The 71668-nt window shown below is 40.8% G+C and overlaps 2 protein-coding genes across 12 annotated transcripts in view; one reads left to right on the top strand and one right to left on the bottom strand.

Moving 5' to 3' along the window:
* Positions 1-18463: 18463 nt before the first annotated feature.
* On the top strand, positions 18464-49553 carry LOC121878946 (PDZ domain-containing protein 11-like). Of its 6 annotated transcripts, none has more exons than XM_042385389.1 (4): positions 18471-18694; positions 36954-37052; positions 48342-48428; positions 48565-49553. In XM_042385389.1, exons 2-4 carry the CDS (start codon positions 36984-36986, stop codon positions 48844-48846), a joined length of 438 nt encoding a protein of 145 aa, XP_042241323.1. In that variant the 5' UTR covers positions 18471-18694; positions 36954-36983; the 3' UTR covers positions 48847-49553. The 6 variants fall into 6 exon arrangements, with proteins under 6 accessions (XP_042241327.1, XP_042241323.1, XP_042241324.1 ...); XM_042385390.1 differs by having other exon boundaries at positions 18471-18702; XM_042385392.1 differs by lacking the exon at positions 18471-18694 and adding an exon at positions 18745-18831.
* A 1102-nt stretch (positions 49554-50655) lies between these two features.
* Positions 50656-71668, bottom strand: part of LOC121878944 (probable ATP-dependent RNA helicase DDX17) — a 21592-nt gene continuing 579 nt past the window's right edge. Inside the window, exons 2-13 of one of the 6 annotated variants that reach the window (XM_042385388.1) lie at positions 57614-57856; positions 57320-57506; positions 57007-57185; positions 56868-56928; positions 55649-55801; positions 55352-55524; positions 54973-55083; positions 54227-54288; positions 54065-54124; positions 52035-52271; positions 51809-51931; positions 50656-51114 (exon numbers count right to left, since the gene is read on the bottom strand). In XM_042385388.1, coding sequence (XP_042241322.1) covers positions 51107-51114; positions 51809-51931; positions 52035-52271; positions 54065-54124; positions 54227-54288; positions 54973-55083; positions 55352-55524; positions 55649-55801; positions 56868-56928; positions 57007-57185; positions 57320-57506; positions 57614-57856 — 1597 coding nt within the window. In that variant the 3' untranslated portion in view covers positions 50656-51106. The other 5 variants (XM_042385387.1, XM_042385385.1, XM_042385386.1 and 2 more) reach the window with 5 other exon arrangements.

Here is a 71668-nt window from a genome sequence, read left to right as displayed (position 1 = left end):
AGACATCAACGTCATTCCGTTTAAAAATGATTGCCTATCGTGTTTGTCTTGATACCCCAAAAATGTTCTACACTACTGAGGGTATACACAAACACTTGTTATCTTGAAAATAGGTTCTTATTCTCGTACGGGAGATATACAGGAACTATTAGACAGTCGGCTTCCACACTCATAAGGACTAGCGATCTCAACTCTCTGTATTCACTGTGCACTGGCATGTACAGATGCCAGCATTCACAAGCTGAATACATAATATGTAATATGGATAATTACATACATAACATGGTATAATAAATGGAAATATTATCATAGATTAATACAGTTCTGTAATACTTTACTATACATAATTAATTATAATATAAGAATACACAGCTTAAGGTACTACTTCGTGTCTATATTATACAGCCTACAAATGGGACAATCTGAAGCTGTGGAGTAATCTCCCACGCCGAAATTGTTACGTGACCAGAGCTGAGTTGTAATGTGTCTGATAAGAGCTAACCTGAAAACCTTAAGGATTCATATTACGCTCAAACGTCCACAAAACCTTCCGAGTCCCCAGTGGAAACGTCCCCGTGTTCTTGTGTTTCCGCCTTTGTCTATGGGAGCAGACGCTGTATGCTGGGACCCTACATCCATTCTTTGTAATCAATTTAATTCTGCTTTATAGCTGAGTCAGAGCATTGTTAGTGAAGATAATAGTAGAGAATGAAATGAGTTCATAGCCTCAATTTAATGTCAGAGGGTACCGTAATTAATTCATTGAATAGAGTAGCTGGACTCTGGTCTGGTTTGAGGAGGCACGTGGGCATTTTAACCGTTAGTAAGTGCCCGTCCTTTCATCCATACAGGTATGCCATTCCACGCTGTGTTGTAATTTGCCCTTTCAAGTGATTTGACCCAATTGATAGTTGATTGTGCGGTACAGTAACGAAGTTGATATGTTCTGAGTAATGCTCATATTTTACGTCCTTAACGTCCCCGAAACGTGTTGTTGTGTCACCGTTAGTAAGTGCCCGTCCCTTCATCCATACAGGTCCCCAACGCAGCCTAGGCGTGTCTGTAGGTGGATGTTGTATCCACTATGTCTGGGGACATGTCTGAGGTCCAGTAGGATCAGTTACCTACGTGAGACCTGGCCGTCAGACACTTCAGACCACCTATAGCCCCCATAGCTGGCCTGTCTGGCTCTAACGCTGGTCCACGAGGTGACCCTGGATCACCAAGCCACACCACTACCAGCCCCCATCATTGGTGGATGAGTGTCCTGCCTCAGTAGGGCTATATTTGTGTGGTGGAATTAACCCACTGATCTCCAGAGTTCGTCAGATGTACTCCATGGTTGGTGGACCCCATGGCTGTTGCTTGAGTATCACTTGACGACTGAGTGTTGTAGGCAGCTGCCGTTTTATGGTGCTAAGTGACTATCATAGTTGTGTTATTGAGTGTCACCCCGTAGGGTTGGAAGGGTTGAATATGTCCACCCAGTAATGGTGAGTATGTTGAGCCTGAGGGCCTAGTAATAGATTTCGTCTGTTATACAAACCAATTCTTTCTTCTAATTTCATATTATGTTTAAATAAACTTGTATTTGTATAATTGTGTATATTATTTACCTACAGTATTTACCGTTATTTCTTCCTATTGCTTGATACTATCATTACATCTACCCACGAGCCTCCTATCGTCACGCTACCAATGGTGATATATATAGAGTAAAAGGAATTGTTACTGGCACACAGGCCCTCATGAAGGGTGGCAGTAGCAGCCCTCATAGAGTGAGCTCCCTCAAGGGCAACCCAAGTTGTGAAGAAGCTGTCCAACACTGCGCCCTCATCGGACACCATACAACTTTACCCAAGGAGGCTCAACTGGCGTGGGTAACTGTGCCAGTCAAGCCCTACTGCAGACCGAAACGCTGTTACAAATGCCAGCACTACGGACACACTGTCAACATGTGTGGGGCGCAGGAGGACACTTGCCCTGTGTGGCAGCCCCGGACACTGCTACACTCTGCCCCATCACAGTAAAAAATGCGCTGCCTGTGGCGGCCCACATTCTCGGCCGATCGACCTGCCCGGAAATGGAAGGAGGAATGCAGGATAGCCAAGGCTCGACTCGACAAGAAACTGAGCTACAAAGAGGCCTCTGCTGTACGCTCCCAAGACAAGAAAAACCAGCAGAAAAGAAACCCAAGAAAAGAAAAAACTCAAGAAAAGACACCCACCACAAAGAATCAAGAACACGAAGCCCGTGGAGCTGAAGCCCACGTGGTCAACCTCACTGTTCCGACTTCTTCCACACCTATGAGGACATAAGACACGAGGAAGACGAACAACAAGACCCAAACACGAATGAATGGACACTTCAAGAGAGCAAGAAAAGGAGGAGAGTTAGAAGAAAATCAACTTCATGCTAAGAAGAATACCAAGACAGAAGACCAAGACATTTCCACCAAACAAGAAAACAACACACACAATGCCGACCAAGCACTGAGAAACCATGGCCCAACCCAACACGCACCTGACTTGTTTTTCTGCTGCATGGTTGAGCGGTTGCAACTTGTTGTGATTGGACACTCATCTTAGTGATTGCCTTACCTAACATGCTGACTGTGCAATTACCATCTCAGATTGTACGAGAAACATTCAAACTTGAAACATGTTTTGGGGCTCCCAAATTTTGACTACTCGTGGGTCTGTGTCCTGATTGGTGAATCAGCGGTGGCCCACGGTGGCGTGATATATGCACGCTTATTGCGGTGCTCTGATTGCAACCGAACGGCGGTGTAGGGAGTGTCTCTACCTCTAAGTCCCTTCCTATTTTATCCCCTTGCACCCGTTCCTGAACGGAGTAGGGACTTGGATGGCCGATGGAAGTGAACCTGTGCAGGGCACCCCTTGTCCGGGGGTCATCGTAGGTAACTTATATAGACTTAACTTATAGTCACAGGTAACTGGAAGTGCAGAACCCATAAGCCTGACGCCCGTCCAGGTCATGTTTCCCAGGCAGGGAGCCCAAGGTTTTGTAGGGGAGAAATCCACTACAGGGTAACCAAAATCATCGTTGTTCTTCTGAGGAAGGCCAACTCACTTGTATTTTAACGGAATGCAGTGTGTTTTATAAAGAATAAATTAGTTAAGACGTGTTATTGTTTCACCCTTCTTTCCCCTTATCGATCTGGTCAATGAAAAACCCAACCCAATGCCTAAACCACTCTGCCCGCTACCTAACGAGCTACATACTGCCCAGAGAGGGTCTGGTGGCAGCAACCCTTAGAAATTAAGAATAGAGTTAAGTTATCCCCTTAGACTTAGTGACCTCAGAATCTGGCAGTATAATGGGTTTTGTCAGCAAGTTACATAAAGTGACAGAATGCTGAGAATGATGAGTGTGTGGGGGGAAAATTCCCGATACAATTTATCTGTTTATGGCAAAGCATGGCAGGTCCCTAATAATGTCAAGTGCCAGGCCATAGGTATTGACAATTTGAGGGACATACCTTTTAGTGTGATTGTGATGGCGTGTACTTCGGTAGTGTCGATTTCAAGGAGGACGTCGAGAGGTTGGTAGGGGACATTCTTCTTGGTGTAGATACAAAGACCACTAGCATGTCCGCATGATGGTCAATTGATGTAGAGAACTGAAGTGGATGGGCCCCAGGTGCCGGTGGGGGACGGGGAGCCGGGGGTGGTGTCCTCGGGTCCATGAGCGGGCACAGCTTGTGGTGGGTGGACGGGGGCATACCGGGGCAGGCTCAGTAGGTGCCACGTCAGCAGTGATGCCAGGCGGAGGTGGAGTAGGCCGTGGGCAAGAGGGGCACACAGGGGGGCTACCAGGTTGTGTTAAACCAGAAGATGGGGGTGGCTGGGTAGCAGCTGGAGGCAGGGGTAGTCTGTATAGGCTGGAGATGGCGGTACAGATTGTATCAAAGAGTCTCAATACGGTTGGTAAATTCGTGTAAGAGGGCTATGATCTGTGTCGTGTCACCGGAGGGGGGTTGTGGTGGGGCACCAGTGGGAGCACAAGGCCTGACAGGGTCAGAGTAGAGACGGGGAGGAGGCCCAGTAGTAGTTGAGTTAGGAGACGGCCGGGACTGCTGTGTTGCAGCCAGGTGAGGCCAGGCAGGGGCAGGTGTTAGTGAAGAAGGCGTTGCCAGAGGAGGGGACACAGAGGAATGCGGCCCGGTAAGCTCGGGGGGAGGTTGAGGTGGACGCAGCCTTCGGGGATGCTTTTTTCCTGGGGCAAGCGGACGTTTGGGGCATTTCCGTGAGTCAGAATTGTGCTGACTCACGGAAATGTATACTATACAAACAGTAGGAGCGTTAGAAATAAAATAGACTTGCTGAGAGCGGTTGTATATACCGAGAATGTAGACATCATAGCAATCACCGAAACTTGGATGAATCTGGTGAGCAAAAATTTTTTATCAGAGTACCACATAGAAGGGTACAACCTTTTTCACAAGGACAGGGAAGGTAGGAAGGGGGGAGGGGTCGCACTCTTCGTCAAGGGTACATTAAAATGTTGTATCAATAATTCAATAAAGGGTGAAATAGGAACCGAGTCTGTATGGGTAGAAATCACGGAAGGAAGAGAAAAACTAATTATGGTAGTGATTTACAGGCCCCCAAGTCTTGGGAAAGAAGCAGCTCAGCCTATATGGCAGGAAATGAGTAGGGCAGCAAAATATAAGAACCTATGCATTATGGGGGATTTCAACTTCAGAAATATTGACTGGGACAACATTGTAGGTGACTATGAATCTGAAGACTTCCTAGACACAGTACAGGACAATTTTTTGAAGCAACTAATTACAGAACCTACTAGGGGTGACAATATATTAGACCTAGTATTAACAAATAAAGAAAATATTATCAGAGATATCACAGTAGGGGAAGAACTAGGTAACAGTGATCACAGAGAAATCAGGTTCACCCTAAATTGGGAAACAAAAAACAATGACAATATAGTCAGAGTCCCAAACTTTCGGTAGGCGGATTATCAGGGGTTAAGAAGGTGCCTAAGTGAGGTCACCTGGGAAAAGTCACGTCAGTCCCCAGTAGGAAGGGGTGAGGTCATAGATGACACAACAATTGATCATGACTATAATATATTCACTAGTATACTACATAAAGCACAAGAACAAAATATACCATACAGAAAAATTAGGTCAATTAAGAATGAGCCAAGGTGGATGACCAGAAAACTTAAACATGACATAGGAATAAAGAAAGGAATATATAAGAAATTAAAGGGAGGGGAGGAGCAGCTCAGAAATAGGTATTATGAACTATCTAGGAATGTTAAGAAAAATGTAAGGAAAGCAAAGAGAGACTATGAAATCAAAATAGCAAGAGAATCCAAGGCGAAACCCAAGGGATTTTTCCAGGTACATAGGTATCAGTTTTCACAGAAGAAATTTGCGATGAAATTCCAGAGGTGGAACTAATATTTAAGGGAAAGGAAGAAGAGAAATTAAATAATATCACTATCAGAAAAGAGGATGTTCTTAAGAAGATAAATAAACTAAAGAAAGCAAAATCCCCAGGGCCGGATGAAATTTTCCCTCGAGTCTTGAAAGAGTGTAGGGAACAGATTAGCGGACCCCTCGTAAACTTATTTACAAAATCATTAGACACCGGAGTTGTGCCAGACTTGTGGAAACAGGCAAATGTAGTACCCATATTCAAAAAGGGAGACAGAGCATCAGTGTCAAATTACCGGCCGATCAGTTTGACGTCAGTAGTGGGGAAATTCTTGAATCAATTATAGCAGATAGCATCCGATCGCATCTAGAGAAAAGCAAATTAATCTATGACTCTCAACATGGGTTTACAAAGGGAAAATCTTGTCTAACAAATCTGCTGACGTGTTTTAGGAAAGTCTTCGAGGTAGTAGATAATGACGAAAATTACAATGTTATTTACTTAGACTTTAGCAAAGCATTTGACAGAGCACCGCATCAGAGGCTTCTGAGAAAAATTAAGGCTCATGGTATCGAGGGGTAAGTTTTAAATTGGATAAAATCAAGGCTCACCAATAGAACGCAGAGGATCAGCATAGATGGGATTAAATCTGAGTGGGGCCGTGTAACCAGTGGGGTTCCCCAGGGTTCAGTACTAGGCCCACTCTTGTTCATAATCTACATAAGCGATCTAGATACTGGGATCAGCAGTGACATAAGCAAGTTTGCGGATGACACCAAAATAGGGCGGCAGATTAATTCAGGGCAGGATGCAAATGCATTACAGGAGGATCTAAATAAACTGCAGGGGTGGTCTGAAAAATTGCAAATGAAATTCAACACCAGCAAGTGCAGCATACTTAATATTGGAAGAACAAATTCTGATAATGTATACAGCCTTAACAACATCAACCTAGAGAAGTCGACTTGTGAAAGAGACCTAGGGGTACTTGTAAGCCCGGACCTACGGCCTAGAAAACAGTGCGTTAATGTTCGAAATAAGGCAAACAGAGTATTGGGATTTATATCTAGAAGTGTAAGTAACAAGAGTGCAGAGGTCTTATTGCAACTATATCTTGCGCTAGTCAGGCCGCACCTCGATTATGCGGTTCAGTTCTGGTGCCCCTATTATAGAATGGATATCAATTCACTAGAGTCGGTGCAGCGAAGAATGACATAAATGATTCCGTGACTTAGAAACCTTCCAGAAAGACGAAGAGTGCGGGGAGACATGATAGAAGTATTTAAGTGGGTGAAAGGAATCAATAAAGGGGATTTAGATAAAGTTCTTATAATATCCGAGCAGGATAGGACTCGGAGCAACGGATTCAAGTTGGATAAATTTAGGTTTAGGAGGGAGATAGGAGGAAACTGGTTCACAAATAGGGTGGTGGACGAGTGGAACAAGCTTAGCAACTTTGTAGTAAGTGCGGGAACTCTGGAAAGTTTCAAAAGGAGGCTAGATAGATTCATGGATGATAGAGAGTGGTAGTAACTCTCGACAGGAGCTGCCATGCACAGGCCAACCGGCCTATTGCAGACTCCTTATTTTCTTATGTTCTTATGCCAGCCACCAAAATTACAACACCTGGAGTCAACAACATAGCCTACACCACCCCCATTGAGGTAGTATTTGCTTTTTTGGGCACAGACGGAGGAGTGATGGTTATACAGAAGCGACATCTGGTACGATCACATCGGCAAGAGGCGGTGAAGGTGTGACCTCAATGGGAGCAGATGACACAAAAAGCAGGCCCAGGGTGATATGGTTCTGCATACAGTGGAGGGAGGACTGGGTGGGCCTCAACAGTGGTTGGGCACTCCCTCCCCTTCCATTTAACTATGACAGCTGCTTGTGGGGTTTTCCCCCGGTAGTGTCGACGTATACCGAGTATATGTGGATTAAAGTTAAGAGCATCTTCGACTTCAGCGTATAAGGGGAACTGTTTAACTAGGATGTGGCAACATTCTGCTGCGTCAGCAGGTGGAAGCACGAGGACAACCCCATCAAACCCAACAGTACTAAGTGTTTCATAGACCTCAGGAGTTTGACACTTGATAAAGTTACGGTTCTTACCTTTTCGGAATTGAATGGTGAGACCGTGTTGTCTCCAATACTTTGTTGTCCAATTAAACCGTTCCTCGACAGTTTACAGTGAGTCCTTGGGGAAGTGCAGATTCAGCTTTCTTGGTTGGTAGGCAGAGGGGCGGGTGGTGAGAGGAAGCTCGCTGCCCTTGGCATTGGTGTTGCCACTCCGGCAAGTGTTTCCCATAGAGACATTACTGTTACTGAGATCTGACTCTTGCAGGGTGTGGGATGCAGTATGACTATCCGTATCAGAAATGTCTGTATCCATGAGAGAGGGGACGCTTCTTCTGGTGCGTTTACGTCGACCCCCATCCCCCCCGATCGCTGGCAACACTTGCCATGTTGGGCGATCGGTCACGTCTCTGTTACGCACTGTTGGCAAGTACTGGACATGCACCGGCTCCTGAATATACCTGAACCTGCTCCAGTGTTGGTCAAATCTGGTCTTGACAGAGCTCACACTCGGTGCCGTCACAACACTTTCTGGCAGATTGTTCCAAGAGTTCACAACTCTCACCACGAAAAAGTTTGCCCTCACAGTTTTCTGGACCAGCGGCTTCTTCAGGTACAGGTACTTGGTACATTCAGGAGCCGGTGCGTGCCCAGTACTTGCCAACAAGCTAACGACCCGATCAGTGGTGAAGAGGATAAAAGAGAGCAAAAAGTAAAGGTGAGTTACCTGTCGAATACCAAATTGCAGGTTACAAATTATTCCATACAGATAGGCAGATTAGGAAAGAAGGTGGAGTAGTATTCTATGGCAGGGATAATCTGCAGTGTAAAATAAATAAGGAAATAAAAGCTGAACTGAATACAGAATCAAATTGAATAGAATTAACCAATGGTAGAGAATAATTAATCACAGGAGTAATATATATACCTCCTAATCCTGATAGATTTAATGAGCGACTTACATCGATTTACACTTTCACATCACTAGGATGAGGGACGTACCGCCTAGATATCTGAACGACCTTCTTATAAGACCCAATAATTTATTTGCCAGATTTACCTTTTCTCGCAATGGCCCGAGAACTTCAGCTCATTGTCAACATACACACCTAGGTCCTTCTCACACACAGTCTCAACTAGTGCATTTTCTTCATCCCGTTGGGACATATGATACGGCTCCTTACCGTTGGTACGCCCCAGGTGCATCCTCTTACACTTCGTGACAATGGATCTCAGCAGCCATTTCTTCGACCATTCTTGGAGCCCACAGAGGTCCTTCTGCATCTCTTCACAGTCCGTTTGGTTCTTGATTTCCCGAAATAACTTGGCGTCATCGGCAAACATTTGTATGGAGGAGTGTACAACGTCAGGCATGTCATTTATGAAACAAACAAACAACAGCGGGCCCAATACACTTCCCTGTGGTATCCCGCTTGTGACAGGTACGGATGATGATTTCGTGCCATTAATCACTACACACTGCTTACGGTCATGTAGAAAATCTTCTATCTACGTTAGGACATTTCCCCGAATTCCGTACCTTGAGTGCTTTAATATATATATATATATATATATATATATATATATATATATATATATATATATATATATATATATATATATATATATATATATATATATATATATATATATATATATATATATATATATATCATGATAAAATCACACGGATAAAGGGAAACAACGAGCACCTTAGCTTTCGTCTTTATTCAAGACATTGTAGTGGATTTCTCCCCTACAAACGCTGTTTGTCGCTTAGTAGCCGACCCCGCGAATTCCCCAGTGTATGCCTCGTGGTCTAGGTCAACCAGCGCCACCCACGGAGCGGGGGTCAACTACTAAGCCACGCCTACCCCCGCTATTTAAGACCTGACCTCGTAATGACCTCTCTCTTCTTCTAACTACAGCCGCAGTAAGCTACACCACCTCCTCCGCCGCTGCCTGGCGGTCCTCGCTCCCGCCGGCGAGCATGGCGACCCACAAGCTGGTCCTCCTCTGAGCACCCTCACCAACCAGCTCTCTCTACATCACGCTTCTAACCACGCTGCCACTTCCCAGCACCAAGCTGCATTGTACATCCAATACAACATGTATACAGAGAGCACATTGTGAGTTTCCTTTCTCCATCCCATCCTGAGTGTGAACCCTGTAGCGTACTATAAGTGGCCAGTTGTCAATTCTCTTTAGTTGTCTATTATCTCTTTGTATGGGCACACAAATGTACGTACACGTAGATATCTTCACTCAGGAATGAGGTTGGATAGAAACTCACGATGCGCTTTCTGTATATATATTGTTTGTACAGCGCAGTGCTTAGGAGTGACTAGGTGAGGAGCTGAGAGAGATGTTGCTGGTCCAGTAGCTGAGTGTAGAATGTCCTCCCTGGGTTGTTGTTGTTGTTGAGATTGTCGGACCGTAGTCCGACACGGGCCTTTGCCTGTAGGCGGCCCGTTTGGTGGTTCCGGCTGGAGCTCCAGGAGCAGCCAGACCGGATTCGGATTGGAGGTGGTCCCACCTGCAGATTGGAGGGATACTGCAGGTTGCAAGTGTGAGCGGACCCCCGATCAGTGGACGCTTACCACCAGCCCCCACTCTTGGACGTGGTCAGCTTCGGAGTGGCGCGCCCCCCGAACTGGGGTCCGCACTTGCTGGGAGAGGATGCTTTCTAAGCTATCTGGGTGGTGGGTATCGTGTGATGACCCGGAGTAGGTGGTGAATGTGGTCTGTATGGGCCTTTCGGGTTAGAGTGGCCGCTGGTGTTGTGTGTGTTTCTTGGGAGATTTGAGTTCTGTTTCGGAGGCTTTGTGTGACCTCGCAATCGAGGAGATAGTGTTCAAGTGGGTTGGCTGCTGGCTCCTGACAGTAGGTGCATTCCATGACGTCATTTCCGATCATCTGCCAGGAGCACTTGTACCCTAGTCGTAGTCGATGAAGGCTGACTTGGGTTTGTCTTGGAGTTTTCTTGTCAGCGAAAGGTGGTTCCCCTTTTGTGGCCGCCAGGTACCATTTGGCTGATTGGGAACCGGCGTTGAGTGCATGAAGGAAGCTCTTTTTGATGTGGAGCTTGCTAGTCTTTCTGAGGAGATTCTTGATCTGTTGCACACTTGCTGGAACTTGGATGTGTACGCTACTGGAACGTGTAGCTGCCTTGGCTGCTTCGTCTGCCACGTCGTTTCCTCCGATCCCTACATGACTGGGAATCCAGTGTAAGACGACTGGTCGGTTTTGGCTTTGGAATTCCTGTAGCTGTGCGAGGATCGAGGTGATGATGTGGACGTTGTCTCTTGGTTGACTGTGTTGCAGCGCCTGCATGGCCGATTTCGAGTCCGTGTGAATTATGATGGACTTGTTGTGTTGTGTTGCAGTGTGTTGTAGGGCCTTTGAGATTGCTACCAGCTCTGTTTGTAGGGTGGAGCAGTCATTGGAAAGTCTCCATTGGAGGGTCTGACCTTGGGTGTAGAAGGCCGCTCCGGATCTATGATGTTTTGGGTCCACCGAGCCGTCTGTGAAGTATGATGCTGCATCAGCCAGTGTCTCGGTGGCTATGGCTTGGAGAGTTATTTTTTTGAGGTCCTCCTTCTGGAGGTTGGCTTTACTATCGCCTAGGTCGGTGAATTTGAGTGTGGCTGGTGGAGGGCTCCATGGTGGAGGAACAGCGTAACCATTGTCTCGTGTGTCTTGGTTGTTCTTGACGAGTGTTTGTGCTTGCAGGTGTCGGATGACCTCGCTTGCCTCGTGTGACCAGGTGGCCCCTCGCACTCTGTGGTCGAGGTGGAGGGAGGCACTGATTCGAATCTTGGCAACTGTGGGCTTGTCTGCTCTACAGATTTTGGCGAGGAGACCGGCTGTCACCTGCTTGACTCGTACTGCCAGGGGTGGTAGTTCAGTTTCCATTTGCAGATTGCAAATTCTGGTCCACATGGGTGCTCTGAGCATGGTTCTGAGAGCATTGTTTTGGATGACTTCTAGCTTAGCTATTTGGTCTTCTCTCAGTCCAATGAGTGCTGGAGCACTGTAATCTACCAGCGATCTGATGGCGGCCGTGTAGTAGGCTTTGAGCACATGAAGGTTTGCTCCTGCGGATTTGCTGGTGAGCGACCTCATTATATTGTGTCTGCTCTTCGTCCTGTGCCTGAGATACTCGAGTTGCGGCTTGAAGGTGAGTTTCTGGTCAAACCAGATTCCAAGACACTGGTGGGTGTTGGTCCAGACTACCAGGCGTGTTTTGTATGGAGAGCATCTTGTCTGGTGTGTCTGTGCAGATAGCCATCGCTTTCGACTTGGCTGGATTTATCTTGAGTCCAAGTCTGTTGCACTCCTCTTCTATAAGTTGGAGTGCGTGTTGCGTGTTGGCTAGTCTGTTTGATCCTCTTACTATAAGCTGTAAGTCGTCTGCATAGCATAGGAGCTTGGCTGTTTGTCTGAAAGGAAGTTTGACAAGATTTTCCATCAGGACATTGAACAGCATTGGACTGAGGATGCCTCCTTGTGGGGTTCCGTTTTCATGGACCCTGTAGCTTGAGGTTGCTCCCTGAAAGCGTACTCTTGCTTCTCTCTGCGTGAGGTAGTTCTGGATCCACCCCAGCAACCTTCCTTTGACGCCTTTTTCAGCGAGCGTCGTTGTAATGGCCAGTGGATCTGCTAGTTCGAAGGCTTTCTCCAGGTCGAGGAAGACCACCAGAGCTGGTTTGTAGTCCACTGTGCTGAGTATCTCGGCGATGTTGTTGCCTGTGCCGGTGTTCTCGGTGTAAGCAAAGATGTGAGGGTGTGGGTTGCCTACTTTCCACTTGAGTTGGTTGAGAGCCATTCTTTCTCCCGTCTTCGCTATGCAGCTGAGAAGGGAGATGGGCCTCGGTTTGTCTGGTTCTCTGGGCTTCGGAATGGGCTGTATATCTGCCTTCTTCCATTCCGGTGGGAGTCTTTGTGCTGTCCACGAGGCATTGATGGCTTGCAGCAGAGCCTCGTGTCCAGCTGTACCGGCATGAGAAAGCATGGAGTAGGTTGTCCTGTCGGCCCCTGGTGCTGTGTCCTTGCTTCGTTTTAGCGACTTCTGGAGTTCTTGCTGGTTGAATGGTCTGTCAGTGTCATCTTCACTGTTGCAGGCCTCTTCGATCATCTGGAGTCTGACCTGTCGCAGACGCCGTTGTGTCTCCTCCGCCTGTCTCGGGAGGTTTTTCGTTGCTGCTCGGTCAGAGAACAGTTTTGCAAGTCTCTCGGCTTCCTCTTCTGGGTTGGGATGGGTTGGTGGTGGTGGTGTTGCCTTCCCAGATGCCCTTCGGATCTGGGCCCACATCTTGCCAAGGGAGGTGTGCTCGTTCAGTTCGGAGCACCACTTGAGCCAGCTTACGTTTTTTATTTCTTCCTTCTCTTCCCTGGTATCCTTAACTATGACTTGCAGGAGATGTCTGTTTGTTGCCGTGGGATGTCTCCTGTAGTTTCTTCGGGCCATGTTCACTCTGTGGTTGAGTTCTTTCACCCTGGGACAGTAGTACCAGTAATCATTGTACTGTCTTGATGTGGGTTTTGTTTTTGGGATAGCCTCTTCTGCCGCTTGGTGAAACGCCTCGACCAATTGGTGGTGGAGGGTTGTCTCATCCACGGGTGCTGCGCCGGCCGGCTGTGATTTTTCGCGCCACTTAGCCAGGTGTTTCTTAAAGAGTCCCCAGTCTGCCTTTTGGGTATTGTATCTCCATCTCGGGGGGGTGGAGTGGGGAGTTTGTTTACCTTCAGCGTTGTTAGGGTTGTGAAGTGGTCGCTGGTCAGCGTGGGGTGTATCTGCCAGGAGGCCGAAGGCTGTAGTGCACTGGAGACGAAGGTTAGATCTAGCCTTCCTCCCCTAGTGTGGGTGGGCTCTCCGGTGTTCAGGAGGCAGATCTCGGGTGTATCTTGAAAGGTGGTGTATAGGTGTAGGCCGTCTTCATTTGTGGGGCTTGCCGAGCTTAGGAAGGGATGATGTGCATTGAAATCCCCTCCTATGAGTGTGGCGTGGTCAGCGGCCGAAGCAAATAATTGAGTAACCTCCAGTGAGCCCCTTGGGTTCTTGTAGATGTTGTGAACAGTTAATTCCCGTTCTTGGAGGGTTACTTTGACGGCCTGTGTCTCGATGTTTTCCCCACATGGAAATTGCTGCGTGACATCGGCGGAGAGTATGCTTGACTTGACCAAGATCATACATCCTCTTGTTGGCGCCTTGGTGAAATGCCTCCTGTATGTCTTGTAACCGCTGAATTTGAAACAGTGGTGTTCTTGTAGAAGTGTTTCTTGTAGGAGTATGATGTCAAGCTTGTCCTTGGCTGCTGCTTCTTGTAGGAGGTGTTTCTTGTTTTTGATGCCCTGAGCATTCCATGTTAGGATGTTCAGGGTGCTGATGTTTTCCACCACTGTTTCATTGGGGACTTCTGGTGGTCCTTGATGGAGATGTCCAAGCTCGATTCCAACTGGATCAGGTTCATATCTTCGTGTTCAGTGGTTTTTGCCTTCTGGGCCGTGGTTCGGTTCAGGGGAGTTGAAACGTCCAGTTTCTTTCTGGGAGCTGTCGGTATCTTGGGTTCTCTGGTGGCCTTCTTCGGTGTAGAGTGTACCTCGGCTGTCACTCGTGTGAGGACCGGCGTGGCTTCCTCCACTGAGTTGGCTGGAGCTGTGGCGACTTGCCCGAGGACGCTCCCCATGAGTATTTGGAGCTGTGTGGGTTGGATCTTGTGGCCCAGTAGTCCGGCTAGGCCCTCCGCGAAGGATGTCAGTACCTTGGCTAGGTCTGATACGTGTATCATTCCTTCTGGTGCCTTGGTGTGTGCTTCTTTTGTCTTTCTCGTGGTTGTCGTTGTCTGCTGCTTGGGTGGCTGAGGTGTGGCCATAGTGAGGCCAGGAAACTGGGCTGCACTTTGGGTGTTGACTGGCTGAGGAGGTTGTCTTTGTTGTTTTGGCCTTTGGGTTCCCCACACGAAGGTACTTGGTGGGGCTGGTGTGTAGGCGGTGGGGGCCGGTCTTGCTGCTGGTCGGTTTGCCTGGACCCTCTTTGTTCTCTCGGAGCATCCAGGATTCCAGGCGTGGTGTTTGCCCCCGCAGTTGGCACACTTGGGGGCAATTTTTTCCCCATTTTTCAACTTGGTGAGGCAGGAGTGTGTGCCGTGCTTCTGTGCGCAGACTGCGCAGATTTCCTTGTACGTGCACCTTGTCTGATGGTGCCCGTATTTCTGGCATCTGAAGCACCGCAGGGGCTCTGGGACGAAGGGCCTCACTTCGTAGATCCCCCAGGTTTTGAGGTCTATGGTGCTGGGGGTGAGCCGTAGTGCGTTATGAGCACTTGTTTCGTGGTGGCCGTCTTGTCGGACAGGGGAGAGCATCTCTCGGCTTTTAAGATCTTCGGGTGGTTCTCCAGGGGTTCGAGAGGTAGTTCCTTTGGGTATCGGAGGACTACCGACTTCATCAGTTTCTGGGCGGGGTCCAGCTTTGTTGACGCAACGGTGGTGGTGTTTTGCAGGTAAGTGTCGAGGGTGGTGGCAGAGTCCTTGTCTTTGGGGTGAATAATCATCTCCCCCTTTAGGTTGGGCTGCACTGAGAACTTGGCCAGTGGGTTTTGCTTTTCCATCTCTGTGACGGCGGCATATGTTGTTTTTGCGTCCGTTTTCGTGATTCGGAATTTTGGCAGTGTCGTTGGAGGTGAGCTGGTGGTGGTGATGGGTGCCTTTTGGGCTGCTTGACGGCATTCGTTTCCCGAAAAGGCACGTCGGCGTTTCTTGTTTTCTACCTTCGTCCAGTTGTCCTCAGTGGCGGTAGCAGTGGTGGTGGAGTTGTTGGAGGTGGTGGCAGTGTTCCTATTTTTCAGGGGTTCGTTGAAGGCGCGTAACTGGTCTGCTTTCTCTGTGCGAAGCCTGTCGTAGTTCGGGTCGTCAGGTTGGCGGTTCAGGCGGGGGTCGCGGTTAGGAGGGCGTACGCGCTCCATAACCGGGTTTTTTTGTTTTTTTTGTTTTTGTTTTTGTTTTTTAGATCCTACCTATTCCGGTTGAGTAAATAGCAGAGGAATTACAGCACTCCCCACTGGCTGGTGGTCGTAGAGTGGTTCCTGAGCTTCTCTCCCGGAGCCCCGTTGGGGAAGCCTATTTCCTAGTGTATGTGACTGCTCACTTATAGACGTGAGCTAAGTGTGCCTATTTGGGAAGGATAAGGATGGCTACCCTCTTTCCAGGTGGACCCGCACGATCACGGTTTTCCTGGAAAGACTCGGCTGGGGTGGGTTTTGCTCCGACCCCCTTTCGTGTTCACAATCTCCTGGGAGGGAGGTGAACAGTTACAGGGGGGACCGCAGGACGAATACACTTTTGAGGGTGCAGGTCCCTAGGCCAGAGCGAAAAAGGAAAAATAGTAGTAGAAGGAAAAGAGCTCAAACCACGCCGGGAATATCGCGCTATAACTGCTCTCCAGCTGGAGTGTGGGTCACTCACACCACCAGTGGGGAGGGCAAGCTAATGCTCGATAAACCGAGAACGCTCGTGAGTTGTTGTGGACGATGACGGTCGTGGGTGTTCCGGTCCGGGAAGATGGCCAACAATGGTACAAGGGAGAGGGCGGTCTTCACAGTTCCGGGTCCAGCAGGAGGTCTTGTTGAGAGGTCTTCTTGGTTCAGGAGCGATGTGAGTAGTGTCCTCCCTGGGCAGGCGTGGCCATATTTATACAATTTACCAGGATCAGGATTTGGGGTGCGCGTAGCGAGAGGACCAATCACAGCGGCTCAAGCGTAAGGTGTGAAACGCTCTGATCCTGAACTGGAGGTTGATGGTCGAGACTAGGTCGGCGATCGTACCCCTACGTCCTCTGCATAGACCTAGTCTCTCGGCGTAGCTGGCTGTACGCATCACATTCACTCTCTAACCCTCTCTCACCATGAACGGTTACGAGTTTGATAACGTGGCGCGGATACGTCCGGATACGCCGACCTGCCCCAAGAAACTAAACCTCCTAGTTCTCCAGAAGTTTTTTTAAGCTAATGGGATCGTGGGGGTCACCAAGGTGGAACGTCTAAAGCTCCATGGTGACATCAAGATCACCTTCGTCGAGAAGGGCATGCCCGCACAGCTCGCGGAGATCCCAGACATCAACGGCATTCCTTTTAAAATGATTGCCTATATTTGGGACAACTTGAAGCTGGGTGTAATCTCCCACGCCGAAATTGCCCACATGGACAAAGCAGAGCTGAGTGAGCTCCTCAAGGGGCAGCAGCTCCAAGTTGTGAAGAAGCTGTCCGACACCACTGCCCTCATCGGACACCACTCCACCCTACCCAAGGAAGCTCAACTGGCGTGGGTAACTGTGCCAGTCAAGCCCTACTGCAGACCGAAACGGTGTTACAAATGCCAGCACTATGGACACACTGTAAACAAGTGTGAGGCGCAGGAGGACACCTGCTCCATGTGTGGCAGCCCTGGACACCGCTACACGGTCTGCCCCAACAAAGAGAAAAAATGCGCTGCTTGTGGTGGCCCACACTCCTCCGCCGACCGGACCTGCCCCAAATGGAAGGAGGAATGCAGGGTAGCCAAGGCTCGTCTTGAGAAAAAACTGAGCTACAAAGAGGCCCTCCTTGCTGTACGCTCCCAAGAAAAGAAAAAACCAGCAGAAAAGAAAAACCAAGAAAAGAAAACTCAAGAGAAGACGCCCACCACACAGAACCAAGAACACCACGTGGCCCGTGGAGCTGAAGCCCACGTGGTCAACCTCACCGTCTCTGACTTCTTCCACACCTATGAGGACTTAATACACGAGGAAGACGAACAACAAGACCCAAACACAAACGAATGGACACTTCAAGAGAGCAAGAAGAGGAGGAGAGTGAGAAGAAAATCGACATCAAGCTAAGAAGACCAAGACATCTCCTCCACACAAGAAACCAAAAACACAATCAAGCCGACCAAGCACTGAACATCCATTGCCCAACCCAACACGCACCTGACGCTTGACCTGACGCTAGCCTGGCTGTGTCTTGTCGCCTCCCTGCCGCGTCCAGGCGAGTTGCTGCTGCTGCCTCCATCTTATAATCCCTCACGCAAGCGGTGTTTAGCCACTGCATCTGTTCTCTCCTCCTAAAATTCACTTCAATCCTCCCTTTATTCTTCCCCTGAACCTCCTTCCCCCCTGTCACTAGCATTTTCGATCGATCGATCGGCTGTACAGAACCTATGACCCTTCAGGCTTTTACGCCCTTAATGTACGAGTCATAAAGGCAAGTATGAACTTTTCATACTTCCCTGTTGGGCGCTGTAAACGCTTCTGCGCTTCACCTTGCACAGGATGTAAGGGGGTGCCCAATAAACTAGCCCCCTCGGGGGCAAATCTGAGTCTGAACACCTTTAGAGGCAACTGGATTACATGGACAGAGAGAGGCTTAAATATACAGGGTGACCTTATTAAACATGAGGTCAGGTCATAATGATGTCATCCACTAATCCCCAATACCAACACACACGTAGAGGAGCTTAAGAGAAGGGGGCGACGTGAGTAGTCAGGTCAGGTCACAAATAAGGGACCCGTGTGATTTTATGAAGATTTATCTTATCCACGTTTTCATTGTGGATCTACATGAAATATATATATATATATATATATATATATATATATATATATATATATATATATATATATATATATATATCATGTAGATCCATAATGAAAACGTGGACAGGATAAATTTTGATAAAATCACACAGAAAAAAGGGAAACATTTTCCCCGTGTGATTTTATCAAGATTTATCTTATCCACGTTTTTCATTGTGGATTTACATGAAATATATATATATATATATATATATATATATATATATATATATATATATATATATATATATATATATATATATATATATATTGCGGGATGGGAAGTATACAGTGCTGTATAATATTGTATTTACTGAATTTTTAGGCTTGGCAACGTGTTGACCGTCGTCAGAACTGTGGCTTCAGACTTCAGAGATTCAGATTCGGTGACCGCGCGTTACAATGAATTTATTATTACTAGTATTCGACAGTAGTTTCGCTAATCTTTCTTTTATCGCTGCGTAAAATTTAAGTCTTTAATTCATATAAGTTTCATCTTTGATGGTGAGGTAAATTGTGTAACAATAAATCAACATTTAAGAAGGAGCAACGATTAATAGTAGTGAACCCACAGCAAGGTAAACAGGTATTGATTTGTTTATATTGATGTGTTTTCGTTTTTATAGATAATTAATGAGTAAGCTCATAAAAGTTCACATTGGCTCATCATTTTTAGAGACAGTTTAGGTATACAAACTGTCACTGGATATACAGTGTAAGGATGGTGAACATATTCCGTACAAGTGCAGTATATGAACAATACTAGTACAGGCTGAGGACAGTATGTGGGTCAGTAATAGCTTACAATAGGGTTTTGTTAGAAGGAGCAACTCTACGAAAAAATTATATTGAACAAAACTTGTGTCTTACCTCTCGAATATCAGGGAAAGTTTGGAGGAATTACAACTTTCTTACTTTTGTTTTTCCTTTTCTTTTTTCGTCTTGAACATAAGCCTGTGTAATAAGCTGATCCACACTGTAGAGGCACATGCAACCCACCAGGTCCCATGGGTTATAAGGGCAATAAAGTGACTGTTGGGTGTGCTAATGACGAGGCAAAGATGAATATGATAGTATTACTTTTTACTTTTAAACTCTTCGCCATTGATTGACTCGTTAATCTTTTAATTGAGACTGGTGAATGTGGTGCATCATTATAGAATATGTATATTGAATAAAAAGCTACTCTTGCTGCAGCTGCATCAACTACGCAATGTTCAATTCTGATTTTGAATTGTTTGTTACTATTAATGAAAGTACAGGTACTGTAATATAGTTACATAAGTTGTTGCACATGTTTATAGCTGGACTAATAATGCTGTTACTTTTGAAATCTTGATATAATTTAACTGGTTCACTATCGCATTTGGCAAATATGATTTTTTCTTCCATATCAAAGATAATTGTCACTCTTGTTTTGAACAATTTGTAGATGGGCTTTAGACTTTGTGTTAAAGCAGAATACCACATTGAACAGGAATTATCTTTAGTGATTATAATGACGTGTGAGAACAAAACATAGGGCCCGATCAGTGGCGAAGAGGATAAAAGTAAAAGTAAATTGGTTGGCTGCTGACCAATTCCCATGTGAATTATCATCCGTTTTTGTAATTTAACTTAGAAAGTGGAATGGCAATTTTTTTCGAAAAATTACCACTAAATGGGAATCATCCAAGTGGGATGACATCAACTGGCCTTCCTATGAAGTTGAGTGCTTTGCTGTCCCCCTTTTGTTCCTTAGGAGATCATTGTTTATGGTCCAGTGTTAATACAGGAGGAAACTGAGTACAGTACCTATAGAAAACCTCTAATGTTTGGTAGGGTAACATGGAATACCCTAACTGGGTCCGACTATGTACCCAAATGTACCCAAATATAGCCGGAATGAAGTCAAATAATGGTCCTACATGAATAAATCGGACTGCTAATCACTTCTCGACTAGTATTTGGTGTCAGAAAGTCACAAAAAATTGGAAAACTTACTTTAATCTGAGTTAATAGATCGCGTGCATGTACCGACGGAGCGAGGAATTACCCAAATGTACCCAAATGTAGCCGCAATGAAGTCAAATGATGGTCGTACAAGCGTAATTCGGGCTGTGAATCACTTCTCGATTATTATTTGGTGTCATAAAGTAAAAAAAAAATTGGTAAACTTAATTTAATCTGAGTTGTGTTAGGTTAGGTTAGATTAGGTTAGGTTAGGTACATGCACTTGATCTATTAACTCAGATTATATTAAGTTTACCAATTTTTTGTGACTCTGACACCAAATACTAGTCGAGAAGTGATTGGCAGTCCGATTTATTCATCTAGGATCATTATTTGACTTCATTACGACTACATTTGGGTAATTCCTCGCTCCGTCGGTACATGCACGCGATCTATTAACTCAGATTAAAGTAAGTTTTCCAATTTTTTGTGACTGTGACACCATATACTAGTCGAGAAGTGATTGGTAGTCCGATTTATTCATCTAGGACCATTATTTGACTTCATTCCGGCTATATTTGGCTACATTTGGGTAATTAGTCTGACCCGCCTGTTTGATATCACTACAGAATTACTGCACCTAAATGTGGAACTCAAAGAACTCTAATCCTCAAGGTGCTTGAATAAGTCCTCAGAACTTATGTGATAGGCATGGTTTTAATAGACCTAAGTGAAAAGTGCATTCTTATTGTTATCTAAATAATGTAGATTGCTGACACACTTTGAACATTGAGTCATTATGAGCCAGGAAAGATTGCTACAGTACTTCTGTCACATGATTGCCTTTACTTGTATGATGTGTAATTGTGGGTTTGATGAATGGAATGCTTACCTTTATTGGCTGGTTTTTCATGTGAGAGTGCGTGCCTATACAGTACTGTACAGGTGCGTATTGGCTAACTTCACTGAGGGTGTTTGTGCTTTCCAATCCTGAAACTTTTATAGCACTCTCCCCCCTGTTGTTTAGCTGACTTTAGCCATGTGAGGAATGGCTTTAGAGCAAAAGACAGAAATGGAGGATTGATCTTGAAATTTCTCTCTTCACCTTTGGGATAGTGACTACCCATAGACAGTTGTAACTGAGAGTGGCAGTACCTGTACTGTGTTCAGCTTAGCCCAGATTCATAGTTGGCAAGGCAGATGTTCCTGTGCTTTAAGTGCTGGTTGGGTAGCTACAGCTCCAGTGAGTCTCTTAGCCTTTGGGTTTCTGCAATAATGAGCCTCCTTCATTTGAGGCATGCGGTGCAATGGGAAAAGAGAGGTTAAATGGTGTATATTATTGGGTTAATAGTATAAATGTGGAATAATAATGCACAGGACAGATCCCAAGTGATAAAAGGCCCTTATGACCCATAAATCTCTACAGTATTATGAGAGCCACATGATATTACAGTACTGTACAGTACAGGGAGTCCCTGGTGTAAGGGGGAAACAGAACGTTTTTATATTTCTTTTTTATTTCTTTATGTTTAATATTTATGTGTAAGAGAAGATTTCTTTCTTTTATATTTATACAGTGGTCCTTTGATTAACGAACACAATTGATTCCACAGAGTCGTTCGTTAACCAAAAATTTCGTTAACCGAATCTATTATTTCAATGGGATATTGGGTAATTGGTTCCAACTCACAGAAAAAGTACATACAAAGTACAGTACTCCCTCTTTATCGACGGATTTTTTATCGACGGTTTCGATTATCGACGGATTATTTAGACGGATTTTTATTTTGGCTTTATTTGAACTCTGCGGGCCTTGTTTGTACTTTCGCCGCTAGGCGGCACTAGTGGCGTGACTAGCGTCTACCCGCGGCCCGCCTTCCCTGAACACAGACATCAGCCAAGCCGCGTGGGCAACAGTCTTTGATTTTCAACTTTTGCTGGTGGTTCATCACATCAACTTATATCACCATGCCTCCCAAACGACCTGCTGCTCCCTCTGGATCTACACCTAAGAGGGCAAGACGAGTGCTGACGCTGAATGAGAAGAATGAAGTGCTGAAACAACTCGACAGCGGTATGAGCTATGCAGCTGTTGGCCGCCACTTTGGGCTCAACGAATCCAGTGTGCGTGGAATTAAACGACGTGCAAAGGATCTGAAGCACGCTTTAGCTTCAAGTGCACCAGTGACATCAAAAGTGACAAGCCATGTGCGTGATGATGCCCTCATTAAAATGGAAAAAGCACTGAACATTTGGATAGAGGACCTAAACCGCCGCCGCATACCACTTGACTCGAAATTTATTAGGCAGAAAGCTAAGGAACTTTATGATAAGTTTTCTAAAGGTGATGATCATGGTGTTGGTGATGGTGATGATCAGGGTGATGGTGATAATCAGGGTGATGGTGATAATTTGAAAAAATTTGCAGCTAGCAAAGGATGGTTCGAGAAATTCAGACATCGTTATGGGCTGCATAATATAAAAGTGACTGGCGAAGCAGCATCAGCAGACACTGTGGCAGGGGAAGCATACCCTGCAGAGTTTGCTAACCACATAGCACAAAAGGGTTATAGGCCGGAACAAGTTTTTAATGCTGATGAGACAGGCCTATGGTGGAAGAAGATGCCACGCCGAACCTACATCTCTAAAGAGGAAAAAAGTGGCCCTGGATTTAAAGTTGCGAAGGACCGAGTGACAGTGATGCTATGTGGGAATGCGGCAGGGCATATGATTAAGCCCATGTTGTTATACACTGCCGCACGACCTCGGGCTCTCAAAAATAAAAACATGAACTTGCTACCAGTTTTCTACAGGAACAACAAGAAAGCGTGGATGACATCTGATTTGTGCGTGGATTGGCTGAAAAACTGCTTTGCTAGAGAGGTGAAAGATTATCTGGATGAACTTGGCATGGAGTTCAAAGTGGTATTATATCTAGATAATTGCCCTGGCCACTCTGAAGAACTCAAGACTGCCCACCCCAACATTGAGGTGGTTTTCCTGCCAAAAAACACCACCTCCATCATCCAGCCAATGGACCAGGGAGTCATTGTCATGTTTAAGGCTAAATATGCAGAGAAGACTTTCAGCATGATTCGTGAGTGCCTTGATAAGGATGCTGATGTGACACCCAGAGAAATGTGGAAGAAATTTGATATTGCACAGTGCATAAACTTCATCGCTGAAAGCCACAATGAACTGTCGCAGAACTGTGTCCGATCATGTTGGAAAAAATTGTGGCCTGAAATTGTCCCAACATTCACAGGGTTCCCAACAGCCGAGCCTCAGTTACGCAACATAATAACTATGGCAAATGAAGTTGGAGGTGAAGGGTTCTCTGACTTAACAGCGGCAGAGGTGCAAGAAGAGTTATTGGGAAATGTTGGGGATCCATTTACAAGTGATGAACTAGAACAATTAGTGGAGCTGCAGGATGAAACAGAAGATGAAGTGAGTGATGATGAAAATAAGAACTTAACTTTAGATAATCTTGGTGAAGTAATAAGAATGAGTAAGGCCCTCTCTGCTCGTCTCTATGACATTGATCCCTCCCTTGATAGGTCCCTTAAAGCAAAGAGAGCTATTGAAAATGTTATGTTGCCATATATAGAACTGCAGAGGGAAATGAGAAGCAAGAAAGCACAGACCACCATCACCAACTTCTTCAGTCGCCGAGTGCCTGCCATCGCCGAACCTGCCGGCATCCTGCAACAGGAGGCAGAAGCTGCCGACACCTCACAACAACAAGACGTAGAAGCTGCCGGCACCTCACAACAACAAGACGCAGTACCTGCCCACACCCCTCAAGAAGATGCAGACCTTGACTCATCATACTCATCTGACTGGTCAGGCTTTTAATAAGCCTCAATCATCACACTTGTATATACTGTACACTGTATTGTTTACTGTAAGGACCGATGTTCACTTCAATAAATGAAATCGTAAGTTTGCTAGTATTTTTGTCCACTTATTATATTATTATTTATACACTATTATTTAAGGTTATGTGTAAAGGAAACGCATTAATGCTTAAAGGTACATTTATTCAACATATGCTAATAATAGTTAGAAAAATTACGTAACCATCACGGTATCGACGGTTTCTTTATCGACGGCCGTTTACAGAACGTAACCCCCGTCGATAAAGAGGGAGTACTGTACTGTAATATATTAAACACACTGTAATTATTTTCTTAAATTTATAAAATTGTTTTGCGACAAAGGAATGTTTTCCAGTAGTGTTTCATTAGGATTTGAGTGAAAAATATTACGTACTTACTACATACATTTATTACACAAACATATATATATATATATATATATATATATATATATATATATATATATATATATATATATATATATATATATATATATATATATATATATATATATATATATATATATATATATATATCAGATTGATGTACAATTTTTTTTTATGGTATAACATAAAAACAAAGTGATACAGGCCCTTAACATAAGCGGGGGTTAACAGAGACACCCGTGAATGTTAAAAATCCGTGTACTTTTGCTGCCCCCCTAAAAAAACCCTGGCCCCCCCATGTCCTTATTTACCGTGTACCTGTGTGTAGTTCAAGTTTTTAAGACCAAATTATTTGGCAAAAAATTGGGGGTCGACCTCTAAACGGGTAATAGTTTCGTTAGGTTGAAAAATATTTACCAGTAACTACCAGTAAACAATGGAAACGACGCACCAACGCACCACCAGCTGTGAGTGTCGGTACAGTTGCCAGGGCAGATCTCTTGCGTCATCATAGCAAGCCCAAAGTAGCCAAATGCATGGTATGGTATGCACAGGACGATGTAAAACAAAGTATTCATTTTTAAAGTTTATTTATAGATACTGTACATAAATTTTTGTTCATTACATTTGAAACATCAATCTTTGTTAATTAAATTTGATACAAAAGAAAACTACGATACCGTATTTTCATTAAAATATTACATCACAAGTATATTTTACCTTAACTGTGACTGAATGAATATATTCTCAGAAATAGATATGGAAATGTAATATTTTGGCTGAAATGACGTACATATTACAGTGGAAAGTGGGATAAAATCATGACGAAAACAATGACTTTCGCTTTCTTTCGTTGTTCAAAAGATTTTACCGTAATCGCTTTTCGAATGGTTTTCAGTTAAAAAACTGTTGTACTCTTACTGTATTACAATAATATTATATCCTATCATTAGCCTCATAATCCACAACTGAAAACCATACGAAAAGCGATTACGGTAACATCTTTTGAACAAAAGAAAGCGAAAGTCATTGCTTTCGTCACAATTTTATCCCACTTTCCACTGTAATACGTACGTCATTTCAGCAAAAATATTACATTTCCATATTCTCAGAAATAAATAGTAGTTTTGTTGAAATGTGATGTATTTCAATGTAAAATATGATAAAATACATGACGAAAACAAAAGACTTTACCTAACCTTCCGATGTTCAAGAGATGTTACTCGTTTTTTTAATAGTTTTTGGTTAAAATACTGTTATATTACAATGATATTCTATTCATACTGTGCTTGATATACTACATTCACGGAAATGTAATATTTTTGCTGAAATGACGTACGTATTACAGTGGAAAGTGGGATAAAATCGTGACGAAAACAATGACTTTTGCTTTCTTTCGTAAACAATGACTTTGCTTTTTCGCTCAAAGATGTAACTGTAATCGCTTATTCAATGTTTTTTAAAGAAAAACTGTTGCATCAAGTAAGTGAAATTTTAGGATAGGATTGTTATTAGGTATTGATAACAGTTTTTAACCGAAAACCATTTGGCAAGCGTATTACGGAAACATCTTTTGAATGTAAAAGAAAGCGTAAAGCTGTTGCTTTCGCCACATTCCACTGTAATATGTATGCTGGCTCTCAGTAAAAATATTACATTTCCATATTCTCGAAATAAATAGTAGTTTTGCTGAAACGATGTATTTCAAATGTAAATTAGGATAAATCATACGAAAAACAAAAGACTTTACTCTAACCTTCTGATGTGCAAGATATGTTACTTCGTTTTTTTAATAGTTTCGTTAAAATACCGTTATATTAGTGATATTCATTCACACTTCGTGATTTATATACAGTTAACCCTCACTCTGACGCGGGTCCCGTGATTCGCTTTCCACATTTACGCGGTGCTCTACAGAACCCTCACGGCTCACATTACGCTGCACGCGGAACCTCTAATACGGAGAGTGTCCGGGCGCGACGCTATTTTAGATTCCGCCACCCGCCCGCCTTGCCTGCCTGCCTGCCTTCCTCCGCTTTGGGCAAGCGGCGCGAAGGTTATGAGGTTCATATACATTGACGCTAAGGACGATCAGACCTGTGATTGGCCATGCATCCTACCTCTGCTGCTTAGCCGTAATTGGCTTAAAGTATTATGACGGTCCACCCGGGGAGTGGAGGAGGAGGAAAGACGACGCTGGACCTAGCCAGCAGTTTCATCCTCAAGGCCACTTCGTAAACGCGCATCCATTGTTCCGTGAAATGGCTTCCTACCGACTACCACCCCCAGAGAGAAATCCTTTCTCACTTCCGAACCCAGCGGCCTAAACCAAAGAAGTCACGACGCTCCTTGTTACGAGGGTGAAGTATAGCATCATCCAAGAGTTGAGAAAGGAACAAGGCAGGTTGATTTGGCGCTACCAGTATTACGGAACGAATCCACGACCGACTAGAAGAAGGCGATTCAGCCAAGATAGCGATACAGCGAAGATCACAAAGTCTTCAGGTGTTTTATGATCAAGTATTTTCACAACCAGGTGCTTCTCAACACAGAAAAATTATCTGTGAGGTACTTCCCCAGCGCCAGGGCGCGACGGAATATGGGCGGCCGACACGAGTTCTGCTAAGGACTACGCACGTGAACTGTACATGGCAGTGGCACGCAAGATGGGAACTTCAGAGCCCAAACCCTTTAATGCTTCCTCTGTGGTTACAGAGGTTTAAGATCCGATCAAGATCAACAATATAAACATTGGTGGTGAAGTAGTTTAGTGCTGATTGCGAAGGCGGCTCGGGAATTTCTCTCCCGCTTTTACGCGAGATTATGGAGGAAGGATAGGCAAGAAAGACGCATTTGTGTGTTTAATACGGACGAATCCGTCTTTTTCTGAAAAGCTACCTTCAAGTCCTTTCATAGAAGAATACCAGCAGGATTCGGGCCGGAATGCAGTATGAATGATTACCGCCCTGTTTACTACATCAATGCCTCCGCACTCTGTAAGCTCAAGTTATCGTGATCCACATAGCCTACAAGCCGACGCTTAAGGTGAGCATGGACATGACCAAGCCAATGTCCATCATTGACCGTGACGAAGGCATGGATGTTCTCACACCGTTCCTCTCCTGGTTTGATGACTGTTTTGTCTCCCCGGCGAAGAAATTCAGGAGCGGCAAGAATGTCCCATTTAATATTTTGTTGCTGCTGGACAACGACCAGACACTTCCGCCTACTGCTAGATCGCTACCTCAACGTAGAAAAGTGGTCTTCTCCTGGCCATTTCACGCCTTTAATCTGTGCCTATGGACCAGGAGTTGATTTGCAATGAAAAGCTGCATTCTCAATAAAAAAATTTGTTCCTGGAACGCATACTACACCAACACTAGGGAAGAGCTATGAACTCCGAGTGACACACCACCACCATAGCAAGAGCCAAGAAGATGAGGATCAACAGTTAGAAATAGCAAAAATATTCTTTTCAAATAACGGAGAGTATTTAACATCAAGAAAGCTGTGGACATCTTTGCGGAGTCATGGGATCAGCTGTCTATTGCTACACCACACGCATGGAGACACATGTGTTGCATGGAATACCAGGTGAGAGGAGGAGCCAATCTGTGACTCAGAGGTTCAATGTTGCAGGATCTTGCCAGAGAAGCCAAGAGATCGTTACAGTTCCAGGCTCCCAGACCACCAACGCATTTACATCCTGGAGGTGACTGAGATCCTGAAGTGACTGCCGGTTTAGATAAGCAAAGAAGAAATACGTCAGTGAAGAGGGAGGAAGAAGGTGCGCCATTCTCCGAAGAACACAATTTAAGCCACGTGATATTAAGGGTGCCAAGGAGTGCAGAGAGATGAAGTCCTTCTTTCCCCATGCATAATGACGATGACTGCTATGAAGTTCTATACCCGGTTGGTGCAGGCTATGGAGCCGACATCAAGGTGTATCACGACATGATTAACGCCAGCCAGCAAAGAGCAAGAGTTTTCGCCCGCAACCCACTACAGCCAGCCTGCCAGTGATAGTGGCAGGAAGATGACTTTTGAGGGATTTGTCAGGAAGCCCTGGATACAACTGTAAGGACAGATGGTGATTCAACGTAGTAATGGTGATTCACCTGAGGGCCAGTAATCTGCCCTCTGCCTCGAACCAGCCCCATCCCTCGTGATGCCACCTCATCTTTCTACTACTGTAAGTAAGCAGCACCTAATTTTTAGTTTTCTAACCTAACTTTTATTTTCCGGCAAGTAACTTTTTTACTTTCCTAACCCAACCCTTCTATATTACTGTTTGCTACCATCATAAAGTTAAGATAAAATTTTACTACAACATAGTTGTGGTGTCGCCAAAAAGGGAGTTTGGGGATCGGCCCGACTCCATTTCAATTAATCCTATATGTTGGTGTGTTATTCGCTTGATGAAGGTTTCTCCCTCACTTTACGCGGGGACTCATGGGCAAATCACAGTATAGAAGCAGGGTTAACTGTAATACATTCACGGAAATGTAATATTTTTGCAACTACAATGCTGATGTCAACACAAGTGTGGTTACAGCAAGACTGACTGAGTGAGGGAGAGCTATGAGTGTGTGTGTGTGTGTGTGTGTGAGGTTGCAGGAGCGGGCGGTGTCCCGTGTTCGGAGCCGTGCGCGATTTGAATGTACTTCAATTACTTCAATGTACAGAATATTCCTTCGGCGGGGCAATCCGCTTATTTGCAAATCCATGTATGCTAAACCCGCATATGTTAAGGGCCGACTGCATTTTATATTTATTCTCACGTTTTCCCCTTCCTCCTAAATCACAAACTGGATCTGTTTCTAGAATTGATATCATTACTTCTATCAACGCGGATCTGTGCAGCATCTCTGAATGGGGATGTACAAACTTGGTTAAGTTCAATACTAATAAAACTCAATATTTACCAATTACACTTTGTAAATTAGACGATCTCCCACCAATTACATTTCAGGACGTTATCATCCTCCCAAATTCTGAAATAAATATGTTAGGCCTCACCATTTCCTCCAATATGTCCTGGAAATCACACATCCTTAGTATAACTAAAGCTGCCTCCCGAAAGTTGGGTATGCTGTACAGATGCCGCAGCTTCTTCACTCCTGAGCAGTTGCTCCAGGTATATAAGGGATTCATTCGTCCTAACTTAGAGTACTGCTCTCATATCTGGGGTGGCTCTTCTTCTGTCCAACTATTAGATAGGGTAGAATCAAAGGCATTTCGTCTTATTAACTCTCCTCCTTTAGTCGACAATCTCTCTTCCCTTTCTCTTCGCTGCAATGTTGCTTCACTCTCTCTCTTTTACAGGTACTTTAACAGGCAATGTTTGGTGGATTTGGCTTCCTGTGTACCCGCCGGCAAGGCCGTGGGTTCGTAACACACGTCTTGCCCGCGGTGCCCACCGTTTCTCTGTGGATGTCGGTCACACGAGAATAATCCGTTATAGCACAGTGGGGTATGCTATAACGAACGGATCCTACTACGAATATTCCTATAAAGAATCGGTTTTACCTATAAAATTGAGAATGCTATAACGAACGAAACTCCTACAACGAACATTATTTATTTATTTATTTATTTATTTATTTATTTTTTACTAATTTATTGTTTTTTATTACAATTATTAATTTTACTCATTATTTCAGGGGTTTAGATGCATATTTATGCACTTTTTTACAATTTTATATTATATTTTTCAGTGTTAAGTGGTTGTATTTGGGGGCCTGGAACGGATTAATCCTATAACGAACGAATGCTATAACGAACAAGGTTCTAGAACCAATTAGATTCGTTATAGCATACCCCACTGTACCTCCTTCTTTCCTCACACAGCAAAACTGTGGAATGCTCTGCCTTCCTCTGTGTTTCTCCTAAGGCTTTCGTTAATCAAAGTTTTGTTCGTTAATCGAACTGAAAATTCTTATGGGAGCTGATTCGTTAACCAAAATTTTTTTAATCGAACCGTTCGTTAACCGAGGGACCATTGTACAGTGACCCCTCGTTTAACGAACGCCTCGGTTAACGAAATTTCGGTTAACGAACTGCCTTCCATAAGGATCTTCAATTCAGTTAACGAACAAAAATTCGGTTAACGAATTTCTTACGAACCGACCTCAACATGTTTTCGCTTGCACTGGCCGGGCAACCAGCTTTAGTATCAGTCCGCCAATACATTAATCGGTTCTAGGGCTTAAATTCCTAACTACAGTATTTTAGTAAATATCAAGAAGTTTATACTATTCAATAATTTTAAAAATTTAATATTCAATTTTTTAGTCATTTTAACAATTATTGAACATAATTGAAGGTAAAGTGACTAGTTTAAAGCGCAGCATCCAGCCTCTTAACACAGCAAACAGGCGTTAGTCTCTCTGTTTTCACTGGAGGTAACATCTTGCTTGAGACTCTTTCAACTAAACGCTTTTTTCTGTGTTTCCAAGCAAATTATTGGTCATTTTGAAATATATTTTACATATTGACAATATATAATGCAGTGCAGTGTTGATTTAAAGAAAAATAATCTTGAAATACACCAAGAGAACTAAAATTTTATGGGTGAAATGGTGCCATGGGGTGACTTCTCTTCCACCCCAATGCCTTCTCTTCTTCCTTCTCCTCCACCCCCATTGTAATTCCCATCATCATCATCATCATCATCCAGGAGCCTTCTACATACACACCTCAAAGTAAGTGAACTTTTCTACCATTTTTGTTGAATTTAGGAAATTTTCGGTGAGCTGGAACCAATTACCCAAAAACCCATTGAAACAATGGTTTCGGTTAACGAACTTTTCGGTTAACGAACGACCTTCTGGAACGGATTGAGTTCGTTAACCGAGGGTCACTGTACAGTGACCCCTCGTTTAACGAACACCTCGGTTAACGTAATTTCGATTAACGAACTGCCTTCCATAAGGATCTTCAATTCGGTTAACGAAAAAAAATTCGCTTAACGAACTTCTTACGAACCGACCTCAACATGTTTTCGCTTGCACTGACCGGGCAACCAGCTTTAGTATCAGTCCGCCAATACATTAATCGGTTCTAGGGCTTAAATTCCTTACTATTTTTGTAAATATCAAGAAGTTTATACTATTCAATAATTTTAAAAGTTTAATATTCAATTTTTTAGTCATTTTAACAATTATTGAACAAAATTGAAGGTAAAGTGACTAGTTTAATGCGCGGCATCCAGCCTCTTAACACAGCAAACAGGCGTCAGTCTCTCTCTGTTTTCACTGGAGGTAACATCTTGCTTGAGACTCTCTTCAACTAAACGCTTTTTTTCTGTGTTTCCAAGCAAATTATTGGTCATTTTGAAATATATTTTATATATTGACAATATATAATGCAGTGCAGCGTTGATTTAAAGAAAATAATCTTGAATTAAACCAGAGAGCTAAAATTTTATGGGTGAAATGGCACCATGGGGTGACTTCTCTTCCACCCCAATGCCTTCTCTTCTTCCTTCTCCTCCACCCCCATTCTAAATCCCATCATCATCATCCAGGAGCCTTCTACATACACACCTCAAAGTAAGTGAACTTTTCTACCATTTTTGTTGAATTTAGGAAATTTTCGGTGAGCTGGAACCAATTACCCAAAAACCCATTGAAACAATGGTTTCGGTTAACGAATTTTTCGGTTAACGAACGACCTTCTGGAACGGATTGAGTTCGTTAACCGAGGGGTCACTGTATATCGTTTTATATTTTATATTTCTCTTTTCTTTTATTGTATATTACAACTTCTATATCACTTTCTTTACTTTCTTTGTTTATGTTTTCTAAGTTAATATATTTTCCTAAGTCTTCATTTCTATGTTTCTAACTTTATTTATATATTTTACTTTTCTTACTTAGTGTTATTTCTTTCAATGCTTTTATTTATTTATTCATTTCAATATTCTTTATCTTTCTTTTCTATGTCTTAAATGTTTGTTTCAATGTCATTACTGTTTCTTATCTTTCCTCTTACTTCTTTCAATATTTATCAGTGCTTAGAAATATTTTATACAATGGATTAACCTGGGAAAACCATATCATTCTTTAACAACACTTCTTGGTATAATTATGTTACTCACAAGGCTTTTATTAGAATATAACTGATATCATTAAAAATGTTAGGTTGCGTGGTATTTACGAGCTTAGGCACGTGATTTACAGTATTTATTTTCTGAGAAGTAATTGTAAGAAGGGAAAGATCGGTGATACTCACAATTTACAAAATCAATATTTATTAAAATCGAAAGTGAATAAGATGACAATTTAAATACACTCAGACAAGAATGGTCACTTGGTCTTATTTTATAAATAACAAAATAGATCTTTGATTATTTGTTACAACATAAACCAACTGTTATATTATTTTTTTGACAAAAAAGATGGTTATTTTATACACTTGTCAATAGCACAGAAAATAATGAACAACATGGAACATGTATCAGATCTCTGTTGGGAGTAGCCATTGCTGGTTTACTCATAACACATATAATAAACTTTAATACTGGTAATCTAAATATTTATGGTTTCCATACTCAACCTGGGACAATTATATTTCTGTTAATTATCCCCAATCATGTACAACAACACCACTTTGCACGTATAACTGTGTTTAGTACACCAGGGTTACTCGCTGATGTTTATTACAACACCTGAAGCACGCTATTAGAGTCGGTTGGACTCCGACACACAGCTAGAGAGCTCATCTTAAGGGTGTACAACTCTCCGGGCACGTTACTCTTTGGTTTTAATCTCGCTCTATTAAAGACATCCTGTCTTAGACATCTGGCTGGTAAGCAGCTACCGATCCTCGGTAGCTGCAGGTATTCAGTTACAACACACTGTGCCTGAGATATGCTCAGGAAGGCATCACAAAGTAGTTATTTTTTAAAAGTCTAAACTAAATTACACACAATCAAATGTCTGGCAACGACACAGACGATATTTACGTTATGTTATTTCTTATTTGGCACTTGAGAATTTCACTATGTTAAAACATGAACACTGATATTCACAAGGTTCAACTGAGTTAAACTGACTTAATATATATATATATATATTTTTTTTTACGGGAATTAGCCCGCCCGAGCACAGGTCAAACGACCCACAACGGAGTCTGGGGAGGCGAAAAAAAAAGAACGGAAAGAAATTGTAAATATAGAAAAAAAAGGTTATGCTGTATTAATCTACACCACGAAGATGCCGGAAAACCAGCTTTTTAAAGTGAGACATTGTAAGAGCATGGAAACACAGAGGAATGCAGAGCATTCCACAGTTTGGCTGTGTGAGGAAAGAAGGAGGTACTATAATGGGTTATTCTCGTGTGACCGACATCCACAGAGAAACGGTGGGCACCGCGGGCAAGACGTGTGTTACGAACCCACGGCCTTGCCGGCGGTACACAGGATGCCAAATCCACCAAACATTGCCCATTAAAGTACCTGTAAAAGAGAGAGAGTGAAGCATCATTGCGGCGAAGAGAAAGGGAAGAGAGATTGTCGACTAAAGGAGGAGAGTTAATAAGACGAAATGCCTTTGATTCCACTCTATCTAATAGTTGGACAGAAGAAGAGCCACCCCAGATATGAGAGCAGTACTCCAAGTTAAGACGAATGAACCCCTTATATACTTGGAGCAACTGCTCAGGAGTGAAGAAGCTGCGGCATCTGTACAGCAAACCCAACTTTCGGGAGGCAGCTTTAGTTATACTAAGGATGTGTAATTTCCTGGACATATTGGAGGAAATGGTAAGGCCTAACATATTTATTTCAGAATTTGGGAGGATGATAGTGTCCTGAAATGTAATTGGTGGGAGGTCATCTAATTTACAAAGTGTAATTGGTAAATATTGAGTTTTATTACTATTGAATTTAACCAAGTTTGTACCTCCCCATTCAGAGATGCTGTACAGATCCGTGTTGATAGAAGTAATGACATCAGTTCTAGAAACAGATCTAGTTTGAAAGTTAGGAGGAAGGGGAAAATGTGAGGAAGAGTGAAGAGTAGAATCATCAGCATAAGAATGGATAGAATTAGTTGTAGTGTGAAGTAAATCATTGATAAAAAGAATGAAGAGAGTAGGTGAAAGAACAGAACCCTGTGGGACACCACTACTGGTAGAGAAAGAGCGAGAAATCGGTCCCTCAACAACAACTGTCATGGATCGGTTCTCAAGGAAGCTAGAGATGAGAAAACACAGTGGGGGAGAGAAACCAAAAGAGGAAAGTTTAGATAGCAAAGACTTGTGCCATACCCTGTCAAATGCTTTGGAGATGTCGAGAGCCACGACAAAAGTTTCCCCATAATCCCTAAGAGAGGATGACCAAAGATGGGTGCAATAGGAGAGCAGATCACCAGTAGATCTCGCCTGGCGAAAGCCATACTGGTGATCTGACAAAAGAGAAAGGCATTCAAGGTGGCGGAGAAAATGGGAGTTCAAGATGGTTTTGAAAATCTTAAGAGAGGGATGAAGTTAGGGCAATGGGGCGATAGTAAGAGGGATTAGAATGGTCACCCTTCTTTGGGATGGGCTGAACCAAGGCATGCTTCCAAGAAGAAGGAAAAGTTTGGGTTTTGAGGCAAAGTCGAAAGAGGCGAGTAAGCACAGGGGCCAGGGCTTCAGCACACTCCCTCAGAATACGAGGGGGTACAGTCAACCCTCGCTTTACGCGGTCCCACTTTATGCGTTTCCACGTTTACGCGGTACCCTGCCGAACACGGAATGCTCACTTTCCGCGGTGTGTGTACCCTTTTACGTGGAGAGCGGTGCGAGCAGGGTGCTCACAAGGTCGCCCAGTCATCAAAACATTACCGAATTCTTCACCCGCCACCCACCACAGCCGGCCCAAGTCAGTGATAGTGATAGTGAGGATATGGACTTATATGGACTTTGAGGGGCTTGACAAAGAGGCCCTGCAAGCCTCTGTGGTGGAATGTGATACAATTGATACAAGTGATACAGGTGAGGGCCAATAATCTGCCCTCTGCCTCGGAACCAACCCCCCATCCCCGTGTGCCCAGCCATCTTTTCTACTAATGTAAATGTTAAAAAACCTAATATTATTGTTAGTTCTCTTAGTTATTAAAATGTGTGTGCATACCATCATAAAATTAAGAAGTTATTTTTACTACAACGTAGGTATTGTGTCTGAAAAAGTGGAGTTTGGGGGTCGGCCCAGTCTCTATTTCAATTAATCCCATATGTTGTTCACTTTACGCGTTTCTCACTTTACGCGGGCCGCCGTGGGTTCAATTGACCGCGTAAAGTGAGGGTTCACTGTATTCCGTCCGGTCCGTGCGCCTTACTCACATCCAACCTGGATAACACACCGGCAACCCTGTGGGCGTGAGACACATACCTGAGATCGATGAGGAAGGCATCACAAAGTGTCGCCCTCCCTCGCCGAGGCATTTTTATATGAGGCTAGCTGGCAACTGAGGCATGCCAAATGGGCAATTCATGCATTACATACATTTCATTTAAATCAGTTGCTGTACATTTGGCTATGAAAATCAATGTCATGAGTCAGTCTAATTTTTACATCTATTGTTACAATCTTATCAGAGTTTGAGCTTGCCAGGCAATATTGAAATGAACATTAAATGCACAAGTTGACAACATCTTTCATACGACCTCATCAGAGTTTAGACAAGGGCCTACTGAGAGTTTACCGTTAAATCTTGGAGATAAGAAGACTGACATATTCTTTTCAGGATATTAATGACTTTCTAAAATATAAAACTGACAATCATTTTAATACAAGCATTAGATTCTCTGATGACTGGGAATCAAAATGATCTAACTTCAGAATCAGTTGGAAACTCAGGCATCCCTAGGGCTCATATTAGGGGTTCGTCACTTCTACTGGCAGACACTACAACACTTATTTGACAATTTTACTAACTGTAAATAAGTTGAAGCTTTCAACATCACTTACAAGGGATCTTGAATGTTTCATCTGTAATCAGACATATCTAATTTAATGTAATATAATTGTGTTCTCTCTCAATCTCAAATCACTGAACACGATATGAGGTATTAAGAAATATCAGAGTTTCTGAGGTACTACTTGAGAGAAAACGGAGGACTCAGGCATCCTGAAGCTGTTAGAAAATGTACGTCTCAACTGGGGAACTCGGTAAAAAAGATTTATGTTTATGTTTTATGGGCTATTGAGCGTAATGTGAATCGTCTGATTTTACGTTAACTAACATGCACGACCGTGGTCAGTACACCATGTTATGAACTGATTCCGTTCCTGAGGACGTTCCTAAGTCGGAACACATGCTATATGCATACCGTACTCACAGAACAATGTTTAAAATCTCACTCTATCATAGCCTAAGTCCTTATGTACATCTAAAATCACTTAATTTAAGACAAAAGAAGAAATAGAATGACAAAATACAGTAAATGAAAGTAAAAAATAAGTTTTCAAGTAAATAAAATACTGTACTGTAAATTTCAAGTTTAACCCCCGTTCGTACTGACGGGTGTTTGTAAGTCGGGGACCCCTGTACTGTACAGTATATGACTGATCTCCAGCATCATGACAATATCTTATTAGAAACTTTGTGTTTGTAATTATTAGCTGTGTTACTCCATTAATTTTGTTGCAGATCATGTACAACTTGTGAATCCTGGAAGATATGGAGCCGTCATCAATGGTTGAACTTCCTGCTTATGAGTATGCACCTCGATGGGTGCCACTGGCAGAGGTGAGGCAAAAGATCATTTTGCTGCTATAGAGTACTGTAGAAGTACAGTATAAGGCAAGATTTATTTTTACAAATGCCATCCAAGAAAAATAATTGCTTGTTCTGGAATTACATGCCAAAGCATTAATTGTTTATGAGACTTTCTATACACACATCCGGTGTATACAGTATGGTACAACTGTACATTAGTATGCACTCTTTTTTTTCTACCTTAGCCTCCCATTCTGTTGCCAAACCTAATTGGAGAATGCTAGCCTTACAAACCTCTGTATAAGCGATTCAACATTCTTCAATAGAAATCATAAATCTGATGAATTCATGAAAAAAAGGAAGAATAATTTTTTATGTTACGAGCATAAACAGTCACGGTAGTCACCATGGAAGCTGTGTCTCAAGAACCACCATATTGACAAGTGTATCTCACCGCTGGCTTCAAGAAATAATCTGTTGCATTATTTAGCTGGGAGTGTTTTTAAAAGATTTTATTTAATATTTAAATAATAAAAAAATTTTTTACTCCCAGTCTTACCTTGTGCAGGAATAACATCAAAGAAGGCAGAAACCCCTGAATTGTCTGCATGTGTGCTAATTGACCATTCTGGAATTTATGGTCTCATTTTTTACCTTAAGGGCTATTTGTTGAAAAATATATACAGTATGTAATTTTACAGTGGAGAATATGTACTTTTGTGATGAGCCAGGAAATTTTTATAAAAGTTAAAAGTGGAGAGAATTCATTGGTTCTGAGAATGTCTAGTACAATCAGAATTTGGACCAGTTTTTACTTTTATGAAAAGTTCCACTGGCAAGTTTCATTACAACAAATATTCTATATTGTGTAATTATAGATGAAAGAGATTGTACTGTACAGTACTTCAGAAAGTAAAAAAAACTTTAGGGATCACTTGAAGATTCACCCCCCCCCCTAATTGTTTCACCTGAGGATTAACCACCTAACTTAACTTTCTCAGGTAGCAGTAAAGTGGTTAATCTTGAGGTGAAATAAACTGGGGGAGGAGAAAATCTTCAGGTGACCCAAAAAATTAATTGAATAAAAAATGAGGAAGTAATGAAATTATAGATCAAATTTTTTAAGTTCCCAACACTCATATATGAATCATTTATTTTATGAGCATCAGTGTCACCCTGCCTCTCTTAGGATTTTTCTGATTACAGTAATGTATTGTAATTGAGAGAAATTAGGTCAGGAAAAGAGTGATGGAAATTTACCAAAAAATAAAAAAAACATGGGCAGTGAAAGGGAATGACATGTGCATACTTGGAGATGAAATGAGAATGGTGAGATGGATGTATTAAAAGATAAAACTGCTGTTAAGAGCTAAGAGGGCAAGTGGGTATTGAGAGTATTTAGATTTGAGTAGAGGTAGGCTGATGTGCTGTAGGTAATAGATATGTAGAGAAAATGGAGAAAACCAATTGCAGAAAAATAAAAAGGAAATTACCGTACCTGAAACTATATGCAGTAATTATGAGTGAAGTGTAAGTTTGATGGACAGGATCAAGAGGCAGTGGAGGCTTTATGAAGAGTAGTAAGACATGTATAAGAGTAAACAGATGAGTAAGTGAGAGCTTTGAAGTGAGACAAGGATGTATGGTGTCCCTATGACTACACAGCATATCTATGAAAGGATTGGTATCTAAGGAAAATGACAGAAAGGGTGACTCGTGACTTGGGTAGGGATTTGGGTACGGTGCCTGGTAATGTCTTGCAGATGATGCAGTGAGCTTATTAGTACTGTGTGAATGGAAACCGCAAAATGTGGTGAATAATGTTGGTAGTGTGTAATTGAAGGTAAATAATGGGTAGAATAAGGGAATGATTTTTGAGAGGACAAAGTTTTGGCACAGTGAATTTGGATAAAAAATAGAGAATAGAAAAATACAGCAAATTAAACTACAGGGTGACAACCCTTTATCCGAAATTCCGAAAACCGAAAAGCTCTGAAAACCGAAAGTTTTTTTTGGAGCAATTTTTTTTTTTTTAAATGATTAGCCCACCCAGGCATAAATGACTGACCCACATCGGCCTGGGGGCGAAATGTAAAATAGTATACTAATTATAATAATAATAATCATAGAATAAAATTTAATTAAAAAATACCAAAATAAAGTAATAATCAAATAAAATAATAATGATAATAATAATAATAATATAATAATAAAATATATAAAATTATAATAATAACTCATAATACAGTATTAATAAAAAATAATAATAAAGAAATACAAGAATGAAAAAGATAAAAAGTGAGAAACACGACCCAGACCTATGAATTATTATTATATTATTATTATTATTATTATATATTATTATTATATTCTCCCCCTAGGCCCAAATGTGGATCAGTGACTTGTGCCCGGGTGGGCTAAAAAAAAAACAACTAACCATTCTGAAAACCTAAAATTCCGAAATCCGAAATGCCTCTGGCCCCAAGGATTTCAGATAAGTGATTGTCAACCTGTATAAAGTTATGATGCATGAGATACTGGAAGAGGTTCAATGTTTAAAGCATTTGGGAGTTAAGGAAGTATATTACACTTCCTGTACACTAAAGTTAAAACTAGTAGCAAAACAATATATGGGAGGAGTGTGAATGGAGAGCTGAGAAGTTCTGAGTATAGTAAAATGGCGTTTGGAGTTATGGTTGTCAAACATAGACTTGGATTAAAACAGATTGGAAGGGGCAATAAATAGTGATGTGTGCTACTGTAAGTAGTGGAATGGGTGAAGGGATTAGGGAAGTGTGCCAAAATGATATGGACCTGTGAAAAGAATGCATGCTGAGGAAGAGGTCAAGGTAGCAAGTGCATTTTGAAGAGGGAGTATACATAAAATATGTGAAGTAAAAGTGGAATAATACAATAGAAAATTAGGAGAGAGTTTAAGAGGGATAGAGCGAACAAAGAACCATTATGTATAGTAACAGTGGCTAAGAGGCTTTTGTTGTACGTAGTTACAACTGATAATAATTAATAATACAGTATTTAGGTAAATTTTCTAATTAAGACCATTTAGGTAACTGGTTTATGCACTCACTAAACTAGAGGTTGCAGGTTAGTATTTTGTAATGGGCAGCTCGGTGGTATAGTCAGTCCTCGACTTAACGACGGGTTAGGGACCCACTACCAGTAATAAGTCGAAAATAATACAGTGGTCCTTCAATTAACAAACACAATTGGTTCCAACTTACAGAAAAGTATACAAAGTTAAACCAAAAATGTAAAAAGTCAGAAACACCTAAAAAAACCCCTTAAAATTTATATTTAATTATTATATATATATATATATATATATATATATATATATATATATATATATATATATATATATATATATATATATATATATATATATATATATATATATATATATATATATATATATATATATATATATATACTGTATATATATATATATATATACAGTTGGTCCTCAGATACGCTATGTCCCGCATTCCTGCTTTCACCGCTAACGCGTGCCTTGCCAGAACCTAACATTTTCACATTCCGCGTCGTGGAACCCCATTGCTCGAGAGAGCTGCTGGCAAGCCGAGCCATATTTTTGGATCCAACCTTCCGCCATGTTGTGTAAGAGGCCAAAATGGTGCGCATGGTCGCCCAGTCATCAAACATGACCAGTTTCACCCGCCACCCACTACAGCCGCCCAAGTCAGTGATAGTGATAATTATAGTGAGGATATGGACTTATGAACTTTGGGAGTTTGACAAAGAGGCCCTGCAAGCCTCTGTGGTGGATAGTGATACAACTGATAAGGTGACAGGTGAGGCCAATAATCTGCCTCGCCCTGGAACCAACCGCCCATCCCCGTGCCCAGCCATCTTTCTACTAATGAGTGTTAAAAAACCTAATATTATTGATATTTCTTAATTATAATGTGCATGCCATCATAAAGTTAAGATAATATTTTTACTACAACATACAAAGTGGAGTTTGGGGATCGGCCCCGACTCATTTCAATTAATCCTCATATGTTATGTTATTCACTTACGTTTAATTTTCTCCGCTGTATCCGGTTACATTAATCGAATATGAGGACTCAACTGTATATATATATATATATATATATATATATATATATATATATATATATATATATATATATATATATATATATATATATATATATATATATATATATATATATATATATATATATATATATATATATATATATATATATATATATATATATATATATATATATATAGTGGGGATGCTATAACGAATCTAATTGGTTCTAGAACCTTGTTCAATATAGCATTCGCTTGTTATGGGATTAACTGTCCAGACCCCAAATAACACTTAAAAATATAATATAAAATTGTAAAAAGTATAAATATATCTAAAACCCTGAAAAGAATATCATTAATATTTATAATAAAAAACAATTAAATAAAAAAAAATTAAATAATGTAGAGTTTCGTTATAAGCATTCTCAATTTTATAGGTAAAACTGCTCGTTATAAAATATAATAAGATCCGCTTGATATAGCATACCCACTGTATATATATATGTATATATACACACAGCCAGATTCGACTTACGACGGGTTAGGACCCAAATCAGAAGTCCTAACGGTCGAAGTCCACAGATAAAAAAAAATAATAATAAAAATCTACAATGAAATACAGTACAGTAAAAGTAATAAATAATGAGGAATGGATACAGTACAGTGAAAGGAATAAATAATGAGGAATGGATAGTGACTGAGCACTACCTTTAATGTAGTCAGCTGAATGCACACAATCCCCATAATTTCTAATTATACATGGAGACTAAACTAACTGGAAACGTTTTGGTATAGAAAATGCAAAGTATTTTGAAAAAAAAATGGTCACAACTGCGGCGTCGTGAAGTCCCACGCGTCGAAGTCGAAACAGTCATAAGTTCAGGTCTAGGGCTAGTATATATATATATATATATATATATATATATATATATATATATATATATATATATATATATATATATATATATATATATATATATATATATATATATATATATATACAGTTGTACCCCACTTAACGCGGTCAATTGAACCCAGAGGGTCCCGCGTTAAGTGAAAACCGCGTTAAGTGAATAACAAACATAAGGGATTAATTCCAATAGAACCCAGCCCGACCCCCAAACTCCACTTTTTGACGACAAATAACTATGTTGTAGTAAAAATTCTATCTTAACTTTATGGTGGCATGAAAAACAAGTAATATAGAAGAGGTTAGGTTAGGAAAGATAAAGGTTAACATTGGAAAAATAAAGAATAGGTTAAAAAACGAAAATTTTTGAGGAACACTCACGGTAGTAGAAGAGATGGGTCGGCATACGGGGATGGAGGCTGGTTCCGAGGCAGAGGGCAGATTACTGCCCCTCAGGTGAATCACCATTACTAGGTGAATCACCATTACTAGGTGAATCAATATCACTGTCACTTACAGTTGTCATGGCTTCCCTGACAAATCCCTCAAAATCAACTTCACTATCACTATCACTGGCTTGGGCTGGCTGTGGAGGGATGAAACTGCCGCGGCTAGGTCAAGCGTCGTCTCTCCTCCCTCCCTCCCTCCCCGGGGTAGTCACGTCATAATACTTTAAGCCAATTACAGCTAGCAGCAGAGGGGGGTAGGGCTGCATGGCCAATCACAGTCCGAGACGTCATATGACGTCAGTGATAACGCAACAAAGACACACACTGCGCAACCTTACCGCGCCGCTTACCCAAGCGGAGGGAGGAGGAGGGAGAGGCAGGCAGGCAGGCGGGCGGGTGGGTGGCGCGTGGTCAAAATCTAAAAATAGCATCCGAGCCGGACACTCACCGCGTAGCTGTGGAAAAACCCGCGTTAAGTGAAAGTTCAGCTTTGGCAAGGCACCGCGTATATGATAAAACGCGTTAAGTGAAAGCGCGTTAAGCGGGGAATTAAAACTAATATATATATATATATATATATATATATATATATATATATATATATATATATATATATATATATATATATATATATATATATATATATATATATATATATATATTATATATATACACACACATATATATATTATATATATATATATATATATATATATATATATATATATATATATATATATATATATATATATATATATATATATATATATATATATATATATATATATATATATATATACACACACATATATATACATGCGCCCGTTAACGTCCTAGATACGTTCTTGGAAACGTGACGAATTCGACGTTGTCCGATCATCACATAAACTTTTTATTTATACTTACGTGTATGTGGAATACTATATACGTACATATACACTTTTACTCTTAAATCACTACTGTAATGTGATACAGGTGATTAATTTTTATCTCTTGTGCAAAATATATGACGTTTATATTAAAATTATTCACTGTTTTACAAGGATTCCAGCAACGCTGGGCAGTTGGGGGAGAGGGAGGGAGGGAGGGAGCGAGCGAGGGGGCTTGGGGGGAGGGGAGGTAGTACGTTTGACAGTTGGCACCGGCCCAAGGTCTAACGCGTGTACCTGTATATTTATCAGTTCTTAAGTGACTAAGCTTCTCTCTTATAAAAAGCCAGTGACATGACCTGGGTGAATATAATTAACATTGTTGGGATTCTTGTAAGATACTGATTAATTTGAATATAAACATGCTATAAATTGCACTAGACATAACAATTTTAGTACCGTAATCAAATTAGTACATGTGCACTCCAGCTTTGCACTTAGGTCATTTATTTCTTTTACATTTCTTTTAGTATGGTGTGTGCATGCAAATGGATGAAAATAATTGAAGAAATTGATGTAAATCTACCCAAAAATGCAGTTGAAAAAATTTATATTATAAATGTACTACTGTACAGTACTGTACACTAATGTACAACAATTTTTATCTCTTGAGCAAAATATATGACGTTTATATTCAAATTATTAGCTGCCTTGCAAGGATTCCAGCAATGCAAATTATAATCTCCTAACTTTAGTCTGAGATATTATATAAGATAAAAACTGTAAGCCTAAATAAACCCCCGGCTGGGCAGATTAGGGAGGGAGGGATTGAGCCAGCGAGGGGTGGGGGGGGGTTTGAGGTGATAAGTTTGAGCCGAAGGTCTCTGTGTGTTTATTTAACAGTCCTACTAAGTACAGTAAGTCCTCGTATAACGTCAACCCTGCTTAACGTTGTTTCGGTAATACGTCGCTACTCTTTAGATATCAATAATTATTTTAACGTCCTGGCGACTCAATTTAACGTTTTTGCGTCGTCACGGACTACATTTTACGGCGCATCACCCTCTCTCATCTAGCCGCGCTATGCTCTCTTGGCTCGTCGAGCTACCTCTTACTCGCGGAACGTCACAGTGTCCCCAAGCGACGCCAAGCCAGTCCCTGTTATGCTTCCACATCATTTGTGGGTGCTTAAGTGTTTTTGCTCTAAATACTGTACTCTAACCATTTGAAATGGCTTCCAAGCACCCATCAAGTGCTAATGATGCTAGTGTTGTGAAGAAGCAACATAAGACCATTAGCCTTGCTACGAAAATGGAGGTTTTAAATCGGGAGGAGCCACCCGCCGGGTCTTAGTGACTCGCCAGCCTTCTCCTCCGCTTCACTACTCACCACACACTCTCGCTCCACCACCTCCGTCAATCAGTGGGTACAATAAAAGTTTATTTAGTTTATTTAAATACAGGTTGACAATCCCTTATCCAAAATCCTTGGGGCCCGAGGCGTTTCGGGTTTTGGAATTTTTCGGTTTTCAGAATGGTTAGTTTTTTTTTTTTAAGCCCACCCAGGCATAGATCATTGACCCACATCAGGGCCTGGGGGTGAAATTATAATAATAATAATTCTTCATAGGTCTAAGTCGTGTTTTTCACTTTTGATCTTTTTTTCATTCTTGTATTTCTTATTATTATTATTATTATTTTTTTTTTTATAATTACAGTACTCCTGTATTATTGTTATTTTTATTAATTTTATTATTATATTTTATTATTATTATTATTAATGTTATCATATTATTTTATTTTGGTGTGTTTTTATTAAAATTTTTATTTACTATGAATAATTATTATTATTATAATTATTATTATATATATATTATTATTATATTTATTATTATTATATTTATTATTATTATATTTATTATTATTATATTTATTATTATTATATTTATTATTATTATATTTATTATTATTATATTTATTATTATTATATTACATTTTCGCCCCCCAGGCCCTGATGTGGGTCAGTGATCTATGCCCGGGTGGGCTAATCCCTGTAAAAAAAAAAAAAAAAAAAAAAAAAAAAATTGCCCCACAAAAAAAACTTTTGGTTTTCAGAGCTTTTCGGTTTTCGGAATTTCAGATAAAGGGTTGTCAACCTGTATATACTATTTTCTATAAAAATGCCATTGAATTTCTGTACAGTATAGTCTCGGTTTATGCGGTTAATTAAACACATGGAGGTCCGCGTAAAACGAGAAACACGTAAACGAAATAACAGAACATATGGGATTAATTGAAATAGAGACTGGCCCGACCCCCAGACTACCCTTTTTCCAACACAATATGCACGTTTTAGTAAAAATAACATCTTAATTTTATGATGGCATGCACACATAATTAATATTTAAGAGAAATATAAATAATATTAGGTTTTTTAACACTTTCGTTAGTAGAAGAGATGGCTGGGCACACGGGGATGAGGGGTTGGTTCCGAGGCAGAGGGCAGATTATTGGCTCTCACCTGTATCACTTGTATCACTATCCACCACAGAGTCTAGCAGGGCCTCTTTGTCAAACCCCTCAAAGTCCATATCCTCACTATCACTATCACTGACTTGGGCTGGCTGTGGTGGGTGGCGGGTGAAGAACTTGGTAATGTTTTGTTGACTGGGCAAGCAAGGTTAAATAGACCAATCACAGCTAGCGACGGAGGGAATGCGTGGCCCAATCACAGTCCGATACGTGATCTGACGTCAGCGGTGACGTAAGAGCAACCTAGCGCACAGTTTGTCCGCACCGCTTCCCGCGTAACTAATAATTGCCGCGTAAATGACCAACCGCTTATAAGAAATACGTGTAAACCGAGACTATACTGTATATGTAATGTATTTCTTGGGGCAAAGGGAGGCTCAGGAATGTAACTCCTGTATTTTATCTATTTCTTGTAAGGAAAATTGATCCACTTAACTTTGTTTCGTATAACGTCGCATTTTCAAGAACGTAACCTCGACGTTAAGTGAGGACTTACTGTATAAGGAATTATTCAGTAGTGCAGACTAGTGCTCATCTTGATATATTGTGCCTGGTACATATCTAATTGACCTGGCAATGAGTCGGGAAATAATTCAGTGGCAGTGCAGTATCCTCTAGTCTAGGGTATATGTTTAGAGGCTGGGATCCTTTTGTATGCTCTTTACGTTTTTTATTTATGACCAGTTGGTTTTGTAAGATCTAATCTGGTTAATATTTCTTCCATGATGTTAATCAAAGCCTTTTCCTTACCCTTTCCAACTCTGATTTGCAAGTGAAATAGATGGATACTTCCTAAACTTGTCCTCACCTCATCTTCTAGTTGAGTTTATCTTGAGCATCTTTGTTTCACATGTCTTTTGGGGAATCGAGTTGAAGCCTTGTTTGGTGGGATTGGTTAAGTTTGTAGCCAGGTGACTCTGACACCCACTCATTTTCCTTGGATTTGTAGGTACAGTAGTCAGCAAGAAACTGATTTTAGTGTAATGGATTGACTCTGAAATCAGGATGGCTACTGGAGATGGCATGTTTGTACTGTTTTGAGCATTTACACATCTCTGACTTTATAGGATTCCTTCCTGTAGAAAGCAGCCTTTATAGTTGTTCTCATTTTTTTGGAAAGTAGCTATATCAGTGTAGGGGAACATAAGGTACTCCCAGCTGTCACTTACAGGCCAGGCCTATCCTATACTTTCCCAAGATGACAAACAATGACACTGTTGACCATCTCACAAAGAATGCCTGTGGATTGGCCCTCTCTGGTACTGGGGATACACCCTCTCTCCTCTGCTACTGAAAAAGAATACGTTCAGACGCTCTTTTCCATACAAACCGGTGCAAGGATAGTGAACAGGCTGAGAGTATATCCATCTAGCACTATGATCACTTTCTTCCTTATCCACATAAGTATCTTCAACATGGACTCAAGGTCTGCAGACATAATGCTGTCTCTGCTCACATTAGGTTAGGATACAGACCTATCTGGTAAGTATCTGAGGTGGGGGATGACCCACATTTCTCTACCCATAAACTCTGTGACTGTCCCAATGCTAACACCCTTCAACACTATTGCCTTGGCTGTCCCACTGTCATAAACCTCCTACCACAGGAAGTCACTAACCACTATGTCACCACATACTTATACATAGTAATTTAATTCTTGTATGCTACACGCACTTTGGTGGGTAGCAACTCCCATTGTCTCCATATCTCCTGCAAGACACAAGTACCAGTGTCTGACTGCATGGTCTTGTGACTAGGCTTTTCACCCCAGGATGACTTTCACATCAACAGGAGCTACCTGGCTGTGAGCTTTGGTAGAAAATAGTGTCAGAATCATTCCATTATACCTGTTACAATACTGTAGTAATGTATGTTGAGTTTTTTCCAGTGGTACAACATATTGATTATGCAATGGAATATGATTTGGAATTATCATTAATGACTAGAGAGGATGTAAGTGTAGGTTTATGTAGAACATGCTTTGCCAGTAGTCTTGCACTTTAAATGCATGCAGTACTGTATAGTTAAATACTGGACCTTTTTCTTTTTTTTAACGATTGCCAGTGTTTTGAAATTTATACAGTAGTATTAGTGTTTGTCCTAGGAAAGTAACACAAATGTATTCCTGGCATTTCAGCTCTAATAAAAGATGGTAAAAAAAAAAGTTTACATATTCAGCATCTGAGATTCAAATTAAGATTACAGTATTGTAGTGTACAGTTGAGGTCAAAAGTTCGTTCCTGCCCAAAATGAAGCATCAACTCCAAATGAGATGAAACAGTCAGGGTAAGTCAGTTCGGAGAGTCCCGTGACTCGGTTTCATCACATGGAGCGAACTTTTGTCCCCTTCTGTACTTTAGAAATTTGCCAGTGTATTGTGTGGTATACAGTATATACACTACCTACATTAATTATTAGTATAATTTAGATTTTGCATTCTTTCAAATAAGATGATACTTTCTTTTCCCACATAACAGCGCTGTCATCATCCTGACTATAACAATGATCTGCAGTTGTTCCTGATGCGGACAGTCACTCTTATTCGAGAAAAAGTATCTGATGCTGTGAGTGCTATTCATAGATTACTGGGCTTTATACTGTGGACATAAAACTTGGTATACAACCATTAATTCTTCTGTGTTCTTACAGCTAGGTAATTGCTTAGAACAATATACTATTTAATGTTTATTTTTTCAACAGTTGGGGTTCAACATTCGTGGAGGAAAGGAACATTTCTGTGGCATATTTCTTTCCAAAGTGATGCCTAACACAGAAGCTGAACGGCTTGGATTGCAGGAAGCTGATCAGATTGTTTCTGTCAATGAAACTAATTTTGAGGACATTGAACATGCCAAGGCTGTGAAGATCCTAAAATCCAACACCGAGATAGTGATGCAACTGCGATACTTCCCTTACGGCTACAGAAAAACATACGAGAAAGTGCAGAATTCCAACACAGGTATAGGAGCAGCATCCAGCTAATGTTGGTGAACCTAAGAAATTTTAACATATTGTATTAGTGATGTGGTTGAGTAAAAAAAAAAAAAAAAAAACTCTTTACTTATAGTTTGTAGTTCTTAGCAAAGTAAAAATTATGAAATATATTTGTATATTCTCTTGGAAAATCATCAATTTGAAATGGGATAATGTTCTACAAGTTGCTTTCGGGTCTCAGCCTAAAGAATGGAGTAGGCTTTTGCAACACTGTACAGGGTTGATTCTTTGGGGTTTATATAAACTTACTTAGACAACCCTCATTGATAGCCAGGATTGATAGCATTTCTCTCTGCCTAAATCAATCATTCCCTTTCCCCATCACACACTTCATGAGGTACACTACAGCTCATTGAAGTACGATGCCTAAATCAGTAAGCAATATGCCAAGGCATAGCCAATCATTTTCAAGATATAAAGGTAAATCTTCATTTTCTAGTTCTTGACTGACAACTCTAGAAGCTTGCAACACCAGCTCACCCCAGATTTGCTTGTACCCTACTAGTATTTGCCCCCTTTTAGACACTTATCAAAGAAAATTCCAGTAAATCTAGCAATTCTGAGGAAATAATCCCTTCAGCACATACTAAAACCATATGTATTTGTATCCAAATAACTTCTGGGTACTAATTTTCAATTGCTCTTCCTATATTGTAAATGCTACTTCTGCAAAACAGTAACTTAGAATTTGTAAATACTGTACCTTTATTTCAACCCCAAACAAAATTACATCAGTACTGGCTGTAAAATTTAAATCAACGACACTTCAGTACCTCTTGAATCTAGATTGTAGTAAAAATTTCAAGACAAAGTTGCAGGAAGATGTGACTTAGTTCCTGGATACTGTACTTGAGGTTTTTCACAAGCATACTTTTGTCTATTTTCATCAACTACATTAGTTTAAATAATTTCCTCCACTTTCCAAGGTGCTCATGTAACCAAAATAAATCATTCTAACAGACCTAAACTGCAGTGCATCCAGTGCTCACCTCTCCCCTAAATGTCACTGCTTTGTGCCCAGTGCACTTCAGTTTACTTTGCTGTGAGCACCTAATACAGTTGGGGGGGGGTTGGTATGTTGCAGTGCTGGCCATACTGCTTTCTCGTGTTAGCACTGCTAATGGAGCATAAGACTTACCAAACCACATTTCCTTTATCCAATTACAATTCAATGAAAAAAGTCAGGGATTTCTACTTATGCTATCTGTAGCACTTCTTGTGCCAACCAAAAGCCCTTTCACATATGACCTTTCCATGCAGTAAACACATTTAACACAGCAGTAGCCTATATTTGGCAAGTGCCTGTGTTGAAGTGAATTTTTTTATTAATGCACAATGTTTATCTGTAGGCTTCATACTTAGAGCTCAGTTGATCAGGTCAATCATTGAACCTATTCATGTGTTACATAAGTAGTTTAAAGTCCTGCAAGCAGTCGACAGTTTGAAGAAAGTATACTGTCCACAAGCTTGTTAAACCCAAATCTGCCTCAAGGTGTCAAGGTTAGTGAAAATATGCAGGTAGATACATCATACTCATACTATGAACTGTATACATACTACTGTACTTGCAAAATCTGCTCCAGGGTAGTAGTCACATTTAAGCTGAACTAAGCAAACAAATATGAAGTATTAAGGAATGCCAACATACTGAATCTCGACTAATTTTCAATGCCAAGCTAAAGTAAAAGGTATTTCAATCAAATTCCACAATACACTTGCTTTTGACATTTTCTTTACTGGTAAAACACCTACACCACACTACAGTTACTAGCAAGCAGAGGAAGTATGCAAACATAGTTTTACAATTATTCTTTTTATTTAATTATTCAGAGGGTTACAAAGTTTCTTGGTCCATACACAAATAATTTCTTTTTAAATGATACAATCAAAAATAATATCCTCTATACAGTATAAAGAAACTAGGAAATACTTCCTAAAATTACAATGGAATATTTGGTTAAAAAAGGAAACAAAATATTTGATAATCAACGACATGCTGACATGACTAACTCAACCGGCTTTTGGACAGTGAGGTTTACTAACAATGACGTCGTTGGCTTAAGCAGACAGCAGTCCCGTAGACAAGGAGGAATGGCGCAGGTGTCCGCACACTGTAATGATGGGGTGAGCCGAACTTTCCCTACCCTTGACAACCAAGCCTGTCAAGTACTTAGTGGTAACGTGCGCAACCTCTAATCTCCTAGAAAGGGGATGGTGCAGCGGTAAGCGGTCACCTCCGGCCCGGGCTTCAGTAAGCTGTAATAGATACCAACAGCGTCAATAGTAAACTCAAAAACTAACTACTGATAACTACTGAATAGAACACCTCACTTGCCAAACATGCCATGCCATCTTAAAAATTCACTTTCAAAGACTACATCAGCATGTTGGAATGGGAAAATTCCAATTCTGTGCATACAATATACTAAGGTCAAGAAGAAATATTTTAGATACACCTATGATGAGAAACCTTGCCAAGTGAGGCCCCATCATCAGTTCAGAGTTACAAGAAGACTCAGAGGATCGGTTGACACTTGTTACGGTGATGATGAGTCGCCGAGGCAAGAGTTGAGGCGGCCACTTGGCAAGGCCCCAGTTGGAGAGCAGGAGGCAGGAGCTTGACTAGGGCAGCCACGGGGTCACTGCCGCGGCCAGTTCAGTGCACTAGGCATGGCCCCCATTATGCCTAGGCCACCAACAGTACCAGCTACGGAGGCAGTCTGGTTGAACATGCCCATGGCCATGGCTCCCATGTTCTGGACGGAGCGCTGGGGGCCATTCAACTGGCTCTGGGAAGCTGCTTGGCCCATTGTGGCCTTCACAGAACCAGACCCCATGAGTGGAGGTGGCCCATTCAGGCGGGCCTGGCCTGCACCCACCCCATTGGGCACAACATTGCTATTGCCTCCGCCTCTAAACTGGTTAAATCTTCCAAGCCCTTCAGACGTACCATAGCCGTTTCCATTGCTGTAGCCGTTCCTTCCACCACTACCACCACCCACACGACCACGATCACGATCGCGCCCAAAACCTCCCCTCCTGTCATCATCACGCCCCCTCCAGCGATTACGCCCTGACAAAAGAATTCAGAGTTACAAATCTCTTACTCCTGAAATAGCTGAAATTTTACATTTTTTTTTCAAGTTGCTTTATAGTTACATGTAGTATTACTTTACCTTTGCCACCACCACCTCGTGACATGTCCATGATCTCGTAGAGTCGTGGGTTAACAACCTGATTGGCCTCTTTCAACACTTCTATCAGATCCTTTGCTTGCTTGCAGTTATCTGCTGTGAAGAATGTGTATGCTGTACCCGTCTTGTCTGATCTGCCCGTTCGGCCGATACGATGTACATAATCTTCAGAGCATGATGGGTAGTCGTAGTTGATCACGAACTTCACATCATCCACATCTACACAGTAAAAGTCATGTTACAAAAGTGCACAAGCTGCTACTCAACTAAACTGCCAAGTTCAAAGCTTTAAGCACAGCAAATAAGTAATTCAAGAGAAAATTTAGTTGTTACTTTTTAGAAGCTGATGAAAAAACTTGGCAGTTCTCTGGGCCATTTCATAAAAAAAATAAAAAAATAAAATTAAATATACAAGTAAATAAGAAATATTTAAGAAATAAAAGCAGTTAAATATGAGTACAAAGATGGAGTAAGCCAAAAGAGCATGCATTAAAATAAAATAAAAAAATGAAATGGCCCATAAAATGATGGATTCTAACAAAGCTAGACCGCGCTTTTTTCATCCTTAAACAAGCCTCTTCCACAACACCTGTGGCTGGATACACTCGAGCCCTCAATGGGTGCACACTCATTACTAGACAACTTTAATTATTTTTAAAATTAAACTAAAACTTTAGATCAAGAGCATGTTACTAGAAACTAAAAATTACTGCGAGCATGCACCCCACATGCCCCCAGCAACCACTGCTTCCCGCGGAGATACCTACGTTCCACATGTGGCAGAGCGGGAGAGGCAGCGGCAAGTGGGGGCCGGGGTGGACCCTAAAGGAACATCCATTCCCTGGGCTGAGGGCCCTGTGTTTGGGGTCAGGGCCCCATGAACCACAGGTCAGGGGCTTGTGGCTTGTCACGATGCTACAGTAGTGAATCAATTGACAGTTCCAGGATGGACCCGCCAGGTGAGACCAGTGCGGACTGCTGCAGGCCAGAGTGGGTCGGAGGGGACCAACACAGGCTGCAGGCAGTCATCGTTGACCTCTGCCACCTCCTGATGGCCAAGGCAACATGACCATCTGTCTGGTGGCACCAGCGGACACCTGGCACCATTGCGCATTCGTGCTCAGTGATGCACGACGAGTCTCAGAGGCACCGGAGCCTAATGCAACGAAACATCCTCCGTGCATTATCTCTCTATGAGTGCCTCTGCAAAAGAGAAGACCAGACTGAATTAACAGTGGCTCCATGCAAGGGAACTGCTTCCTTAACCTCTGGAGGCACCCACAATTATCTAAGGGAGGCTTTTTATTTATATCAATATAATCAATGATGCCACATACCAAATAACAAGCTAGCATATGACAGCTTTAATTACAAGGAAACTTACATTAACCCTACTGATCTAAAACCATCCACATTTTGGTATCCTCTGTCAAAAGCAAATCTGAGCTGCATATCCAATTTACTGTCCTCAAAACAGATAATACATCAACTTCCATTCAAGGCCTTTTGATGTAAAATCACCGTTTCAAATGTGCAAGCCAATTTTCCACCAACTACAATGGTTTGTAAAATTTGCATAGCCAGTCCAGATCTCCAATTGTAGAGCAAATACCTAAATATGGTCACAAATGAAGTTAAATCTATATTAAAATCTTTTTGTCATTTATGATCTGAAGGAACATTAACATAGGTGTCACAATAAGTCTGGACAATGATGCATGTTTACACCTGCATCATGACCAGACCATCACTCCAGAGCCTTAAGAAGCTGTACACAACCACAGGTATGGAGCCTGTCGCACTACATCATACAGGTGGAAACCATTGCCACTGTCAGCATATGTGATCACCTGCAGTCATCACATCTCAAGCCAAAGGCTTTTCCCACAATATGAAACCACCAAATGTACAGTCTGGACTTAATCTTGGTACCCACCCTTGTCAATTTACTGCATGAGACCCTCCCAAACAACTCAATCGAATGCTATTGCTAACAGGCAATGCATACTTACCCAGCCCTCGTGCAGCAACATCAGTGGCAACCAAGATTGGTGCCCTCCCAGATCGGAACTCTGAAATTGATCTCATTTCAATTTTATATAATGACAATCAAATTTTATAATACAGTATACTGAAACCACCTAATATTTTTCATTCCCACTAACCGCACTCACCACTTAAAACCCAGTCTCTTTCCTGCTGAGATTTATCTCCATGGATACACATTGCCGGCCACCTGAATAAAAAATATATATTTATATATATATTATGATACTACTACAATTTACCTGTAAACCAATTATATTTTCAATTTATCTGTATGCAAAACCAATGCTAGTTCTTAGAAATACAAGCTACAGTTTGCAGACCCAAGGGACACAACTTGCTACTAGAAGTGACTGATTAACATCCTTGTGCATTTTGCTGTGGGGGGACAAATTTAAACAGCTACTACTCCATATATACAAGAACAATGAATCACAACCTCTCCGGGTCAGATGGGCAGTATTCAACCCAAGGCATCTAGTATGGTGCGTACTAACACAGCATGCGGGATGCCTCTTCCTTATCTTACCCAGTACTCCTCAACCCACGAGTAACATCCTCCACCTTCCTCTTGGTTTCGATAAAGATTATTGTCTTGTAAGCCCTCTCCTGCGCCATCTCATTGAGCAACTGGCGCAGCCTACAGAAAACAGGGAAAGGGGGATGTAGAGGAAATGCAACAAGCAGGCATCGCAGACTTTGCTATCTTTTGGATACATTAGCCCTTTGAAAATTTCCCCCCCAATACGGGATTAATAGCTGCAGCAGCCAAAAATGCAAAGTCTGCTCTGTGTCCCAAAGGCCTGAGGTAGCTTCAGGTAGAAGAATGTCACCGAGATCCTGAGGATCTATCATAAAAGTGCATTTTCTTTACCCTTCGCGTCTCATTCGCCTGGTCAAATCGTCGACTTTTCTTTTTGTTTCAGCAAACACGATGATCTTGCTTTCCTTTTCAGCCATGATTTCTTCAAGTAGCTGCCGGAGTCTATGGGGCAAGGCAAATCATAAAACAAACAGCACCAATATTCTAATGCTTTATATGAACTCCAAATATTCAAACCTTATAAATAATATTGCCAGTGTCTAATGCAAAATGTCAGACACAACTGCCTGTAGGCACCAACTGATTAAGCAAATATTCATGCCCTTCTAATATTTTTATTATTACAAACAAGCCATACATTAAAAATTAAAAAATTTAAGGCAAATTTACATATTTCAAGATAATACCAGATACAAAAAGTTTCACTCACTTGTTATCCTTTTCTATCTCCTGACACACATCAACTATCTGGAGGATATTATGGTTGGCAGCTAAGGACAATGACCCAACGTTCAGCTGTATGTAGTCCTTTAAAAAGTCCTCGGCTAAATTCCTCACCTCCTTCGGCCATGTTGCTGACCACATGAGCGTTTGTCTATCAGGCTGGAAAGAAGAAATTAAATTATTATCCCTACAATTTTACAACTTAAGTCATTATACATTAACATATAATAAACAGTGCAAAAGCATATCTTCATTTTCTAGAAGCCATCAACACTAAACTCACCCGGATCTGGTCTACTATTTTTCGGATTTGAGGCTCGAAACCCATGTCCAGCATGCGGTCAGCCTCGTCTAGTACCAAATACGTAGTACGCCGGAGATTTGTTTTTCCTGCTTCAAGAAAGTCAATAAGACGTCCTGGTGTAGCTATGCAAATCTAGAAATAAAAAAAAAAATATCTAACAGCACCAGTAATAATTACTTAAAAAGCTATAACCTACTGAAATACACGAGCTGTCAATGTCCCTAAAGAGCCCAAGTATACCCTGAGAAAATTTGACACCTATCTAGTATTAAATATATTCATCCAATTTAAATGTTACAATAGCTAGCTTTGAAATGCTTAACAGTTATATGAGACTACAATCCAGTTAATGAGACCCCGAGTCCTTCCATGGTAAGCTGGCCCCAGTGGCCAGCCAGTTCCAGAGCACCCAGAGGATTTCATACACAAGAGGACCCATATCTAGTAAAATGTTTCCCTTGGAGAAGAACCCAAAATCCCGAAATAAATCCACCTTCCCCCAATGCAGCCATAATGCTAGGTGTGAGACTATACTCTTTCCAAACAGCTACATATTTAATGTATGTCAACCTCGAGGCAAACAGGCAACAAGATTGGGTACAACATACAGGTCAATTGTTCGTCTGATTCAAGAACAACCTCATTCATCTGATTAAAAAAAAACCTCAATGTCCATGCTGGGTATTTGTATGGGAATTGGGTTTCATTAACAAGCCAGTGGGAAATGGTTAAACTACTTGAACATTTGATTGCAATCGAATACTGTCACTTCAAGTTTTGAATTGATAATCAAGTCGGCAAATTCAGCATAAAAACTATCTTGCCACCATACCCAATATAGTTGCCTGCTCCAGAGTTGTTTACTGTGGTGAAGCCTAAAAATGGCATAAAATTAACCCAACCTGATATCTCATCCAAACAGGAAACAAAAGTAAAAATGCATCTACAAAACGTGAACTCAATACATGCACAACCTAAAGCATACTGAACCCAGTTCTGCTGTTAGGGAAGAGAGCACAAGCAAAATTGACAAACTTCAACATTTTAATTGACTCCTTTTCCAATGATTTAATGAAACAGTTGAAAAGACATTTTAAAATCACTACACTAATATTTGATGCAGAACTATTCACACCTTTAAGTTTTCCTTGTATCAAAAGCCTGTCAGGAGACCCACCAACAATGTTAATATACTAACCTCAACTCCTCTTTCCAGATCACGAATCTGTGGTCCCTTTGGTGCACCTCCAAATACACATGTGGATCGGATACTAACCTCAACTCCTCTTTCCAGATCACGAATCTGTGGTCCCTTTGGTGCACCTCCAAATACACATGTGGATCGGATCTTTGAGGAGGCCCCATAGTCTTGTGCAACTGTTAAGATCTGCTGTGCAAGTTCTCTGGTGGGAGCCAGGATGAGAGCTATTGGACCATCTCCTCGTTCTAAATATGGCTGATGATTTATGTGAACAATTGCTGGTAGAATGTAGCCTAAGGTTTTACCAGAACCAGTCTGCAATGGAGAAAGCACTAATATAATAAAACCAATACACAAAATCACTTTAAAAGTACTGTACTTATATACACACTTTCACAACTATCTTTGAAGATTAAAAATTTTTTTTTGACAATAATTAAGTTTCTTACCTGTGCAATGCCAACAAAGTCCCTTCCCTGAAGTGAGATTGGCCATCCTTGCCCCTGAATTGGAGTAGGCTGTTCATACCCTTGTCTTCGTATTTCAGCCATAACGTAATCCGGAAAATTATAATCGCCAAAGTACTGGATGGGATTGGGGATATTCTTTCCACGTAATGTGATTTCCTTTTCATTCCTGGTCAAAAGGAAAAAAGATATTAGAACAAAAATACTCCAATTTTGCATTTTCCAATTAAAAACAGTAGTTTCTTTTGCAACAATTTACCTAACCTGATTACGTACCTATATTTTTCAATTTCATATGCTGGGCGATTGAGTACGGTCGGTGTGGGTTGATAGAAGTTCTTCTCGAAGGGGGTAAGTCTGGACAGGTCCCATCTCGGCTTCCGTAGACGCTCTCCTGGCTGCCTCCCCTTCAGTGACGGTCGTCCACCACCAGCAGCACTCCACCCACCACGTGAACCACCCCAGTCATCACTATCGCGTCGACGATCACGCGAGCGAGAACGAGAACGGGAGCGAGACCTAGAAGGGGACCTTAGGATTAACTATTTATAAATGAACCTGAAAATGAAAGCATGAATTATGTTGAGCCACTTCGTCTACTCCACGAAGCTGTCGTCCCGACGTCCTTGCATCGAAGAACCGGAAAATCCATGGCTTCTTTCTGTTGCAGTCATCTAAAATTCAACGAGGGCTTATCAAACAACCTAAGAACCTGACCTAAAGTAAAATCCTTTCCAGACACACAACATGGCAATGTCTTCAGAGCAAGAGAGCTATAATAAAAACCAGACCAACATCTTGTGAAAGCAATACATTTCATTTGTACTTTCATGTAAACCCATTTCAAGAATTTGAACATCCATTCCCACACCTTAAAATCATTTCACAAATTTTGTTTTACTGCAACCAGCATGCTGAGTAAACCTGCAAAATACAGTACAAACACAACTTCTCCCAATATACAGTATGAATACCAGAAAAATTTCATGGCAACTGTCAACGTTAACCCTCTCAGGCCGAGGCAAATTAAATTTTTTCTTTTGCCATAATCCATAAGCTTGTAAATGACAAGTATGCAAAGTACAAACTTCTTAAAACATTTCCTCAATTGCAGTTTTACACTCCATAAATGACCACCACAAGGGCATATTCATCTATACAATGTGCACTGAAACTTAAAATGTAGTGAATGAAATATATGAAGTACAGTACCACTAATACCATTAATAATACTTATAAAATATTGTTAAGAACAAGAACACTGAATATCTCTGCATCATTATACAACCATCACAACATCCTCCTCCCTGACTACCCAAGACCAGCACAATTAGTACTGTAATAAAAACTTTCACAATCTCAAATTCCAATTTCATTTCTGGCACAATACTATCCACGTTGGGATAATACGAACATGACCAAAGTAAATGCTTTGAAATTAAGCTTTTCAGACACTGAAGCTATCAGACAAAGTCGCTTGAATCTTAAAACACAATTGGTGCAGTGACTTCTCACATTGCCTAGTTCCATCAAGTCGCCTAGCATTATCTCTACTTGCCAATATTTGTTACAATTCTGTGGTTTGTGATACAGTACTCGAAGCGCTCTAGCATTGTGTTTCAGCAGGAAGCATCAGTCGGAAAGCAGCTAAAAATGACAGTTGCACCGGAGTACTGTACAGGCGTTGTAATAATTGCTTTCATAGTAATATAGATTACCAGATTGGTAGTCTTGTCCAAGATTCAAGGGAGTTCTAAACTACCAGTCAGTCCAAAATTGTTGGATTTGCCATTCTAAAACTAGATAGTATCCACATCTCAAAGAGAAACACAAAAAGAGGCCAGACAAGGAAAAACAACAGGAAAGCATATGATAAGAGAAATGCAAAAGAATCAAGAAGAAAAGCATAATGGATGAAACTGAAAAGCTAAAGATAATGGAAGACAGTTCAAAGTTGAGGGGAAAGGTGATAAAAGGGAAGTGAAGTGATAAGGAAAAGGGGTTGATAAATATTGATTTGTAAAGTTCAAATTCCAGAAACCTCGTTATAATTCAGACAACTAATCTCTTCCTAATGAAGTATAAAAAAATTTAGTAAGTGATGAGGGTTCATATTACCACAATAACTGTTCAACACATGTTAAATGCCCACGTGCATGCCAATATAAAGTAACATCCTTCATTACAGCCACTTGAAGTTATTAAACACAGGCACCTTTCAGATTGTCTGCACCAATAGCTAATATATTCAAAATATTTTTTAAATTTCCCATATGTCCAATTAAAGAAGGTCCACACCTGAGTAAGATGCATGGTTTAGGATTTCAAAAATTCATTTCAAACTAATGATTGTCAATTCAAAAGGAAGTACTACACCATGCATATCTGATGTTTGTACACAGAATAGAGTAAAATATACCACACATTAACATTCATTTGCAGAAAAAGAAAGCAATAAAAAATATCGATATAGATATCATAAACGTTTACCGGGTAGAGGTTAATGAGCTAAAGAGTCAAATGTATCCAACTAATGTATACTGTAGTACAAGCAAACATTTAATATTTCAACCAAAATTAATTCTGGGAAGAGGATACAAACAACTGTCACCAATTAATTTTCCCGATACCTTTTGTGGGAGAGTATATTTAAGGTTGTTTGTTCTACACCACAATATAAATATGGCAGGGAAAAAGGAAAAATCAGTTTGACCTTAAAATTCTTTAAGTACAGTACACTGATTATTGCCACAACACTGCAGAGTTGTACCACTAATAGTGACAACAAACCGACTAAAGATCAATGATACCTTATCCCAAAACTAAACTAAAATCCATTTTTTTAAAAGACCCTACAGTACAGTACAAGAGTAAGAACATTCTTGGCATCTTGGATGAAAGGAAAATATTCTGAACCTTTACACCAGTAACATAGGCAAGCATAAAACTGCACAAGACTAGAGAGGTCATCAAAAAACTATACATTATGTTGTGCTTGCGAGACCTCACTCGGATTACGCAGTTCAATTCTGGTCACTATTACAAAATGGATATAGAATCCCGAGAAAGACTTCAGAGGAGAATGACAAGACTAATCCTGGGCAATAGAAACCTTGAGTACAGAGATAGGTTAAAGCATCTTAATATGCAATCCCTCGAGACGTATAACAATAATAAAAATTAACGGTTTATTGAAAGAGCATAGCAGCCAGAAAGCTGAAAATAGTTACATAATTGGGGAATGGGTTTCGATTTACAAATAATATACAAGTACCATAAGTGATACAAATAAGATATATAATAACTAGGTGGGGAAAAGCTCAAACTACAGGGCATTTCAACAGTGAAAGTGCAAAAAGTAGGATTTACTGGGAGTGAATACACTGGTTTATTACAAGTTATTGATAATTTTTACAATGGTTGGGACTGGGCTGTTCTTATATCGATATGATAAAGAAGTGTATAAATGGAAGCGAGGGCTAAACAAAGAGGACATTACAAAGGTACTCAAACTATCCAACCAGGAGCGAACTCGTAACAATGGCTCTAAATTAAGACAAATTTAGATTTAGGCGCGAAATAGGTAAACATTGGTTTGGAAATACAGTATAGTGGACGAATGAAACAAGTTACCGATCATCATTATCATTAACTCGAATACGCTAGATAGCTTCAAACGTAGGTTGGATGGATATATGAGCAATGGGGGTTGGGTGTAAATGGGATTCTATATCCATTCTCTCATACGGTGACCAGAACTGAACTGCGTAATCCAAGTGGGGTCTCACAAGCGCAAGATATAGTTTTAAGATGACCTCGCTAGTCTTGTAACTAACACTCCTTTGTATGAACCCAAGTACTCTATTAGCCTTGTTTCGAGCAAATACAGTCATGCGCCGGTCAATGTCCGCCCGAACAACGTGCGATCGCATATACGTCCATCCCCCAAAAAAAAATTCCGTGACGCCTGCTGGACCACCACTCCACAACCCCCCGACAGAGACAGGATGATCCTCCCCATATTGGTCAGATATGTGTTAAAGGAATATGCTTCCTTGATTAAGCTTTTTTTTAAACATTTGCCTGCAGGTGTTATGTTAACCTACATCTATTGAGGATAAAATCTTTCACCCACAAATTGACAATAACACATTTGCTGTAATCAGACATATCTAGTTGCCTCAACAATTGCAACTCCAGTTGCAATTTCAAATTCTGTGTCATTACTACGAAATAAAGAAGTATCTGGTGTACTGCACTCTAAGATTAAAGAGAAAACGGACGACTCAGGAGCCCTGAAGTGAGAGAAAACGGACTCCTATGACGGGGCACTCAAACAGAGAGACATAGCTACATGTATTGTGGACTACCCACTTTACATTATCCTTTTCATCACTTTGTAATAAACCTAGCCATGCCTGTGTGTGTTTATATTTACCATAACATATATATATATATATATATATATATATATATATATATATATATATATATATATATATATATATATATATATATATATATATATATATATATATATATATATATAGTGGGTATAAATGGTTGTAAAATGGGAAACTTGGGGTTGGGTGCCTGGAACCCCCATTAGAATAAATACGATAGGTTTATGTAATTTCGGACAACGTCCGTTTCGGTTAACATCACATTCCCAAGAACGTATCTAGGACGATAACCGGCGCATGACTGTACACATTGTTTACTTGGCTTAAGATTCCTACTTATCATTACTCCTAAATCTTTCTCGCAGTCGGATTTCTCAGTAACATCGTTGTTCATCTGGTATCTGGTTTCCCTGTTTACATCTCCTGTACCGAGTACTTTGCATTTGTCCACATTGAATCTCGTCTGCCATTTTTCAGACCATTCGAAAAATGTGTTTAGATCTTCCTGTAAATTTGCGGAGTCATCGTCAGATTTAATTACACACCCTATTTTAGTGTCATCGGCAAATTTACTTATGATGCTGTCTTCACTGATATCTATGTCATTTATGTATATAATAAATAACAATGGTCCGAGTACTGAGCCTCGGGGAACTCCACTAGTGCCATAATGCTCACTCGCTGTTTCTTGTCCTGTAACCACACCCTAATCCACTTTAGAATATCTCCTTTAATGCCACGAGCCTCCACTTTTCTTATTAGTCTTCCGTGGGGGACTCTGTCGAAGGCTTTGCTAAAGTCGAGATATGCCACATCATAATTGTGCCCCTCGTCCACCGATTCGAAAACAGATGAAAAGAATGTTAATATATTAGTTTGACATGAACGCCTGCTTGTGAAGCCATGTTGGAAATCATTGATCAACTTGAGCTTCTCCAGGTAATTTTGACTAGTTTGAAATGATTGCTTCCAGTAATTTGCCTACAATTGATGTTAGACTGATTGGTCGGTAGTTAGAGGATAGTGATCTATCTCTCCTTGAAAATCAGTATTACATTCGGTATCCTCCAGGATTCTGGTACTACACCTGTTTTTAAAGGACAGGTTAGCTTTGCTAAAGGCATACTAAGCTCTTCCTTACATTCCTTTAATACTCTGGCAAACATCACATCGGGACCTGGTGACTTAGTACAGGTATGTCCATTTGCTTACTGACATCGTTACTTGTCACTACTAAAATGCTTAATTTATTTTCTTCGCTATCTCTGTATAGTCGGTGCCACGGTTATGTTTAAATTTTCGGCGGTGAAAACTGTTTAAATTTTTTTCTTCCGATTATTGCTCATTTCTCCGTCGTTATCAGTTAGCTCACCGTTATCTGACTGTATTGGTCCGATCTTTTCTCGTGTTTTAGTTTGATACAGTTAATAGAATCCCTTGGGGGTTTGCCTTCGCCTCCCTTGCTATCTTCAGTTCATTATTCCTCTGCTTTTCTTATATCGGTCTTAACCCTACCGGCCAATACCTTGTAATAATCTCCAATAATATTCTTTAAATAATTATTTATCCATTTAGGGTCCATGTTGTTTGATCTGAGTTTTCTGTATGGTATGTTCTGCCTTTGTGCATTAATGAACTCATCATTTAAATTGTTGTTGAACTAGGCAGCCTCAGATCTCGTTATCAGGTCTCCTGGTAAGGTCGCCCTATGTGGGTACATTGTGAGAGGTCACCTCATGCGAGGTCATGTAGTTCACCCCCAAGCGTGATACCCCTTCTCTCAGCTGCCTCTTCAAACTATCAAAGTTTGCCCTTCTAAAATTTGGGACTAAGTGGAATCTCCCTTGCAGCTGCCCTGAAATTCTAACTGGAATCTAATGTCTTTGTGACTGCTGTTAGCAAATTCGTCCCCTACCTCAACATTAATAATGAGGTTTTCTCGGTTTGACAACTAAATCGAGTATATTATTACCCAGGGTGGGTTCGGTTATATGTTGGCTTAGGAAACAGTCCTGGATTGCTTCAAGAAAATCTTGATTCCGAGTTACCCGTAGGGTCAATCCAATCTATTTGGCTAGTTTAAGTCGCCTACTTTTATAGACCTTGCTGGCTATGTATGGAAGCCCTGCGCATTTCATCCCAAATAAGTCGCTCATTAACTATCAAGATTAGGTCTATATATTACTCCTGTGATTAATTTTTCCCTACCATCGATTAGTTCTATCCAAATTGTTTCTGTAATCTATTGTTTTCATTACCTTATTTATTTCACACTTCAAGATTATCCCTGACAGATTGCTACTCCGCCTCCTTTCCAAATCTGCCTATCGGTATGGAATAATTTGTAACCTGCAATTTGGTATTCGATAGGTAAATCACGCGAGTCTAGGTTTATGTGTTTCGGTGAATGTTATTACAGTATATCGATTTTTTCGGTACATGCCATCGCCCTGAATTCATCTATTTTGTTTCTCATACTTCTACCGTTTGCGTAGTAGACATTTAAGTTAGTCGTGTTCCGAGTCCTCTCTTTGTCGTGTTTATGTTTTAACTCACTGCCTAATTTAGTTTTGCCATAATTCCTAACACTATTTCCCTGTAACCTTTCACTTTGTTTCCCCGTTCCACTGCAGTCTCAACTCCACCCCAGTGCTCATATGTTCTCTTAGAAGTTTAAAGACCGACATCTTTTGAACTGCCCTCTCGAGAGAACCAGTCAGGGTTGCCACCCCATCCCTTGCATAAAGGTCCCTTCTGCCGTAGAAGTTGCCCCAGTTGTCAATGAATGGGACTGATGTTGACTTGCAATATCCGTCAAGACAGCCGTTGACACCAACTGCCCTTGGTAGCCATTCATTGCCAACTCTCCTAGGCAGGATACCACATATGATGGGGATCCCTCCCTTCGACCTAATACACTCTATAGCTGTCTTGAACTTATCAAGAAGCTCTTCACTCCTACACCACCCAATATCATTGCCTCCTGCACTGAGGCAGATAATGGGTTTGTTCCCATTACCAGACAAGATATTGTCCATCCTGTCAACTATATCCCCCATCCCAGCTCCTGGCAAACACACCCTCATCCTATTTTTATTTTTACCACAAAAAGCTGTCTAGGTACCGTACCTGAAAATCGCCAACAATTAAGGTTTTCGTGCCTTCCTTGTCAGCCTTGTCCCTGACTATGCTAACGTCCAATTCGTCTATCAAAGGACTGAAAGGGTTGGTACACTTAACTACTGTTGTCATATCCTTGGTGTGTTTATTCACCACCAGTTTGGTCGCCCCTCTCCTCACAACCTTCCATTCGCCTGAGTTTACGTCAGACACGAGCTTTCCTTGTCTCGTTTCCTCCATCCTAACTATCCCTTCCGTTTGTTTCAAGTTTTCTTCCTTGGTCCTCTGTAACTCTGCCCTCAGAAGGGCACAGCCCTGTTCACAAGTAGCACTAGCCATTACTGACAATTAATCCCCAGGAGCTAAGCCTGCAGTGACCTTTCCTCTAGTGAGGTCAGAACACAACTGATCTCTCTTCCCAAGTAAGCAGCAGTACTACACTACTGCACTGCATATAAAAATCTTCAACAAAACACTCAAAGAAATCCCTATGTTCATTAACACTAATCCAACTGGTTATCAGAAGCAATAAATGAAAATATTACAGTCCAGCCTCGCATAAGAACATAAGGAGTCTGCAATAGGCCGGTTGGCCTGTGCATGGCAGCTCCTGTCGAGAGTTACTACCACACTATCATCCATGAACCTATCTAGCCTCCTTTTAAAACTTCCAGAACTTACTACAAAGTTGCAAAGCTTGTTCCAATCATCCACCACCCTATTTGTGAACCAGTTCCTATCTCCCTCCTAAACCTAAACTTATCCAACTTAAATCCGTTGCTTCGAGTCCTATCCTGCTCGGATATTATAAGAATCTTATATCTTCTTTATCGATTCCTTTCACCCACTTAAATACTTCTATCATATCTCCCCGCACTCTTCGTCCTTCTAGGGTATGCAAGTTTAGTTTCTTTAAACTATCTTGATATGGAAGGTTTCCAAGTCCCAGAATCATTTTCATCATTCTTCGCTGCACCAACTCCAGTGAACTGATATCCATTCTATAAGGGCAACAGAACTGAACAGCATAATCGAAGTGCAACCTGACTAGCACAAGATATAGTTGCAATAAGACCTCTGCACTTTTATTGCTTACACTTCTAGATATGAAACCTAATACAGTACTGTTTGCCTTATTTCAAACATTAACACACTGTTTTCTAGGCAGTAGATCCGGGCTTACAAGTACACAAGAACATAAGAATGGAGGAAACTGCAGCGGGCCTATTGGTCCATACTGGGCAGTCCCATTTACACCCAGCCCCTATTGCTCATATATCCATCCAACCTATGTTTGAAGCTATCCAGTGTGTCCGAGTTAATGATATTTGGGAACTTGTTCCAGTCGTCCACTACTCTATTCCCAAACCAATGTTTACCTATTTCGTGTCTAAATCTAAATTTGTCCGATTTAAAACCATTGTTACGAGTTCGCTCCTGGTTGGATAGTTTGAGTACCTTTGTAATGTCCCCTTTGTTTAGCCCCTAAGTCTCTTTCACAAGTCGACTTCTCTAGGTTGATGTTAAAGCTGTATACATTGACAGTATGTGTTCTTCCAATATTACGTACGCTGCACTTGCCGATGCGGAATTTCATTTGCCATTTCTCTGACCACTCCTGCAGTTTATTCAAATCCTCCTGTATTGCATTTGCATCCTGCCCCGAATTAAACTGTCGCCCTATTTTGTCGTCATCCGCAAACTTGCTGTATGTAGAGGCTCGGGCGAGTATAAATTTCAATGGTGCAATTAAGTTATTCAATGTCGTTTGCTTGAACAGTTTAGTCCCAAGAAACTGCAAATCTCTATCCTTCACAAGACCAACTTTACATGCCACCTCCCCATAAATCACACTCCCATCCCAGTGATAAAACTACCAATCCTTAGACTGGAGGGGAGAGCTGTATCCAATCAATAGATGCACCCCTTAATTTTGTAAGAGCATACTAACCAAATTAACTTGTATTGTTATTTTTTAAATCTTCACCAAAATTAGTTTAATTGCCATTGTAAAACAATCCAGTGAACTTAATGAAATAGTAACTAAGTAGATATCACAATCAAACTAAATCTGCCTCTACTAAAAAATTTCTGGGTAGTTTTGCTAGACAAATTGAAAATGCTGTATAGTACTTGACAAAAGTTTTGCACATTAATCAGAAAAATAAATTTTTCCTAGGCAAGAAAAACGTTTTCTTGCCTTACAACTCCCATACAATGAAAATTTGCAAATTATATTTTTTTATCCTAAACCTTAACACTGTTCGGTTACCACACTACCACCCTGTGTTGCCGTGTTAAATAGTTTTCCTTTTTACTTTGCTAAATACTTCATATGCTGTTCCATAGCTGCCAATAACCAACTTTTAAAACTTTTGTAAAAATTAAATTTCAAAAATTTTTTATTTCAAGCAATGACATTTGTAAATTCCACGTTTTCTTAACATTTACGATACACCAATGCTTCAAGAGGAACACCCCCCCCAACTGGGGGGTCAGACATATGTACAGTGTATTAGGCAGCTACCAAACAGGGAGGTACTACCGCCTGGGAAGATATTGGAAGCATATGTTTATGGTAGACACTGCTGCCATATGGCATCACAAAAATTGTGACCAAGTCCCAGGTTGCTTATCTAACTTTCTGCCTCATATACACACAATTGCAGGGTCTCAATTGTTTCTCTTACTATTGACAACACAACATACATATATTTTCTCACGTATGACCCTTTTTCATTTTTTATTTCTTATGGTTCTTTATTATTATCATTATTATTACACCCCCCCCCCAGGTCCCGATGTGGGTCAGTGACCTGTGCCCGGGTGGGCTAATCCCCATAAAAAAAAAGTTAGATTTGTCCAAACTACCGATTCTAATGGTTAAATTCCAATGATTCCCCGGATGACAAACAAACTTAGTACCAGCTTTGGTAGTAATACAGTACTGTGGATAACATGTTCCATATGTATAAAGTTAACATTTTGTCATTGCTCGGACACTATTCAGAAGTCATTAAATCCTTCTCAAAATAAATAAATAAATAAATATATATGTATATATGTATATATGTATATATATATATATATATGCAAGTAAATCACTGTAGGTGCGCGTGATCTAGGTATATGCTGATAACCACAAGGAAAGAAGAAAACACGAAGCTCCCAAGCGCCCCCGTGCAACTCACATCTTCAGGGGCGAGCACCTTGATTTGTATTACTCTCTCTAGTCTGCACCCACCCCTGAAGACGCGAACCACACGAAAGCGCTCGGGAACTTCGTGCTTTCCCCCCTCCTTGCGGCTATCAGCATATATATATATATATATATATATATATATATATATATATATATATATATATATATATATATATATATATATATATATATATATATATATATATATATATCATAATATATATGAAAGCAGTGCCTTGTTCGTTCATGTTAGGAATAATAATCACCCCATTGCTTGGGAAAAAGCTTGGAAGTATTCAAATCATCTTGTGTCACAGAAAGACTTCTGGTTGAAGCTAGTTTGATTAAGGAATTAAAATCAATAAACCTTAGTGATGGTCAGTTCAAAACTGATAATATGTTACATAAATTTATTTGTCAGTGGCCCAAGGTTAAAAATGCTTTGAAAACCTTTGATCTTGATGTATGACAGTTATTTTGTGGGTCCCTTTTTTCTGACCTGACCTGTCTAGTCACGTCACCACCCTTCTCTTAAGCTCCTCTACGGTTGTGTTGGTGTGGGGATTAGTGGATGTCATCATTATGACCTGACCTCATGTTTTTAGGTCACCCTGTATATTTAAGCCTCTCTCTGTCCATGTAATCCAGTTGCCTCTGAAGATGTCTTGAATAAAGACGAAAGCTAAGGTACTCCGTTGTTTCCATTTTCCCGTGTGATTTTATCAAGATTTATCTTATCCACGTTTTCATTGTGATATATATATATATATATATTATATATATATATATATATATATATATATATATATATATATATATATATATATATATATATATATATATATATTTCATTAGCCCATAAAGCGCAATTCACTAGAGTCGGTGCAGCAAAGAATGACGAAAATGATTCCTGGACTTAAAAACCTTCCATATCAGGATAGGTTAAAGAAACTTAACTTGCATTCCCTAGAAAGACAAAGTGCAGGGAGATATGATAGAAGTATTTAAGTGGGTGAAAGGAATCAATTAAGGGGATATAGATAAAGTTCTTATAATATCCGAGCAGGATAGGACTCGGAGCAACGGATTTAAGTTGGATAAGTTTAGGTTTAGGAGGGAGATAGGAAGGAACTGGTTCACAAATAGGGTGGTGGACGAGTGGAACAAGCTTAGCAACTTTGTAGTAAGTGCTGGAACTCTGGAAAGTTTCAAAAGGTCAACTAGATAGATTCATGGATGATAGAGTGGTAGTATCTCTCGACAGGAGCTGCCATGCACAGGCCAACCTCACCCCGCCAGGACTCGAACCCACGATCTTATGTGTGAGACCGGGGGAACGTTACCTAGTGGTAACGCTCCCCGGTCACACACAAGATTGTGGGTTCGAGTCCTGGCGGGGTGAGGTGTGTTTATATATATATATAATTTTTTTCCAATTATATAGGACTAACCAATGAAACAATTAAAAAAAAAATAACTCGCTTGTGGGTTAGACCTACATATTGTGTACATAAGAACATAAAAATGGAGGAAACTGCAGCAGGCCTATTGGCCCATACTGGGCAGTCCTATTTACACCCAACCCCTATTGCTCATATAAGCATCCAACCTATGTTTGAAGCTATCCAGCATATTCGAGTTAATGATGATATTTGGTAACTAGTTCCATTTATCCACTACTGTTACCAAACCAGTGTTTACCTATTTCACACCTAAATCTAAATTTGTCTAATTTATAACCATAGTTAAGAGTTCGCTCCTGGTTGGATAGTGTGAGGACCTTTGTAAAGGAGCCACGAATTACCCAAAAGTACCCAAAAGTATAGCAAATAAGGGTAAAATCTTAACAAATATCTGTTATATATACACAAAACATGTTTAATAATACTTTTAGTGTAATTTTGTAAAAACAATTTGTAAGATGAAATAAACAGCGAAAAACCTTCAGTATTGGCGAACGCTAAATTCCAAAGAGTTCGTGAACAAGGGAGGTAACTCAGATCCATCGTGATGCACTTCCCTAACCTAACAAAGTAAATCCTACGGCTATGTTAAATACCTCAAAGTAACAAACATCGGTAATTATATCTCCATTTTGGATAGGCGACTCCTTGGAATTTAGCGTTTTTCGCTGTTTATTATTTCATTATTTTGACTACATTTCAATGAAAACATTATTAATCAGGTTTTATTGATGTAAAACACATTCTTCAAGATTTTACCCCGATTTAATATACTTTTGGGTACTTTAAGGTAATTCGTTGGACCGCCTTTGTAATGTCCCCTTTGTTCAGCCCTGACTTCCATTTGTACATCTCTATCATATCGCCTCTCACTACGTCTCTCGAGGGAGTGCAAATTAAAATGCTTTAACCTGTCTGTACTCAAGGTTCCTAATGCCCGGGATTAGCCTTGTCATTCTCCTCTGAATTCTTTCCAAGGATTCTATATCCATTCTGTAATACGGTGACCAGAACTGAACTGCGTTAAACAAGTGAGGTCTCACAAGCGCAAGATATAGTTTTAGGATGACCTCGCTAGTATTGAATTGATCAGGTGGTTACTCGTGGTCTAGACAATTACAACCTTCTTGAAAAGCCCTTTACAATTAATAGTCTCGGTACTGTACCTCAAAAATATTTTTGATGCACATTGCGAATTCAGTTGGATCAAGGAAACCCCGAACTCCCCTTGTTAAAGAAGATAGAAGCAGGCGAGGTAAGCACCCAGTGGACTGACGAATATCTTCCAGAAGGAAAAATATAACTTCTTTCGTTTTAAAATATACACTTTGCAACAGCCTTTTTAATGTAGCATTGGTCAAGATTGGTAATATATATTTCGCCAAAAGTATCTAATAATTATCAAGATATCTGATAGCTCTGTAACCTTCAGAATTCCCCCTCCACACCTGGAAAATCGGTTGAAATTACAAAGGTTTCGTACAAATAAGACGTGGACGTTAAAATAAACAAAATTATAGTTTCACTATAAATTCGGGAGTTGCATCTGCCACAACAGTACGTCCGCCATGTTTGCCGGGCCCGCTGATGGAGGCCAAGTAAAACTTAACTTTCACTGGCCAGTCTGAATTTAGCACAAAGTACTCACTAAACTGATTACGTCTATATTATGGCTTAAAGTCAGATAAAACCGAGGTTCATTCCCACTAAAACAATAAACCAGTCATTTCAGCAATAGTTTTGTTTTTATTCGTCTCCCAGGTCCAACATGGCGGACTTGCCACATGAAATTTGCCTCGGTTCTCAAAGGAACTTAACATGTTATTTCTTGCCCGTGGACATCTAGTATATATCTTGCTTGTATCAACTTTCTTTCAATAAGGAAAGGTGAAACTCCAAAGGATAAAGTATCACTGATCATATTTATTACAATATAACGTACTTACTAATCCCAACTATTCCCTCGTACTAACTACTGTACATTAGTTCATCACTACTATCCAACAAACTTCTACCACCAAATACAAGCTTAATACAACGTAGCTAATCTTTCCTTGCTTTATATAATCTACCTCAGGTAAAAACTTCCTGTGAACAACTACCCTGTATCGATTTTTTAATAATCAATTAAACGAGACCTATG

Source organism: Homarus americanus, unplaced genomic scaffold, assembly GCF_018991925.1.
Source record: "Homarus americanus isolate GMGI-L3 unplaced genomic scaffold, GMGI_Hamer_2.0 scaffold4060, whole genome shotgun sequence".
Classification (NCBI taxonomy): Eukaryota; Metazoa; Arthropoda; class Malacostraca; order Decapoda; family Nephropidae; genus Homarus; species Homarus americanus.
The sequence above is the reverse complement of the archived record's forward strand: the minus strand, read 5'-3'. Positions and strand labels throughout refer to the sequence as shown.

What these genes read in the sequence shown, in the direction of transcription:
- LOC121878946 (XM_042385389.1), top strand. Translation starts at nt 36,984, where the DNA reads ATGGAGCCGTCATCAATGGTTGAACTTCCTGCTTATGAGTATGCACCT. An exon ending in GATGGGTGCCACTGGCAGAG is followed by an intron (nt 37,053 to 48,341) that starts GTGAGGCAAAAG and finishes CCCACATAACAG; the next exon opens with CGCTGTCATCATCCTGACTA. An exon ending in GAGAAAAAGTATCTGATGCT is followed by an intron (nt 48,429 to 48,564) that starts GTGAGTGCTATT and finishes TTTTTTCAACAG; the next exon opens with TTGGGGTTCAACATTCGTGG.